At 47.7% G+C, this 72,089-nt stretch overlaps 2 protein-coding genes across 5 annotated transcripts in view; both read right to left on the reverse strand.

The window, feature by feature from the left end:
- Positions 1-28,362: 28,362 nt before the first annotated feature.
- Positions 28,363-40,985, reverse strand: LOC144498732 (peroxisome assembly protein 26-like). 3 transcript variants are annotated; one of them, XM_078220319.1, is made up of 6 exons: positions 40,787-40,985; positions 39,567-39,719; positions 38,267-38,586; positions 34,609-34,740; positions 33,020-33,119; positions 28,363-28,735 (listed from the first exon to the last, which is right to left on the reverse strand). In XM_078220319.1, exons 1-6 carry the CDS (start codon positions 40,954-40,956, stop codon positions 28,639-28,641), a joined length of 972 nt encoding a protein of 323 aa, XP_078076445.1. In that variant the 5' UTR covers positions 40,957-40,985; the 3' UTR covers positions 28,363-28,638. The 3 variants fall into 3 exon arrangements, with proteins under 3 accessions (XP_078076445.1, XP_078076443.1, XP_078076446.1); XM_078220317.1 differs by lacking the exon at positions 40,787-40,985 and adding an exon at positions 39,853-40,167; XM_078220320.1 differs by lacking the exons at positions 28,363-28,735; positions 40,787-40,985 and adding exons at positions 28,742-30,483; positions 39,853-40,164.
- A 28,299-nt stretch (positions 40,986-69,284) lies between these two features.
- kdm5a (lysine demethylase 5A) overlaps positions 69,285-72,089 on the reverse strand; it is a 323,208-nt gene continuing 320,403 nt past the window's right edge. For both annotated transcript variants that reach the window (XM_078220321.1, XM_078220322.1), the window contains one exon: positions 69,285-70,617. In XM_078220321.1, the coding sequence (XP_078076447.1) occupies positions 70,411-70,617 (207 nt within the window). In that variant the 3' untranslated portion in view covers positions 69,285-70,410. The remainder of the gene's footprint in view (positions 70,618-72,089) is intronic.

Genomic DNA, 72,089 nt, shown 5'->3' on the forward strand with positions numbered 1-72,089 from the left:
ACTGCTCACACTGAGCACAGCGACACTGCTCACACTGAGCACAGCGACACTGCTCACACTGAGCACAGCGACACTGCTCACACTGAGCACAGCGACACTGCTCACACTGAGCACAGCGACACTGCTCACACTGAGCACAGCGACACTGCTCACACTGAGCACAGCGACACTGCTCACACTGAGCACAGCGACACTGCTCACACTGAGCACAGCGACACTGCTCACACTGAGCACAGCGACACTGCTCACACTGAGCACAGCGACACTGCTCACACTGAGCACAGCGACACTGCTCACACTGCGCACAACGACGCTGCTCACACTGAGCACAGCGACACTGCTCACACTGAGCACAGCGACGCTGCTCACACTGAGCACAGCGACGCTGCTCACACGGAGCACAGCGACGCAGCTCACACGGAGCACCGCGACGCTGCTCACACTGAGCACAGCGACGCTGCTCACACTGAGCACAGCGACACTGCTCACACTGAGCACAGCGACACTGCTCACACTGAGCACAGCGACACTGCTCACACTGCGCACAGCAACACTGCTCACACTGAGCACAGCGACGCTGCTCACACTGCGCACAGCAACACTGCTCACACTGCGCACAGCAACACTGCTCACACTGAGCACAGCGACGCTGCTCACACTGAGCACAGCGACACTGCTCACACTGAGCACAGCGACGCTGCTCACACTGAGCACAGCGACGCTGCTCACACTGACAACAGCGACGCTGCTCACACTGACAACAGCGACGCTGCTCACACTGAGCACAGCGACACTGCTCACACTGAGCACAGCGACACTGCTCACACTGAGCACAGCGACACTGCTCACACTGAGCACAGCGACACTGCTCACACTGAGCACAGCGACACTGCTCACACTGAGCACAGCGACACTGCTCACACTGAGCACAGCGACACTGCTCACACTGAGCACAGCGACACTGCTCACACTGAGCACAGCGACGCTGCTCACACTGAGCACAGAGACGCTGCTCACACTGCGCACAGCGACGCTGCTCACACTGAGCACAGCGACACTGCTCACACTGAGCACAGCGACACTGCTCACACTGAGCACAGCGACGCTGCTCACACTGAGCACAGAGACACTGCTCACACTGCGCACAGCGACGCTGCTCACACTGAGCACAGCGACACTGCTCACACTGAGCACAGCAACACTGCTCACACTCAGCACAGCGACACTGCTCACACTGAGCACAGAGACACTGCGCACACTGAGCACAGCGACACTGCTCACACTGAGCACAGCGACACTGCTCACACTGAGCACAGCGACACTGCTCACACTGAGCACAGCGACACTGCTCACACTGAGCACAGCGACACTGCTCACACTGAGCACAGCGACACTGCTCACACTGAGCACAGCGACACTGCTCACACTGAGCACAGCGACACTGCTCACACTGAGCACAGCGACGCTGCTCACACTGAGCACAGAGACGCTGCTCACACTGCGCACAGCGACGCTGCTCACACTGAGCACAGCGACACTGCTCACACTGAGCACAGCGACACTGCTCACACTGAGCACAGCGACGCTGCTCACACTGAGCACAGAGACACTGCTCACACTGCGCACAGCGACGCTGCTCACACTGAGCACAGCGACACTGCTCACACTGAGCACAGCAACACTGCTCACACTCAGCACAGCGACACTGCTCACACTGAGCACAGAGACACTGCGCACACTGAGCACAGCGACACTGCTCACACTGAGCACAGCGACACTGCTCACACTGAGCACAGCGACACTGCTCACACTGAGCACAGCGACACTGCTCACACTGCGCACAGCAACACTGCTCACACTGAGCACAGCGACGCTGCTCACACTGCGCACAGCAACACTGCTCACACTGAGCACAGCGACACTGCTCACACTGAGCACAGCGACGCTGCTCACACTGAGCACAGCGACGCTGCTCACACTGAGCACAGCGACACTGCTCACACTGAGCACAGCGACACTGCTCACACTGAGCACAGCGACGCTGCTCACACTGCGCACAGCGACACTGCTCACACTGAGCACAGCGACGCTGCTCACACTGCGCACAGCGACACTGCTCACACTGAGCACAGCGACACTGCTCACACTGAGCACAGCGACACTGCTCACACTGAGCACAGCGACACTGCTCACACTGAGCACAGCGACACTGCTCACACTGAGCACAGCGACGCTGCTCACACTGCGCATAGCGACGCTGCTCACACTGAGCACTGCGACGCTGCTCACACTGAGCACAGCGACGCTGCTCACACTGAGCACAGCGACGCTGCTCACACTGCGCACAGCGACACTGCTCACACTGAGCACAGCGACGCTGCTCACACTGAGCACAGCGACACTGCTCACACTGAGCACAGCGACACTGCTCACACTGAGCACAGCGACGCTGCTCACACTGAGCACAGCGACGCTGCTCACACTGAGCACAGCGACACTGCTCACACTGCGCACAGCGACACTGCTCACACTGAGCACAGCGACACTGCTCACACTGAGCACAGCGACGCTGCTCACACTGAGCACAGCGACACTGCTCACACTGAGCACAGCGACACTGCTCACACTGAGCACAGCGACGCTGCTCACACTGAGCACAGCGACGCTGCTCACACTGAGCACAGCGACACTGCTCACACTGCGCACAGCGACACTGCTCACACTGAGCACAGCGACACTGCTCACACTGAGCACAGCGACACTGCTCACACTGAGCACAGCGACACTGCTCACCCTGAGCACAGCGACACTGCTCACACTGAGCACAGCGACACTGCTCACACTGAGCACAGCGACACTGCTCACACTGAGCACAGCGACGCTGCTCACACTGAGCACAGCGACGCTGCTCACACTGAGCACAGCGACGCTGCTCACACTGAGCACAGCGACACTGCTCACACTGAGCACAGCGACGCTGCTCACACTGAGCACAGCGACGCTGCTCACACGGAGCACAGCGACGCTGCTCACACTGAGCACAGCGACGCTGCTCACACTGAGCACAGCGACGCTGCTCACACTGAGCACAGCGACGCTGCTCACACTGAGCACAGCGACGCTGCTCACACTGAGCACAGCGACACTGCTCACACTGAGCACAGCGACGCTGCTCACACTGAGCACAGCGACACTGCTCACACTGAGCACAGCGACGCTGCTCACACTGAGCACAGCGACACTGCTCACACTGAGCACAGCGACACTGCTCACACTGAGCACAGCGACACTGCTCACACTGAGCACAGCGACACTGCTCACACTGAGCACAGCGACACTGCTCACACTGAGCACAGCGACACTGCTCACACTGAGCACAGCGTCGCTGCTCACACTGAGCACAGCCAGTGACTCCTGCTCCTGATCCCTGTCCAGTGATCCCCGCTCCTGATCCTTGTCCTGATCCCTACCCTTATCTATGGATCCTTACTCCCTGATCCCTATCCAATGATCCCTATTCCTGATCTCTGTCCAGTGATATGTGCTTTTGATCCCTATCCAGTGATCCCTGCTCCTGATGTTTGTCCTGTGGTTTCTGCTCCTGATCCCTATATGGTGATTCCAGCTCCTGATCCCTGTCCAGTGATCCCTACTCCCTGGACCCTATCCAATGATACATGTGTGGCCTTACCAATGTCTTGTACAACTTCAAGAAGACGTCCCAACTCCTGTATTCAATGTTCTGACCGATGAAACCAAGCGTGCCGAATGCCTTCTTCACCACTCTGTCTCCCTGTGATTGAACTTTCAAGGAGCTATGAGCCTCTACCCCAAGATCTCTTTGTTCTGTAACTCTCCCCAGCGCCCTACCATTAACTGAGTAAGTCCTGCCCTGGTTCAAATCTACCAAAATGCATCACCTCGCATTTATCTAAATTAAACTCCATCTGCCATTCGTCAGCCCACTGGCCCAATTAATCAAGATCCCATTGCAATCTGAGATAACCTTCTTCACTGTCCACTATGCCACCAATCTTGGTGTCATCTGCAAACTTACTAATCATGCCTCCTCCATTCTCATCCAAATCATTAATATAAATGACAAATAACAGTGGACCCAGCACCGATCCCTCAGGCACACCGCTGGTCACAGGCCTCCAGTTTGAAAAGCAACCCTCTACAACCACCCTCTGTCTTCTGTCATCGAGCCAATTTTGTATCCATTTGGCTACCTCACCCTGGATCCCGTGAGATTTAACCGTATGCAACAACCTATCATGCGGTACCTTGTCAAAGGCCTTGCTAAAGTCCATGTAGACAACATCAACTGCACTGCCCTCATCTACCTTCTGCTCCTGTTCCCATTCCAGTGGTCCCTACTCCTGATCCCTATCCAGTATATCTGCTCCTGATCACTATCCAGTGATATCTGATCCCTGTCCAGTGATCCTTGATCCCTATCCAGTCATATCTGCTCCTGATCCCTATCCAGTGATATCTGCTCCTGATCCCTATCTAGTGGTATCTGATCCCTATCCAGTGATCCCTGATCTCTATCCTGTGATTCCTGCTCCCAATCCCTATCCTCTGATTCCTGCTCCTGATCCCTATCCTGTGATTCCTGCTCCCATTCCCTATCCAGTAATCCCTGCTCCTGATCCCTATCCAGTGATATCTGCTCCTGATCCCTATCCAGTGATATCTGCTCCTGATCCTTATCCAGTGATATCTGCTCCTGATCCCTATCCAGTGGTATCTGATTCCTATCCAGTGATCCGTGATCTCTATCCTGTGATTCCTGCTCCCGATCCCCATCCAGTGATTCCTGCTCTTGATCCCTATGCAGTGATTCCTGCACTTGAACAGAATGTCGTTGGTCTTTGACTTATGGAGATTTAAATTACTCCTTCAAACAACCCTCCCAGACATCAATCACTATCAATGGATGAAAGAAATATTGAACATACCATCAGTTCAGCACTGCCTGGTGGACTCTTTGCTTTCGAGGTGTCTTTACTTTTCCTGCAGGTCTCTGCCCCCGAACAGAAAATAAAAGCAAGAGGGTTTGCATCACTCTTCTCTACACATTGTCTGAATCATGGTGTCACTAACAAAAGCAAAGCTACAAGGATCCAGAGAGAAACTCTTGACAAATTCCACTGTCAGCTAATTGCTCAAACATTTGACAGCAGATTCACACATTCCAGTCAATACAGGGTTGGTTACTATTGTGACAACCACAAAGACCACAGGAGATCATCAGTAGATCATCCAGTGGGCCTCGTGGAATAGCAGCTGCCTTACCGAGCGAGCAGAGGTGCACCGATTGGGAAGCGGTCAGCAGGGTTTTTAAAACGTGTTCCCCTACCCGGGCCTGAGGTGCAGACTGTGTAAGCTGCAGGTGTGACCCTTCTCGTTAATGCACAGTTAAGGATGTTGGTGACAGGAAACTACCGTTTGTCTGAATTATTACATCAGCGACAAGGAGAAAAATTATTTGTTCCTCCATCTGAACACGTGGCTGAGGAACTGGTGTAGGGGGCACGGTTTCAGATTTCTAGATCATTGGGACCTCTTCTAGGGCAGGTGAGACCTGTACAAGAGAGACGGGTTACACCTAAACTACAAGGGGACCAATATACTTGCAGGGAGGTTTGCTAGTGTTATTGGGGAGGGTTTAAACGAGATTTGCAGGGGGATGGGAACCAGAGTGCCAGAGCAGATAGTGGAGCGGGGGTGAAAATAAATGAAGTTAATAGTTCATGCAAAATCACAAATAGAAAGGTTGTGTGTGGTGGTAATAATCTTCTGAGGTGTGTCTATTTCAATGCCAGGAGTATTGTGGGGAAGGCAGACGAGCTGAGGGCGTGGATTGACACATGGAATTATGACATTATAGCCATTAGTGAAACTTGGCTACAGGAGGGGCAGGACTGGCAGCTCAATGTTCCAGGGTTCCAATGTTTCAGACCTGATAGAGGCAGAGGGATGAAGGGTGGGGGGGGGAGTGGCATTGCTAGTCAGGGTAAATGTTACAGCGGTACTCAGGCAGGACAGATTAGAGGGCTTGTCTACCGAGGCCATATGGGTGGAGCTGAGAAACAGGAAAGGTATGACCACATTAATGGGGGTTGTATTATAGACCACCCAATAGTCAGCGAGAATTGGAGGAGCAAATCTGCAGAGAGATAGCAGACAACTGCAGGAAACATAAAGTTGTGATAGTAGGGGATTTTAATTTTCCACATATAGATTGGGACTCCCATACGTCTAGACGGGTTAGAGTTTGTAAAATGTGTTCAGGAAAATTTTCTAAATCAATATATAGAGGTACCAACTAGAGAGGATACAATATTAGATCTCCTATTAGGAAACGAGTTGGAACAAGTGACGGAAGTGTGTGTAGGGGAACACTTTGGTTCCAGTGATCATAACGCCATTAGTTTCAACTTGATCATGGATGAAGATAGATCTGGTCCTTGGGTTGAGGTTCTAAACTGGAAAAAGGCCAAATTTGAAGAAATGAGAAAGGATCTAAAAAGTGTGGATTGGGACAGGCTGTTCTCTGGCAAGGATGTGATTGGTAAGTGGGAGGCCTTCAAAGGAGAAATTTTGAGAGTGCAGAGTTTGTATGTTCCTGTCAGGATTAAAGGCAAAGTGAATAAGAATAAGGAACCTTGGTTCTCGAGGGATATTGGAACTCTGATAAAGAAGAAGAGAGAGATGTATGACATGTATAGGCACCAGGGAGCAAATAAGATGCTTGAGGAGTATAAAAAGTGCAAGAAACTACTTAAGAAAGAAATCAGGAGGGCTAAAAGAAGACATGAGGTTGCTTTGGCAGACAAGGTGAAGGATAATCCTAAGAGCTTCTACAGGTATATTAAGAGCAAAAGGATAGTAAGGGATAAAATTGGTCCTCTTGAAGATCAGAGTGGTCGGCTGTGTATGGAACCAAAAGAAGTGGGGGAGATATTAAATGGGTTTTTTGCATCCGTATTTACTAAGGAAACTGGCATGGAGTCTATGGAAATAAGACAAACAAGTAGGGAGGGTCATGGAACCTTTACAGATTAAAGGGGAGGAGGTGCTTGCTGTCTTGAGGCAAATCAGAGTAGATAAATCCCCAGGACCGGACAGGGTATTCCCTCGGACCTTGAAGGAGACTAGTGTTGAAATTGCAGGGGCCCTGGCAGGTATATTTAAAATGTCGGTATCCACGGGTGGGTGCCGGATGATTGGAGGATAGCTCATGTTGTTCCGTTGTTTAAAAAGGCTCAAAAAGTAATGCGGGAAATTATAGGCCGGTAAGTTTGACGTCAGTAGTTGGTAAATTATTGGAAGGAGTACTAAGAGATAGGATCTACAAATATTTGGATAGACAGGGACTTATTAGGGAGAGTCAACATGGCTTTGTGCGTGGTAGGTCATGTTTAACCAATCTATTAGAGTTTTTTGAGGAGGTTACCAGGAAAGTGGATGAAGGGAAGGCAGTGGATGTTGTCTACATGGATTTCAGCAAGGCCTTTGACAAGGTCCTGCATAAGAACATAAGAAATAGGAGCAGGAGTAGGCCATCTGGCCCTTCGAGCCTGCCCCGCCATTCAACAAGATCATGGCTGATCTGAAGCGAATCAGTTCCACTTACCCGCCTGCTCCCCATATCCCCTAATTCCCTTATCGATCAGAAAACTATCTACCCGTGGTTTAAACATATTCAACGAGGAAGCCTCCACCACTTCAATGGGCAGAGAATTCCAGAGATTCACTACCCTCTGAGAGAAGAAGTTCCCCCTCAACTCTGTTCTGAACCGGCCCCCCCTTATTTTGAGGCTGTGCCCTCTAGTTCTGGTTTCCCTTCTAAGTGGAAAGAATCTCTCCACCTCTACCCTATCCAGCCCCTTCATTATCTTATATGTCTCTATAAGATCACCCCTCATCCTTCTAAACTCCAACGAGTACAGACCCAATCTGTTTAATCTCTCCTCATAAGCTACACCCCTCATCTCCGGTATTAACCTGGTGAACCTTCTCTGCACTCCCTCCAAGGCCAATATATCCTTTCGCAAATAAGGGGACCAAAACTGCACACAGTACTCCAGTTGCGGCCTTGTACAGTTGCAGCAAGACCTCCCTGCTTTTATATTCTATCCCCCTCGCGATAAAGGCCAACATTCCATTCGCCTTCTTGATCACCTGCTGCACCTGCAGACTGAGTCTTTGCGATTCGTGCACAAGGACCCCCAGGTCCCTCTGCACAGTCGCACGATGTAATTTTTCTCCATTTAAATAATATTCCAATTTACTATTATTTCTTCCAAAGTGGATAACCTCACATTTGCTAACGTTATATTCCATCTGCCAGATCCTCGCCCACTCGCTCAGCCTATCCAAATCTCTCTGCAGACTTTCCGCGTCCTCCACGCAATTCGCTTTCCCACTCACCTTCGTGTCATCAGCAAACTTGAATACCCTAGATTCAGTCCCCTCCTCCAGATCATCTATGTAAATGGTAAACAATTGAGGCCCCAGCACTGATCCCTGCGGCACGCCACTGGTCACCAACTGCCAACCAGAAAAGCACCCATTTATCCCAACTCTCTGCTTCCTGTTAGATAGCCAATCCCCAATCCACGCCAACACCTTACCCCTATCTCCGTGTACCCCAATCTTCTGCAGCAACCTTTTGTGAGGCACCTTATCGAACGCCTTCTGGAAATCTAAAAACACCACATCCACCGGTTCCCCTCTGTCAACCGCACGAGTGACATCTTCATAAAAGTCCAGTAGATTCATCAAACACGACTTTCCCTTCATGAATCCATGCTGCGTCTGCTTGATCGAACCATTCTTATTCAGGTGCTCTGTTATTTCCTCTTTAATAATGGACTCTAGCATCTTCCCAACTACGGACGTTAAGCTAACCGGCCTGTAGTTACCCGCCTTTTGTCTACTTCCTTCCCAAAGAGCATGGGAGGTTAGTTAGGAAGGTTCAGTCGCTAGGTACACATGGAGAGATAGTAAATTGGATTAGACATTGGCTCAATGGAAGAAGCCAGGGAGTGGTAGTGGAGGATTGCTTCTCTGAGTGGAGGCCTGTGACTAGTGGTGTGCCGCAGGGATCAGTGCTGGGTCCATTGTTGTTTGTCATCTATATCAATGATCTGGATGATAATGTGGTAAATTGGATCAGCAAGTTTGCTGATGATACAAAGATTGGAGGTGTAGTGGACAGTGAGGAAGGTTTTCAAAGCTTGCAGAGAGATTTGGACCAGCTAGACAAATGGGCTGAAAAATGGCAGATGGAATTTAATGCAGACAAGTGTGAGGTATTGCATTTTGGAAGGACAAACCAAGGTAGAACATACAAGGTAAATGGTAGGACACTGAAGAGTGCAGTAGAACAGAGGGATCTGGGAATATAGATACATAATTCCCTAAAAGTGGCGTCACAGGTAGATAGGGTCATAAAGAGTGTTTTTGGTACATTGGCCTTTATAAATCAAAGTATTGAGTATAAGAGTTGGAATGTTATGGTGAGGTTGTATAATGATGTGGAGATGGGACCTTTGGGAGGCAAGGGATGAGATTGCAGAGCCTTTGGCTTTGATCTTTGGGTCCTCGCTGTCCACGGGGATGGTGCCAGAAGACTGGAGAATGGCGAATGTTGTTCCTCTGTTTAAGAAAGGGAATAGAAATGACCCTGGTAATTATAGACCGGTTAGTCTTACTTCGGTGGTTGGTAAATTGATGGAAAAGGTCCTTAGAGATGGGATTTACGATCATTTAGAAAGATGCGGATTAATCCGGGATAGTCAGCACGGATTCGTGAAGGGCAAGTCGTGCCTCACAAATTTGATAGAATTTTTTGAGGAGGTAACTAAGTGTGTTGATGAAGGTAGGGCAGTTGATGTCATATACATGGATTTTAGTAAGGCGTTTGATAAGGTCCCCCATGGTCGGCTTATGATGAAAGTGAGGAAGTGTGGGATAGAGGGAAAATTGGCCGATTGGATAGGTAACTGGCTGTCTGATCGAAGACAGAGGGTGGTGGTGGATGGAAAATTTTCGGATTGGAGGCAGGTTGCTAGCGGAGTGCCACAGGGATCAGTGCTTGGTCCTCTGCTCTTTGTGATTTTTATTAATGACTTAGAGGAGGGGGCTGAAGGGTGGATCAGTAAATTTGCTGATGACACCAAGATTGGTGGAGTAGTGGATGAGGTGGAGGGCTGTTGTAGGCTGCAAAGAGACATAGATAGGATGCAAAGCTGGGCTGAAAAATGGCAAATGGAGTTTAACCCTGATAAATGAGAGGTGATTCATTTTGGTAGGACTAATTTAAATGTGGATTACAGGGTCAAAGGTAGGGTTCTGAAGACTGTGGAGGAACAGAGAGATCTTGGGGTTCATATCCACAGATCTCTAAAGGTTGCCACTCAAGTGGATAGAGCTGTGAAGAAGGCCTATAGTGTGTTAGCTTTTATTAACAGGGGGTTGGAGTTTAAGAGCCGTGGGGTTATGCTGCAACTGTACAGGACCTTGGTGAGACCACATTTGGAATATTGTGTGCAGTTCTGGTCACCTCACTATCAGAAGGATGTGGAATCGCTGGAAAGAGTGCAGAGGAGATTTACCAGGATGCTGCCTGGTTTGGAGGGTAGGTCTTATGAGGAAAGGTTGAGGTAGCTAGGGCTGTTCTCTCTGGAGCGGAGGAGGCTGAGGGGAGACTTAATAGAGGTTTATAAAATGATGAAGGGGATAGATAGAGTGAACGTTCAAAGACTACTTCCTCGGGTGGATGGAGCTATTACAAGGGGGCATAACTATAGGGTTCGTGGTGGGAGATATAGGAAGGATATCAGAGGTAGGTTCTTTACGCAGAGAGTGGTTGGGGTGTGGAATGGACTGCCTGCAGTGATAATGGAGTCAGACACTTTAGGAACATTTAAGCGGTTATTGGATAGGCACATGGAGCACACCAGGATGATAGGGAGTGGGATAGCTTGATCTTGGTTTCAGATAAAGCTCAGCACAACATCGTGGGCCGAAGGGCCTGTTCTGTGCTGTACTGTTCTATGTTCTATGCCGGCGTTGGACTGGGGTAAACACAGTAAGAGTTTTAACAACACCAGGTTAAAGTCCAACAGGTTTATTTGGTAGCAAATGCCATTAGCTTTCGGAGCCCTGCTCCTTCGTCAGATGGAGTGGAAATCTGCTCTCAAACAGGGCATACAGAGACACAAAATCAAGTTACAGAATACTGATTAGAATGCGAATCTCTACAGCCAACCAGGTCTTAAAGATACAGACAATGTGAGTGGAGGGAGCATTAAGCACAGGTTAAAGAGATGTGTAGTGTCTCCAGACAGGACAGCCAGTGAGATTCTGCAAGTCCAGGAGGCAAGCTGTGGCGGTTACTGATCGTGTGACATAAATCCAAGATAAACCCAAGTGCCTAAACCGGGATGTTGGGTTTATGTCACATTATTAGTGACCCCCACAGCTTGCCTCCTGAACAACCTGTGAAAGTCAAAAATATTCTTCAGTAAGAAAAAGTCACTTTTCAGGAAACTCAAGCCCTATGACACCAGTAGGGAAGACTGGGCCCAATAGACAGAGCACATGGGTTATTACAACATTGACAAAAGACAAAAGTGATATTGTTAATAGCATGCGGGGCCGTGATAAGACATCTGACCCTCCGGATGCCTCTGATTCAAAAACTTATAATAAACTAGTAGACCGAGAGAAAAAACATCACGACCTGAAGCTCCCTGTAACTCTCCAGAGACATCACTTCGGCATGGCTGGGAGAACTCCTGGGGAATCTGTCACCAAGTTCTTGACCTTGTTGTAGAAATTAGCTGGATATTGTGAATTTGGACCGCCTCTTAATGAAATGTTGTGAGGCAGATTGATATGCGACATAAAAGACCTAACCATCCAAAAGAGGCTGTTAGCTGAACCCAATTTGGACTGTTAAGGAAGGAGCTGAAATAGCTTTATCACTTGGAATGCAGAAAAAATGGCTGAGGGGCAGCAGGCAGCAATATCCTCCAACCTCAAGGGACCTCGTGTAGTAAATCCTCAATGGAGAGTGCTTGTGTCAATCAGGTGGTAAAGGGCCCCATTCGCTATAAGAACCTTAATGTCACCACCCGGCACAAGGAAAGGCAGTGATGACACCAATATTACAAGAGAACATACTCCAGAAAGGTGCAGTTGCCAGATGATAGATTATTGCAAGCACTGTCAAAGGACACAGGCACAGTGATGTTTCAGGAACAGAAAAGACGATTGCTGCCTCGTGAAAAAACCAAGTGTACCACGCAGGTATCCCCCTTCCAAAGATAGGAATGTAACAATTGAATTGTATCATCACAGCGAAAGTTGCCCCAATAATGGTAGAATAACTGGTGAATGGCCATCCCTTGAAGATGGAGGTGGACACAGGATCTGCCGTCTCCATTATCAGAGAACAGACCTATAGCACCTCCAATCGGACATCCAATTCCTGAGGTTGGAAGAGACTGGACTAGCCACCTACACGGGGGGGAACCTTTAAAATAAAAGGCAGCACAATGGCCCCAGTAACTTACAAGTAGCAATCAGTTTGTCTCCCATTCATTGGTGTACAGGGGGCACAGAGCAAGCCTTATTCTTACCAGGATCTGCAGGCTAGGTGTGGGCGGGTAGGGTTCAAGAGGGCCAATATCTATATTAGCCCTAATGCTACACTTAGGTATTTCAGAGCAAGGCCAGTCTCATACTCCATGCTGGAGAAGGTGGAAACTGAACTAGGGTGCCTTGAAAGATCTGTGCAATTTGTAGAATGGGCGATGCCCGTAGTTCCTGTTCTTAAGCCCCAAAAATCAGTTTGTCTTTGTGGTGACTATAAACCAACAGTCAATCAGATCTCCAAACTCAATAGATAACCCATGCCCTGAATAGAAGATTTTTACACTAAGTTAACAGGCGGCAAGATGTCCTCCAAGTTAGACATGACCACGCTGATCTTCATCTGGAATTGGACGATTCCTCCTGGAAATATGTGCCGATCAACACACATAAGGGACTCTATGAGTTATGGAGTTATAAGAGTTATGAGTTATTAGAGTTATGGAGAACGTCCTTTAAAGGTTACCCAAGGTAGCAGAATATTTAGATGACCTCTTAGTCATGGAGGCTTCAGAACAGAAATGCCTGACCAACCTCGAAGAAGTCTTGCTGAGATTTTCCAGAGCGAGAGTTCACTTGAAGAGGAAGAAATACGTTTTCCAAACGGCCAACGTAACCTATTTAGGCTACCAAGTAGATGGCAAGGGGTTACATCCAGTAGAGGATAAAGTAAAGACCATCAAGGAAGCACCAACCCCAAGGAAGACCACGGAGTTAAAATCTTTCCTGGGATTAAAAATAAAAACTTTATTTATTAGTCACAAGTAAGGCTTACATTAACACTGCAATGAAGTTATCGTGAAACTCCCCCAGTCGCCACACTTTGGCACCTGTTCGGGTCAATACACGAATGAGCACATCTTTCAGACTGTGGGAGGAAACTGGAACACCCAGAGGAAACCCACGCAGACACGGGGAGAATGCGCAAACTCCACACAGACAGTGACCCAAGCCGGGAATCGAACCCAGGTCCCTGGCGCTGTGAGGCAGCAATGCTAACCACTGTGCCACCGTGCCGCCCTAGTCAATTATTATGGAAAATCTATCCCGAATTTGGCTTCCTCGTTGACTCTCTTGCATACCTTACTACAAAAATATCAGGGAAGATCCTGGGAAGCTCCACAGGCAGAGGTTTTTTCTAAAGTTAAACGTCAGTTACTGTCATCCAACTTACTGGCCCATTTCGACCCTAAGTACAAGGATCAAGGAGAGAAAGAAATAAGGAAATCAAAGAAAGGGCATGAAAAAATATTAGCAAGCAAGATTAAGGAAAACCCAAAGATGTTTTACCAGTATATAAAAAAACAAAAGGATAGTTAGGAAAAAGTGGGACCTATCAGAGTTGAAGAAGGGAACTTGTGTTAAGATGCAGAGGATACGGGAAGAGTTTTAAATGAAATGTTTGCCTCTGTATTCACAAACGAAAGGGATGATGCAGATATAGTAATCCAACAGGAGCAGTGTAAAATATTGGATAAAATAATCACAACAAGGAAGTGTTGGAGGAGTTGGAATCCTTGAAAGTGGATAAGTCGCCAGGGCTGGATGGATTGCTCCCTAGGATATTGGAGGAGATCAGGGAGGAAATAGCAGATGCTTTGAGGATTATGTTCCAATCTTCACTAGACACAGGTGAGGGGCCGGAGGGCTGAAGAAATGCAAATGTGGTTCTGTTGTTTAAAAAGGATATGAAGGAATTGTGAAACAATTATAGACCACTTAGTCTTATTTCAGTGGTGGGCAAATTGTTAGAATCAGAATTAGCTTAGATAAACTGTTGCTTAGAAGGACATGAACTAGTCAGGGATAGTCAGCATGGCTTTGTTAAGGGAAGATCATACCTTACAAATTTGATTGAATTATTTAAGAAAGCGACAAGGATGAGGGTAGTGCCGTGGATGTTGTGTACATGGATTTTAGTAAGGCTACTAAAATCCATGTACACAACATGTACTGCACTACTACATTCCAAGGCAGACTGGTCAAAAAAGTGGAATGCAGGGTGATGTGGAAAATTGGATCCAAAGTTGGTATAATAACAGGAAACAAAGGGTAATAAAGGGTAATAGTTGATAGCTGCCTTTGCCAATGGAAAACTGTTTCAAGTGGTGTTCCACAGGGATCGGTGTTGGAATCCCTGTTGTTTGTTTTATATACTAACAATTTGGACTTGAACATGGGGGAGGCATGATTGGGAAATTTGCAGACAACACTCAAATTGGCTGTGTAGTGGTGAGTGTAGAGGATAGTTATAAGCTCCAAATTGGTATAGATAGGTTGGTGGAGTGGGCAGGAAAGTGGCAGATGGAGTTCAACTCTGATAAGTGTGAGGTAATGCATTTCGGTAGCTCAAACAGTAAACGGGAATATACTGAGAGGGGTAGAGGAAGTGACAGATCTTGGGGTACAAGTGCACAGGACCCAAAAGGTAGCAGTATGGATAGATAAGGTTTAAGGAAAGAATATGGAATGTTCTCCTTCACTGACACCAGTCTGGAATACAAAAGTAGGAATATAATGATGAAACTGTATAGGACACTGGTGAGGCTACAACTGGAGTATTGTGTGCAGTTCTGGTCACCACACCACAGGAAGCAATTGCTCTGGGAAGGGTGCAGAGAAGATTTACTAGAATGTTGTCAGGGCTGGAGAACTGTAGCTACGAGAAGAGATTGGAGAAGTTGGGGTTGTTTTCCTTGGAACAAAGACTGAGGGGTAACATTATTGAGGTATACAAAAGTGTGAAGGTTAGGGAGAGACTAGAAGGAGGAACCTGTTTCCCTTGACAGAGAGTTAAAAACAAACAGGGGTCATAGATTCAAGCTAAGTGGCAAAAAGATTAGAGGGAACACAAGGAAAACTTTCTTTACGCAGAGGATGGTGGGTGTCTAGAATTCGCTGCCTGAGTTGGTGGTGGAGGCAGAGACCCTAAAACTGTTCAAAAAGTACCTGAATCTGTACCTTAGGTGCTGTAATCTGCAGGGCCATGGGTTGTGTGCAGCAAGGTGGAATTAGAAAGGGCACCTGGGTGTCTTTGGGTCGGTGTGGATAAAATGGTCCGAATGGCCCCCTTCTGTGCTCTATCATTTCTGTGGTTCTAAGGAAGAACTTATTTGAATTTGTGCCACTTCCCCGTACGGGGTTGATGTGGCACTGCCATATCTCTGGAAAGACGGGATGGAAAAGCCCATCACATTTGCGTCCAGGACCCAAGGCGGAGCCTGCTTCAGTAACCCTGTGACATTCCCTCCGTAAAGAAGGTCCCCTGTGAATATATACCATCTGACCCAGCCCTACCTTCAATGGACCTCCGATCGACTGTCAAGTGATGGAAAGGACCTCCTTGCAGTGGGGGCGCTGGGAGTGATACTGACTGAAGGGGGGAAATGACGTAACGATGGCCATGAAGGCCTTGGGGGATCATCAATAGATTTCCCTGTGGACTTCATGGAATACAAGCTTCCTTATTGAATAAGCGGAGGCTCACCAATGGGAAGCAGCCTGCAGGGGTTTTTAAACTGTATCTTACCTAGACTGGAGTTAGAACATAGAACATAGAACATTACAGCGCAGAACAGGCCCTTCGGCCCACGATGTTGCACCGACCAGTAAAAAAAAAAACTGTGACCCTCCAACCTAAACCAATTTCTTTTCGTCCATGAACCTATCTACGGATCTCTTAAACGCCCCCAAACTAGGCGCATTTACTACTGATGCTGGCAGGGCATTCCAATCCCTCACCACCCTCTGGGTAAAGAACCTACCCCTGACATCGGTTCTATAACTACCCCCCCTCAATTTAAAGCCATGCCCCCTCGTGCTGGATTTCTCCATCAGAGGAAAAAGGCTATCACTATCCACCCTATCTAAACCTCTAATCATCTTATATGTTTCAATAAGATCCCCTCTTAGCCGCCGCCTTTCCAGCGAAAACAATCCCAAATCCCTCAGCCTCTCCTCATAGGATCTCCCCTCCATACCAGGCAACATCCTGGTAAACCTCCTCTGCACCCTCTCCAAAGCCTCCACATCCTTCCTGTAATGTGGGGACCAGAACTGCACACAGTACTCCAAGTGCGGCCGCACCAGAGTTGTGTACAGTTGCAACATAACGCTACGACTCCTAAATTCAATCCCCCTACCAATAAACGCCAAGACACCATATGCCTTCTTAACAACCTTATCTACTTGATTCCCAACTTTCAGGGATCTATGCACACATACACCCTCTGCTCCTCCACACTATTCAAAGTCCTCCCGTTAGCCCTATACTCAACACATCTGTTATTCCTACCAAAGTGAATTACCTCACACTTCTCCGCATTAAACTCCATCCGCCACCTCTCGGCCCAACTTTGCAACCTGTCTAAGTCTTCCTGCAAACTACGACACCCTTCCTCACTGTCTACCACACCACCGACTTTGGTGTCATCAGCAAATTTGCTAATCCACCCAACTATACCCTCATCCAGATCATTAATAAATATTACAAACAGCAGTGGCCCCAAAACAGATCCCTGAGGTACACCACTTGTAACCGCACTCCATGATGAATATTTACTATCAACCACCACCCTCTGTTTCCTATCCGCTAGCCAATTCCTGATCCAATTTCCTAGATCACCCCCAATCCCATACATCTGCATTTTCTGCAGAAGCCTACCATGGTGAACCTTATCAAACGCCTTACTAAAATCCATATATACCACGTCTACTGCCTTGCCCCCATCCACCTCCTTGGTCACTTTCTCAAAAAACTCAATAAGGTTAGTAAGGCACGACCTACCTGCCACAAAACCATGCTGACTATCACCTATCAATTCATTACTCTCCAAATAACTATAAATCCTATCCCTTATAATTTTTTCCAACATCTTGCCGACAACAGAAGTGAGACTCACCGGTCTATAATTCCCGGGGAAGTCTCTGTTCCCCTTCTTAAACAATGGGACAACATTCGCTAACCTCCAATCTTCTGGTACTATACCAGAGGCCAACGACGACCTGAAGATCAGAGCCAGAGGCTCTGCAATCACTTCTCTTGCCTCCCAGAGAATCCTTGGATAAATCCCATCCGGACCAGGGGATTTATCTATTTTCAGACCCTCCAGAATATCCTGCACATCCTCCTTATCAACTGTAATACTGTCTATTCTACTCCCTTGCAACCCAGTGTCCTCCTCAGCTATATTCATGTCCCCTTGCGTGAACACCGAAGAGAAATATTGGTTCAATGCTTCACCAATCTCCTCCGGTTCCACACATAACTTCCCTCTGCCATCTATAACTGGCCCTAAACTTGCCCTAACCAACCTTCTGTTCTTGACATACCTATAGAACGCCTTAGGATTCTCTTTAACCCTATCCGCCAAAGTCTTCTCATGTCCCCTTTTAGCCCTTCTAAGCTCGCTCTTCAACTCCCTCTTAGCCAATCTAAAGCTTTCTAGTGCACTACCCGAGTGCTCACGTCTCATCCGAACATAAGCCTCCTTTTTCTTTTTAACCAACAAAGAAACTTTTTTGGTGCACCACGGTTCCCTAGCCCTACCAATTCCTCCTTGCCTGACAGGGACATACCTATCACAGACTCGCAGTAGCTGCTCCTTGAAAAAACTCCACATGTCGGACGTTCCCAGTCCCTGTAATCTCCTAGTCCAACCTATGTTTCCTAATTCTCTCCTAATAGCCTCATAATTACCCTTCCCCCAGCTAAAACCATTGGCCCGAGGTTCATGCCTATCCCTTTCCATCACTAAGGTGAACGTAACCGAATTGTGGTCACTATCACCAAAATGCACACCAACTTCCAAGTCTAGCACCTGGTCTGGCTCATTTCCCAGCACCAGATCCAATATAGCCTCACCTCTAGTTGGCCTGTCTACATACTGAGTCAAAAAACCTTCCTGCACGCTTTGAACAAAAACTGACCCCTCTAACGAGCTAGAGCTATAACAATTCCAGTCAATATTAGTCAAGTTAAAATCCCCCATAACAATTGCCCTATTACTTTCACTCCTAAGCAGGATTGACTCCGCAATCCTTTCCTCAACCTCTCTAGAACTTTTAGGAGGTCTATAAAAGACTCCCAACAGGGTGACCTCTCCTCTCCTATTTCTAATCTCCGCCCATACTACCTCAACAGATAAGTCCTCATCAAACCTCCTCTCTGACACTGTGATACAATCTCTGACCAATAATGCTACCCCTCCCCCTCTTCTACCTCCTTCCCTACTTCGACTAAAACATTTGAACCCCGGGACCTGCAGCATCCATTCCTGCCCCTGCTCTATCCATGTCTCTGAAATAGCCACAACATCGAAGTCCCAGGTACTGATCCACGCTGCAAGTTCACCCACTTTATTGCGAATACTCCTGGCATTGAAGTATACACATTTCAAACCCTGCTCCACCCCACCTCTGCAATGCCGTGCATTGCAGTCCCCATCCATGCATCCCTCACTTTCAGCCCCACTACTCAGGATCCCTCCCCCCCCCCGAATCAGTTTAAACCTCCCTGCATGGCCTTAGCAAATTTACCCCCCAGGATATTGGTCCCCTTCTGATTAAGGTGTAGACCATCCTTCTCATAGAGGTCACACCTTCCCCAGTACGAGCCCCAATTGCTTAAGTACCTGAACCCCTCCCTCCTGCACCATCCCCTCAGCCATGAATTCAAACCTTCCCTCTCCCTATTCCTCTCTAAACTATCCCGTGGTACAGGCAAGAGTCCAGAGATAACCACTCTGTCAGTCTTGGCCTTTAGTTTCCACCCCAACTCCATAAATCCCTGCCTAATATCCCCTTCCCCTATCCTCCCTATGTCGTGTGTCCCCACATGTACAATAACTTGTGGTTTATCTCCCTCCCCCCTAAGAGTCCTGAATACCCTGTCAGACACATCCCGGACCCCAGCCCCTGGTAGGCAACACACCAACCCTGAGTCCCTACCTTTAGTTCCGACCCTCCTATCTGTCCCCTTAATTGTGGAGTCCCCAATCACAAGGCCCAGTCTTTTACAGCCCCTAACCACCTGAGCTTTCTCACTCGGCTCACCCCCAGAGATCTGCTCTCTATGCTCAGTTGATTCCTCCTCAACTGTAGCCTCCAGCACCGAAAACCTATTATGGAGGGGAACCGCCCCAGGGGATTGTCTTCCCGATTGCTTCTTACCCCTCCTCCTGGCATTGACCCAAGCCTCATTTCTAGGAGTTACTATTTCTCTATAACTCCTATCAACTTCCACCTCCGCCTCCCGAATTATGCGGAGTTCCTCTACCTCCCCCTCCAGCTCCTTTACACGCTCCTCCAGAAGCTGCAATCTAATGCACTTCTTACAACTAAAATCTCCTGAAACACTACTGGATTTCCTCACCACATACATCCCACAGGAGATGCAGCATACTGCCTGAACTGCCATCCCTGAAGCCATTACCAGCAAGAAAAAAAGAAAACAAAAAAACTTCCCCACACTTCCCCAACTGTCACTCTCCACTGCAGCCCGAGCAACACTCCCTCACTGAGACACCAACTGTCACACTCTACTGCAGCCCGAGCAGCACTCCCTCAGTGAGATACCAACTGTCACTCTCCACTGCAGCCCGAGCAGCACTCCCTCACTGAGACACCAACTGTCACACTAAGTTGTAAGTCTTGAGGTGAAGACTACCTGACTGTAAGCCGCAGGAGCAGCCCTTTCCTTTGATGGACAATAAAGAGTGTTGACGGGAAACTGGCGTTTGGCTGAATTACTATAGTTCCCAATGACAAACATCACAAAGAAACCTAGTCAGGAGCTGGGAGTTATCAAAATCCCTGTTTTTCACTCTGCCATCTCCAATTGATGTGACAATTCATTAAAGATTGATGGGCAGAATATGAATTAAGCCACTTTATTTTACAGCATGTAGAGTTACAATTAAATAAGGATCTGTTACTGAACTCAGTCTCACTCTGTTCAGGTGTGAGGGAGAAGAATAAGGCTTGTCCAATCCAGAGTTAACTGATCTGAGCATAAACCATCTTAACATCCAGTCTCACAAACCGATTCCTACATCTCTGCTATCAGCTGCAGCTCCCAGTCCCCAGGTTAGCAGGGCTGTTCTAAGGTTTTATTTTATTCAGTGAGCACAGCAATCCCATGTTATCACTGCAATGGGTGTGAATATCAATTAACCGTGTGAGGCACCATAACTAACATTTAAGAGCTCCTGTTCATCCTGATAATAATGATTGGGCAGCACAGTGGTTTGCATTGCTGCCTCGCTGCATCAGGGACCCTGGTTCGATTCCAGCCTTGGGTGACTGTGTGGAGTTTGCACATTTTTCCCATTTCTGTGTGGGTTTCCTATGCATGCTCCAGTTTCCTTCCACAGTCCAAAGATGTGTAAGTTAAGTGGATTGGTCATGCTAAATGCACAGGGTTATGGGGATAGGGTGGAGGAGAGGGATGGAGAGTCAGTGCAGGCTCAATGGGCTGAATGGCCATTTTCTGCACTGGAGGATTTCATAATTCTATCTTCACTTTAGTATTGTAAAATAGACAGGAACACTCGCAAACTGTCCTTTGCAGAAGGCTCTGTGTGAATTCACTTGGTGCTAAAAACTTTAAATATAACTTAAATATAAACCTTAGATATAATTCAAAGAACAAAGAACAGTACAGCACAGGAAACAGGCCCTTCGGCCCTCCAAACCTGTGCTGCTCCTTGGTCCAACTAGACCAATCGTTTGTATCCCTCCATTCCCAGGCTGCTCATGTGACTATCCAGGTAAGTCTTAAACGATGTCAGCGTGCCTGCCTCCACCACCCTACTTGGCAGCGCATTCCAGGCCCCCACCACCCTCTGTGTAAAAAACGTCCCTCTGATATCTGAGTTATACTTCGCCCCTCTCACCTTGAGCCTGTGACCCCCTCGTGATCGTCACCTCCGACCTGGGAAAAAGCTTCCCACTGTTCACCCTATCTATACCCTTCATAATCTTGTACACCTCTATTAGATCTCCCCTCATTCTCCGTCTTTCCAAGGAGAACAACCCCAGTCTATCCAATCTCTCCTCATAGCTAAGACCCTCCACACCAGGCAACATCCTGGTAAACCTTCTCTGCACTCTCTCTAATGCCTCCACGTCCTTCTGGTAGTGCGGCGACCAGAACTGGACGCAGTACTCCAAATGTGGCCTAACCAGCGTTCTATACAGCTGCATCATCAGACTCCAGCTTTTATACTCTATACCACGTCCTATAAAGGCAAGCATACCATATGCCTTCTTCACCACTTTCTCCACCTGTGTTGCCACCTTCAAGGATTTGTGGATTTGCACACCTAGGTCCCTCTGTGTTTCTATACTCCTGATGACTCTGCCATTTATTGTATAACTCCTCCCTACATTATTTCTTCCAAAATGCATCACTTCGCATTTATCCGGATTAAACTCCATCTGCCACCTCTCCGCCCAATTTTCCAGCCTATCTATATCCTGCTGTATTGCCCGACAATGCTCTTCGCTATCCGCAAGTCCAGCCATCTTCGTGTCATCCGCAAACTTGCTGATTACACCAGTTACACCTTCTTCCAAATCATTTATATATATCACAAATAGCAGAGGTCCCAGTACAGAGCCCTGTCGGAACACCACTGGTCACAGACCTCCAGCCGGAAAAAGACCCTTCGACCACTACCCTCTGTCTCCTATGGCCAAGCCAGTTCTCCACTCATCTAGCCACTTCTCCTTGTATCCCATGAGCCTTAACCTTCTTAACCAACCTGCCATGTGGGACTTTGTCAAATGCCTTACTGAAATCCATATAGACGACATCCACGGCCCTTCCTTCATCAACTGTTTTTGTCACTTCCTCAAAAAACTCCACCAAATTTGTAAGGCACGACCTCCCTCTTACAAAACCATGCTGTCTGTCACTAATGAGATCGTTCCGTTCTAAATGCACATACATCCTGTCTCTAAGAATCCTCTCCAACAACTTCCCTACCACGGACGTCAAAAGCCTTTATCTGATTAAAGAAAAAAACAAACATCTCAAAAAGGCTATCATCTAATAAAGTCAGGAATGAATTTGATCCTGTTTAATGGGTCACTGATGTACGAATTTAGGTCTTTAATTAAAAAGCAATCTGGAGTTTACTGCCACTGAGGCTTCCAGCTTTGCATTTGTACAGTGACAGGTTGGCTATGGGGAATGAAATTCTGTTCTAAACATTAGCAGATAGTTTGAGAAGGAGCAACACAAAATCAAAATGACAGTCTGTTTATTCAGATCACAGGAGCCAAAAACGACACAGCGAGTGATCAGAAATTGTCAGGACTGAACTCGGGGTGTTAACCCGCGGACACTCACTCACATCCCCTACCTACCCTCCACCGGGCTCCTGCCGTCCAGACCGGGAACTCTCCTCTGTCTCTTTCACTTTCGTTTCCCAGGATTTGCCACCTCAGAACGAAACTGAACCGTCAGAAAGAGAAGGGAGATCTCCCAATCCGAGAGGGAGAGATATAAAGGCGGGGGGAGGAGGGCAGGAGGAGGTAGAGGAGAGGCGGGGTTCTTGCTGAATTTGCCTGCGAACTGGATACTGTTCACTTCTTCCCGTGACTTCCAACTCACTCCCTCAGTGTGTCTCAACTTGGCAGCCCGGAGCTCCCTCTCTGCAAACCACCCCCTCTATAGAGTAATCCCCCAGTTAATGCCCATGTCTGTACACAATTAATATAGAATTAACTGGAGAAATAAACAGAGGAGGAATGATTGAAATAGGAACAGGGAAAGAGGGAAAGGAGGAGGAAGATGAGGTGTGGAAAGACGGAAATAGAGAGAGCAGGAGAAAGGGGGGGGGGGTGGAGAGGAGGGAGGGGGTGGAGAGGGGGGAGGGAGGAGAAGGGTTGGATAAAATGGGAAGGATAAATGAGAGTGTGGGGTACGAAGGAGAAATTGAAGAGGGAGAGGCAGGGGAGAGAGTGGGTTGGGGAGAGGAGAGGGTGAGAAAGGTACAGGAGAGGGTGTGATGAAAACTGGGAACATCTGACTTCAATGTCACAACTTTCAAAAAGATGGAGAAGCAGTGACTGCTCGCTGGTGGGGAGCAGAAAGTTTCTAAAAACAAACGGAATGTTGAGAGTGGAGATTAAAAAAAATAAAGTTACTGCCATTGCTTCAGCTATTAAGCTGAGACTGACCTGGCGCTGAGACAGCAGTGCTAACCACTGTGCCACCCAATCACTTAATCACTCCACACTTCTCATTAAATGTCACCTTCCACACCACCATCTCAGAACATTTGAAGTTCCACACTTTTCTCCTCACAGTTCATAATGCTTCCAAATGTATCACCTGTAAATTGTGTGCCCTATACACCAAGATCCAAGACAAATCCAACCCGACCAATTACCACCCAATCAGTCTATTCTCGAATGATCAGTAAAGTGATGGAAGGGGTAATCAACAGTGCAATCAAGCAGCGCCGACTCAGCAATAACAAAGAACAAAGAACAGTACAGCACAGGAAACAGGCCCTTCGGTCCTCCAAGCCTGTGCCGCTCCTTGGTCCAACTAGACCAATCGTTTGTATCCCTCCATTCCCACTCAATAACCTGCTCAATAACCTGCTCAATAATGCCCAGTTTGGGTTTCGCGAGGGTCATTCAGCTCCTGGCCTCATTACCTTGGTTCAGAGGTAGACAAAAGAGCTGAATTCCAGAGGTGGGGTGAGAGTAATAGCCCTTGACATCAAGGCCGCATTTGACCGAGTGTGGCATCAAGGAGCCCTAGCAAAACTGGAATCAATGGATATCAGGAGGAACTCTCCACTGGTTGGAGTCATACCTGGTACACAGGAAGATAGTTGTGGTTGTGGAGGTCAGTCATCTCAGCTCCAGGGCATCTCTGCAGAAGTCCCTCAGGGTAGAGTCCTAGGCCCAACAATCTTCAGCTGCTTCATCAATGACCTTCCCTCTGAGGGCAGCACGGTAGCACAGTGGTTAGCACTGCTGCTTCACAGCTCCAGGGACCTGGCTTGGGTCGCTGTCTGTGTGGAGTTTGCACATTCTCCTCGTGTCTGCGTGGGTTTCCTCCGGGTGCTCCGGTTTCCTCCCGCCATCCAAAGATGTGCGGGTTAGGTTGATTGGCTATGCTAAAATTGCCCCTTAGTGTCCTGGGATGCGTAGATTAGAGGGATTAGCGGGTAAAATATGTAGGGATGTGGGGGTGGGGCCTGGGTGGGGTTGTGGTCGGTACAGACTCGATGGGCCGAATGGCCTCTTTCTGTACTGTAGGGTTTCTATGAACATTCTATGAACATAAGATCAGAAGGGGGAATCTTTGACAATGACTGCACAATGTTTAGCACCATTCGCGACTCCTCAGATACTGAAGTTACGTTCAAATGCAGCAAGATCTGGACAATATCCACACTTGGGCTGACAAGTGGCAAGTAATATTCACGCCACACAAATGGCAGGCAATGACCATCACCAATAAGAGACACACTAACCACCGCCCCTTGACATTCAATGGTGTTACCATCACTGAATCCCCACTGTCAACATCCTTGGGGTTACCATTGACCAGAAAATCAACTGGACTCACCATATAAACACAGTGGGCACAAGAGCAGGTCAGAGGCTGGGAATACTGTGGCGAGTAACTCACCTCCCGACTCCCCAAGGCCTGTCCACCATCTACAGGTCAAGAGTGTGATGGAATATTCCCCACTTGTCCGGACGAGTGCAGTTCCAACAACACAAGAAGCTTGATACCATCCAGGACAAAGCAGCCTGCTTGATTGGCACCATATCCACAAACATCCACTCTCTCCACCAACAATGCTCAGTAGCAGCAGTGTGTGCTATCTACAAGATGCAGCAATTCACCAAAGATCCTTAGACAGCACCTTCAAAACCCAAGCCGTCACTGGGTGAACATTCTGGAATTCCCTCCCTCATGGCATTGTGGGTCAACTCTCAGAACATGGACTGCAGCAATTCAAGAAGGCAGCTCTCCACCATCTTCTCAAGGACAACTAGGGATGGACAATAAATGCTATGATGTGGCGATGCCGACGTTGGACTGGGGTAAGCACAGTAAGAGGTCTCACAACACCAGGTTAAAGTCCAACAGGTTTATTTGGCAACACTAGCTTTCGGAGTCTCAAGCTCCTTCTTCAGGTGAGTGAGGGGTTGTGTTCACTAACAGGGAATATACAGATACAAACTCAATTTACAAGATAATGGTTGGAATGTGAGTCTTTACAGGTAATCAAGTCTTAAAGGTACAGACAATGTGAGTGGAGGGCCAAGCACAGGTTAAAGAGATGCGTATTGTCTCCAGCCAGGGCAGTTAGTGAGATTTTGCAAGCCCAGGCAAGTCGTGGGGGTTACAGATAGTGTGACATGAACCCAAGATCCCGGTTGAGGCCGTCCTCATGTGTGCGGAACTTGGCTATCAGTCTCTGCTCAGCAACTCTGCGCTGTCGTGCAGGCCTTGTTGTCTTCTTGTCTCCTGGAGCTTTTCCTTTTTATTCATGCTAGTCTTCTCTTTTCTGGGGTAGTGGAGAGGTTGGGGGGGAACATTTGTGTGGCGGGGGGTGGGGAGGAAGGAAAGGGTTTTTTTTTGTTGGTCAGGTAGGTGGGAGGGGGGGGGAATGGTTTGGTGTACATGTGGGAGAGATGGTGGGTCGGGGTAAATACGTGGGGTTAGAGGGATGGGCAGGTGGTGGGCCTGGGGAAGATGCTCGGTTGGAGTGTCAGTGCAGACTCATTGGGCCGAATGAGCTCTTTCTGCACTGTAGGATTCTATGTCTCCAACCAAGTGAAAGGAGGACTGGAAAATTATGGCTAATAACTCCATAATTTCCCTTAGTATCAGTGAATAAACTTTCACCATCTTTCTGCCGTGTTACAATCTCACCATCACTGACCGTCTGCACTGAGGCAACCTCCTCCCCTCTGGGATCAAGATTGCCAGGTTAGCTACACTACCCCCTGAACCACTCCTCTCTTGAACAATGTCTTATGTTTTTCTTCACTGAGGATACAGAGTTCAGTTAAAGTTAACTATCCCATTCCACCACCAACATTCACAATCAGATGTGTTGATCCTAACATTGCACTGGCCCAGGACTTACACTAGCATCCTTCCAAACCTACATAGTTTCCATCCCTTCCTTCGTACGAGGATTGGCACTGGGCGCACATCTCACAAGATACAAGACACAGAAACAGGCCATTATGCGCAACCAGCCTCTGCTGCTGTTTATGCTTAATTTAATGTCTGTGTGGAGTTTGCACATTCTCCTCGTGTCTGCGTGGGTTTCCTCCGGGTGCACCGGTTTCCTCCCACAGTCCAAAGATGTGCGGGTTAGGTTGATTGGCCAGGTTAAAAATTGCCCCTTAGAGTTCTGAGATGCGTAGGTTAGAGGGATTAGCGGGTAAATGTGTGGGGGTCGGGCGTGGGTGGGATTGTGGTCGGTGCAGACTCGATGGGCCGAATGGCCTCCTTCTGCACTGTAGGGTTTCTATGATTCTATGATGATTCTATGACTTCAGTAAAGCCTTTGACAAGCCTCATGGTAGACTGGTACGAAAGGTGAAGGATCAGAGGAGAGCTGGCAAGATGAATACAGAACTGGCTTGGTCATAGAAGACAGAGGGTAGCAGTAGAGGGGTGCTTTTCTGAATGGAAGACTGTGACTAGTGGTGTTCCACAGGGATCAGTTCTGGGACCTTTATTATTCATAGTATAGATAAATGATTTGGAGCAAAATGTAGCTGGTCTCATTTGTAAGTTCGCAGACAACATAAAAATTGGTGGAGTTGCAGACAGTGAAGAGGATTGTCAGAGGATGCAGCAAGATATAGACTGGTTGGAGACTTGGGCAGAGAAATGGCAGATGGAGTTTAATCCAGACTAGTGAGAGATATCACATTTTGGAAGGTCCAAAGCATGTAGGGATGATACAGTAAATGGTAGAACCCTTAGGAATATAATATTGACAGGCAGAGAGATCTGGGCGTACATGTCCACCGATCACTGAAAGTGGCAACGCAGATGGATAAAATAATCAAGGAGGCATACGGCATGCTTGCCTTCATTGGTCGGGGCATTGAATATAAAAATTTGCAGGTCATGCTGCAGTTGTACAGAATCTTAGTTAGGCCTCATTTAGAATATTGTGTACAGAAGAGATTTACCAGGATGTTGCCTGGTCTGGAGGGTATTGGTTATGAACAAAGATTGGATAAAGTCGGTTTGTTCTCACTGGAATGACAGAGGTTGAGGAGTGACCTGATAAGAGGCCTACAAGATTATGAATGGGATGGACAGAGTGGATAGTCAGATGCTCTTTCCTCGGGTAGAAAATTCAAGTACTGGGGGAAAAATGTGTGGGGAAAAGTTTAGAGATGTGGGAGAATTTTTTTTTTTTTTACAGAGGGTGGTAAATGTCTGGAACACACTGCCCGGGGAGGCAGTGGGAGCAGGTACGATAGCGGCATTTAAGTGGCAACTAGATGAATACATGAATAGGATGGGAATGGAAGGATACGAACTCCGTAAGTGCATACAGTTTTAGTTTAGGCATGATTGGCACAGGCTTGGAGGGCCAAAGCGCCTGTTCCTGTGCCGTACTTTTCTTTGTTCTTTGTAAGGGTAGTAACTTGAATAAAAGTAGTCAAATGTATTGTCAAAAGAAGAATCTTTATACAATAAAATAACAAAGTTTATAAACAGCAACAGCAATAACTATGAAAACAGGAACACGAGTAAAACGGGTCTTGCTTGCAGAACATTCTCTTGCAGACTGAAAAGCCCTCCGAAACCCGCACATACTCAGAACCCTCAGACGGCAGTAAGACAATGACATAGGAAAAAAGGCTTATAAGAATACCGAAGCTTATTCCCCCCCCCCCTTGAATTTCTCTCCTTTCAGGAAAGAAATACAACAAAGGTAATGTCTACATCATTTCCATCCCTTCCTTCAAGAATGTGTGAGGAGTCTTGTGATTTTGTTGCGACCTATGCAAACCACAGGTGAATCTTGTAATGGTTGATCTGGAATCATAGATGAAAAGGTAGATCAAGAATCTGTAACGGAATGTTCCACTTCCACTCCCCCAGCAGAGTCAACTGGCAAACTTGGAAACACTTTGTAGTGAATGCCCACAGCAGCATTACTTTGTGCCATGTTATTTGAAACTTTTCCTGACTCTGAGTCACAATGTACACAAATATGGTCTTGGTGTCTGCAAACAACTCTTCCATTTCGCAGTCTGACGACCCAAGATATTGGTCCACTCTGGTTTAAAATTATTCATGGTAACCACTTCTGGTTACTACCAAAGTTCCTAATGTAAACCTGATCATCTGGTTTGAACTGCCTCTCTGTATTCTTCCTTCTGCTTCTCTTGTCTCCTGCTTACTTTTGCTCTTGAACTCTGGATGAAGCAGATCCAGATGAGACTTCAGTCTGCTATCAAACAGTTCCACTGGTGAGAGCTCAGTTGTGAATTCTGGTGTGATGTGGCAGGGAATAAAAATCTGGAGAGCTTTGTACTCAAAGGATCACCTACCATTCTCTTCAAACTCTCCATCAGAGTTGAACAGCTCACTCCACCAAACCATTCGAAACTGGATGAAATGGCACAGTATGCACATGGCGAATACTATTCTTTGGCATGAATTCTTGAAATAAATTTATAAACATGGTGCTCTTACCCAAAATAAACAAATCTGGTAGACCATGAGTTGCAAAAATTTGAAGTAGTTTCTCAATCGTCACAGCAGCTGTAATATTACTCATGATGTGTGCTTCCAACCATTTCAAATGCACATCTACCACAAAAAAACATGCGGTTCATAAAAGGTCCTGCAGAGTCCACATGTAGTCTGGACCACTGGCTATCAGGCCACTCCCAAGGCTGAAATGGCACTGGTGGCGCCATCTCTGGGTTACCTGACATGTTGAACAGGATTTCATTGCGTTCTCCAAGTCCAGATCCATATTCGGCCACCAAATGTATGACCTGGCTGGAATTTTCATTCTAGAAGCACCCGGATGAGCCTCACGAATTTCATCCAAGACTTGCAAACGGCATTTTTGATCCCCATAACATACATCCATCCTGCAGACTTAACTCAACCCAGTTCAATGGAATTTTGCTGAACCAGTCATGCCCCAGAAAACTTGGCCTCTTCCCTTTGACCACATGGAGGTGTGCCCTTGCTCCTTGGCTGTGATACACAATATATACATGGGATCTTGGGCTTCAAGAATAGAAACGCTGAGTCCAAAAGTAGAAAAGTTATGCTGAACCTTTATAAGGCTCTAGTTAGGCATTGGCCAGAGAGATGTGTGCCCAATTCTGGTCACCACACTTTAGGAAGGGTGTGAAGATCTTTGAGAAGGTGCGGAGGGAGATTTACCAGAATGGTTCCAAGAATGAGGGGGCTTTAGTGACAAGGTTAGGCTGGAGGAGCTGTGATTGTTCTCACTGGAGTGAAGGGCAGGTCTGATAGAGGTGTACAAGGTGAAGACAGGTTTAGATAAGGTAGGCAAAGAAACGCTGTTCCCATTGGTTGATCATACAAAGATTAGAGGACATGGATTTAAGGTTTTGTGCCGGGGTGGTGGTACAGGCAGATACAATAGGAGTGTTTATGTGGCTTTTAGATAAACACAAGAATATGTCAGGAATAGAGGGGTCTGGAGCAAGGCAGAAGGGATCAGTATTATTTGGCTTCATGTTCGGCACAACTTTGTGGGCTGAAGGGCTTGTTCTTGTGCTGTATTGTTCTATGTTCTATGAAGGAGATACAGAGAGGAATGTGAGGAGGAATGTTTTTACACTGAGTGGTAATGAGTTGGAAGCAAAGATGATAAATGATTTCAAAAGCAAATTAGAAATTAGACATTTGAAAGAAATAAACCTACAGGAAACACAGGAGTGTACAAGTCCACAGGTCCTTAAAAGGTGGCAGCACAGGGGGAGAGGGTGGTCAAGAAGGCATATGGCATGCTTGCCTTTATTGGACGGGGCATAGAATATAAAAGTTGGCATATGATGTTGCGGCTGTATAGAACGTTGGTTCGGCCACATTTGGAATACTGCGTCCAGTTCTGGTCGCCACACTACCAGAAGGACATGGAGGCTTTGGAGAGAGTACAGAAAAGGTTTACCAGGAAGTTACCTGGTATGGAGGGTCTTAGCTATGAGGAGAGATTGGGTAAACTGGGGATGTTCTCCCTGGAAAGAGGGAGGATGAGGGGCGACCTAATAGAGGTGTATAAAATTATGAAAGGCATAGATAGGGTGAACAGTGGGAAGGTTTTTCCCAGGTCAGAGGTGAAGAACACAAGGGGTCACAGGTTCAAGGTGAGGGGGGCAAGGTTCAACACAGATGTCAGGGGGACGTATTTTACACAGAGGGTGGTGGGGGCCTGGAATGCACTGCCAAGCAAGGTGATTGAGGCGGACACACTGGGAGCGTTTAAGGCTTATCTAGATAACCACATGAACAGACTGGGAATAGAGGGATACAAACAAATGGTCTAGTTGGGCACATGAGCGGCACAGGCTTGGAGGGCCGAAGGGCCTGTTCCTGTGCTGTATTGTTCTTTGAATAGTTCAGGGGAATGGGATAGACTGGATTGCTATGCAGAGATGATGTGGAGATGCCGGCGTTGGACTGGGGTAAACACAGTAAGAGTTTTAACAACACCAGGTTAAAGTCCAACAGGTTTATTTGGTAGCAAATGCCATTAGCTTTCGGAGTGCTGCTCCTTCGTCAGATGGAGTGGATAATTTGAGAGCAGATATCCACTCCATTTGACGAAGGAGCAGCGCTCCGAAAGCTAATGGCATTTGCTACCAAATAAACCTATTGGACTTTAACCTGGTGTTGTTAAAACTCTTACTGTTGCTATGCAGAGGACAGCAGAGACTCAACGAGTGGAATGGCCTCCTGTGACATAATGACTCCATTACCACAATGTAGCTGCTGATCTCTCAGGCAATGTCCAAAGTCCTTCACCATCTGGTTGGTCTCTTTCCATCATCACTCTCTTAATACAAGGTGTTCCTCCTGGTTCAGAATACCATCACCTGCAGGAAGGTGTTGCAGAACTGTGGGGTCCACTCCCACAACAGCCTCCATGTTGATGTGCTAAGAGACTGGTCCTGCACAACTGTATGCACTTTGAAGGCTGACAGGAACCCATTAAATGGCCCACTACTTGCCGCTGAGCCCACTATTCACATCCAAAACTGGATGGATGTTGTGGTCACACCATACAAAATGCTGACATGCATCCACTCTGACCTCCACTGGCATCAGGACCTGGGGATGGTTCCTGACAGGGTGTCAACAATCTTAGCAAAATCAAGCTGATAGGATCACAGCCCAGGAAACTTAATCCCAATTAATAGATAGAATTACAGTTCAGGAAACTTAACCTCAATTAACAGATAGAAACACCTCAGGAAACTTAATTCCCAACAACAAAGTCAAAACAAATGTCAAGTTTAGGTGGAACTTTAATTGCCATTTTGCTACAGATTACACACAAAAATGCACCCCATTTGATTCGCTCCATAGCATTGCCAGAGTCAGCTTCTTTGGAAATCTGTGTTGTATTGATTGCAATGGACAATCCTTCAACACAATCCATTTACAGGACAACATTCATAGAAATCATAGAAACCCTACAGTGCAGAAGGAGGCCATTCGGCCCATCGAGTCTGCACCGACCACAATCCCACCCAGGCCCTACCCCCACATATTTACCCGCTAATCCCTCTAACCTACACATCCCAGGACTCTAAGGGGCAATTTTTTTTTTTTAACCTGGCCAATCAACCTAACCCGCACATCTTTGGACTGTGGGAGGAAACCGGAGCACCCGGAGGAAACCCATGCAGACACGAGGAGAATGTGCAAACTCCACACAGACAGTGACCCGAGCCGGGAATCGAACCCGGGACCCTGGAGCTGTGAAGCAGCAGTGCTAACCACTGTGCTACCGTGCCGCCCGGTAGCTGCCGATAGACAGATCAGAAAGATCCCATGTCCAGGCTACACTAACAGCAGCAATAGATAAACAGACATAATCACTGCCCTGGCCACAGATTAGTGCGTTAATTGGAGGAGTTATTGCTGGAGAAGGTTGAACAAAACAATAACATTTCTCTAATCTGCCCCATACTGAGGCTGTAAAACAGAGAGACTTGACAATGCAGAATGGTTTGCTGATGCTGGTCACTGTGAATTTTCTCTGCTTCCAGGACTTCATCTGCATCTACTCGACAAAGACCTCAAACAGGACACACCAACACTCACTTGCCAATTCTTGCCTTGTTGTAGGGAGCAAACATAGTCTTCCAAATCTGACTGATGATGTTCCGGAGACTGGGGAGCCAAGATATGGCTGCTGGAGAGGCTTTGGAAAAAGACAGCAATAGGAACAAATAAGGTCATTGAGAAATTGATAAGCAGTCAATTGTACTGATCAGTGAGAATGGGAGTGAAGAGACGAGAGAATGGATGGAGAAAACAGACTCAACATTCCCAAAGGAATGTTGGTTCATAGGCAAAGAGTAGGGGGCTGGGACAGGTTGAGGGGGTCTTTGAAAAACCTGGGTCAGGTGGTCATTTTCTGTGCAAGAGTCCATCCCATGTGTTGGTCAGAGAAGAACTTACTGGTATCAATCCTCGAATTTCCTTACCCTACTCTTAAAATTGAAATAATATTTACTTTCTCTCAGTGCTTGCTTCTTAGATATCTCAAAGTCAGAAAGCCCAAGAGCCTCTGCCCTTTTGCAATAACCCAATCTCCTCCAACACTTGTATCTTGGTTTCAGTACTCAGGATACCACTGTAGTCGTTTCAACAAGTCACCTCTTGGCCAATCTCCACCATGCATATGGTGGTAACCCTAATACACCACAGATTAATGATTCCTATCTTGCAATTCTGAGCCTAAATAATAATTTTGGATCAGAAATTTAAAATCCAGTGTTCAAATGACCAGAAGAAATCTAAGCAACAATGCAGTTACTGTTAGGTAGACTCTTGATTGGGGACAGTTCAGTACAGATCTGCTGTGGTGATAGGATTAGCAAATCTGGGCAAAAGCCATAGTACAATGTCCTAGAATCATTGGAGCTGTTTGAAATTAGTTAAGCACTTCTAGAGAATTAGTTACGTGCTGAATAAGCTTTAGTGTCAGTAGAAAGGGAGGCAATGGCCTAGTGGTATTATCGCTAGACTATTAATCCAGAAACTCAGCTAATGTTCTGGGGGCCTGGGTTCGAATTCTGCCACGGCAGGTGATGGCATTTGAATTCAATAAAAAATAAATCTGGAATTAATAATCTACTGATGAGAAACCATTGTCAATTGTTGGAAAAACCCATCTGGTTCACTAATGTCCTTGAGGAAAGGAAATCTGTCATCTCTACCCGGTGTGGCCTACATATGATTGTAGAGCCACAGCAATGTGGTTGACTCTCAACTGCACTTTGAAATGGCCCAGCAAGCCACTTAGTTTCAAGGGCAATTAGGGATGGGCAATAAATGCTGGCCCAGCCAGCGAAGCCCATGTCCACTGAATGAAGGAAAAAAAAAGGCTTATGGAGTGGAGAGGTCTGTGAAACTAAGTGCTCCGAAAGCTTGTGATTTCAAATAAACTTATTGAATTATAACCTGGTGTCGTGTGACCTCTCATCTTGACAACCCCAGCCCAACACCAGCATCTCCACATCATGGCTCATATTGTCAGGAGGGATAGATACTCGTAATAAAAGAGTCTTACTGACTGCTCTGAGAACAGCATTGTCAGAGTTCAGGGAAAAATGTCATCTACATCCATGTCTTTGGAGAAAGAAGTTGGGAGAAAGGGGAAACATCAACTAGTGGAACACACTCACCAGGGTCCAGTCTGACAATCAGCAGGTAGGCTAAAAACACAGCCAAAAATAACTTGCGAAGAAATATTGAATGTAGACACCTAGTGGACAAGGCCAGGACTTGCTGGATAACTTTGAAGAAAGAGTTTTCTGCTGGAGAGAGAGAGAAGATACGACATCATAACGAGCTTCCATCATTTTTCTAAAACTCAATTGCGTCAATACTGTTAAGAGCATGCAAGATGGGAGTTTGTTCAGGACAGTGGTTGAATCAAGTTTCAAGCTAACAGAGGCATAGGAGAGGATTGCAGCAGCGGTTGAGTTGAGACAGAGAGTTGGGCAATATCAGAGATAGAAATTGATGGTCTTAGTGATGGTGTGAATGTGTAGTCATAAGCACGTCTGAATCAAATATGAAATGAAGGTTACAAATGGTCTGGTTTAGCCTGAGACAGTAGTCAAGGACAGGGATCGAGTTGGTGACTAAGAAACAGAATGTGTGTGGGGTAACTGGGGATGAGGACTGCCAATGTCTTCCTAATATTTAATGGCAGAAAGTTTGGTCTCATGCAGACATCATATAAACAACTTGGTAACTCTGAAGCAGTGGGGGAGTAGGAGGGAGAGCTGGACGCCGTCAGTGTACATGAGGCAACTGACATTGTGCTTTTGGATAATGTCACTGAGTAACAGAAGGATCTTTAGTGCACTACAGGTTTGATGGTGAAGGGATGGGAAGAGAAGCCATTGAAGATGATTCTCTTTGTGAGTGGAAAATCATGTCTCACAAATTGGAGTGAGTTTTTTGAAGGGGTAACCAAGAAGGTAGATGAGGACAGTGCAGTTGATGTTATCTACATGGACTTTAACAAGGCCTTTGATAAGGTACCGCAAGATAGGTTGTTGCATAAAGTTAAATCTCACAAGATCCAGGGTGTCATAGCCAAATGGATACAAAATTGGCTTGATGACTTGGCCCAGCAAGTCATCAAGTGACTTGGCTTAGGGTTCTGAAGACTGTGGAGGAACAGAGAGATCTTGGGGTTCATATCCACAGATCTCTAAAGGTTGCCACTCAAGTGGATAGAGCTGTGAAGAAGGCCTATAGTGTGTTAGCTTTTATTAACAGGGGGTTGGAGTTTAAGAGCCGTGGGGTTATGCTGCAACTGTACAGGACCTTGGTGAGACCACATTTGGAGTATTGTGTGCAGTTCTGGTCACCTCACTATAGGAAGGATGTGGAAGCGCTGGAAAGAGTGCAGAGGAGATTTACCAGGATGCTGCCTGGTTTGGAGGGTAGGTCTTATGAGGAAAGGTTGAGGGAGCTAGGGCTGTTCTCTCTGGAGCGGAGGAGGCTGAGGGGAGACTTAATAGAGGTTTATAAAATGATGAAGGGGATAGATAGAGTGAACGTTCAAAGACTATTTCCTCGGGTGGATGGAGCTATTACAAGGGGGCATAACTATAGGGTTCGTGGTGGGAGATACAGGAAGGATATCAGAGGTAGGTTCTTTACGCAGAGAGTGGTTGGGGTGTGGAATGGACTGCCTGCAGTGATAGTGGAGTCAGACACTTTAGGAACATTTAAGCGGTTATTGGGTAGGCACATGGAGCACACCAGGATGATAGGGAGTGGGATAGCTTGATCTTGGTTTCAGATAAAGCTCGGCACAACATCGTGGGCCGAAGGGCCTGTTCTGTGCTGTACTGTTCGATGTTCTATGACAGAAGGTGGTTGTACTTTAAACTGGAGGCCTGTGACCAGCGGTGTGCCTCAGAGATCAGTGCTGGGTCCACTGTTATTTGTCATTTATATTAATGAGTTGGATGAGAATATAGGAGGCATGGTTAGTAAGTTTGCAGATGACACCAAGATTTGTGGCATAGTGGACAGTGAAGAAGGTTATCTTGGATTGCAATGGGATCTTGATCAATTGTGTCAGTGGGCTGACGAATGGCAGATGGAGTTTGATTTAGATAAATGTGAGGTGATGCATTTTGGTAGATTGAACCAGGGCAGGACTTACTCAGTTAATGGTAGGGCGTTGGGGAGAGCTACAGAACAAAAAGATCTAGGGGTACAGGTTCATAGCTCCTTGAAAGTGGAGTCACAGGTGGACAGATTGGTGAAGAAGGCATTCAGCATGTTTGGTTTCATTGGTCAGAATATTGAATACAGGAGTTGGAATGTCTTGTTGAAGTTGTACAATACATTGGTAAGGCCACATTTGGAATACTGTATACAGTTCTGGTCACCCCATTATAGAAAGGAGATTATTGAACTGAAAAGAGTACAGAAAAGATTTACTGGGATGCTACTGGGACTTGATGGTTGGAGTTATAAGGAGAGGCTGGATAGACTGGGAACTTTTTCTCTGGAGCGTAGAAGACCGTGGGGTGATCTTATAGAGGTCTATAAAATAATGAGGGGCATCGATCAACCAATATCTTTTCCCAAAGGTAGGGGAGTCTAAAACTAGAGGGCATAGGTTTAAGGTGAGGGGGGAGATACACAAAAGTGTCCAGAGGGGCAATTTTTTCAGAGGGTAGTGGGCATCTGGAACAAGCTGCCAGAAGTCGTAGTAGAGGCAGGTACAATTTTGTCTTTTAAAAAGCATTTAGACAGTTACACGGGTAAGATAGGTATAGACGGATATGGGCCAAATGCGGGCAATTGGGACTAGCTTTGGGGTTTAAAAAAAGAGGGCGGCATGGACAAGTTGGGCCAAAGGAACTGTTTCCATGCTGTAAACCTCCATGACTATGACTGAATAGTAAAGAATGGAAGCAAGAGAGGTATTGGTGAAGGGGGACACAGTCACACAAGATATCATTTGTGACTTTGCTAAGAGAAGTTTCAAAGCTACAGCATGGGCTGGGGGAGGTGGGGAGAGAGAGGGAGTGCTGGGAAGAAGCCAGTGGGAGATGGAGAGGTGATTTTGATGATACCGTTGGGAGTGATGTAGAGAAGTTGGTGGCAATGTTTACTTTTCCCATTCCTGGGAATAATTATTCATTATAAATTTCCTGAAGTTGTTAACTCAATAACACGTGTTTACAAGAGTCCATTTATTCTGTTGCTAGCAGAGTATGAATAGATGATATACTCTGACAAACATACTGATGTGTGAATTACCTCATTCTGTCCCCCACACTGTTTTTAAAGTCTATTTATTAGTGTCACAACTAGGCTTACACTGCAATGAAGTTACTGTGAAAATTCCCTAGTCACCACACTCCAGTGCCTGTTCGGGTACACTGAGGAAGAATTTAGTGTGACCAATGCACCTAACCAGCATGTCCGCACATAGACTCCGCACAGACAGTGATCCATGCCAGGAATCAAATCCTGGTCCCTGGCGCTGTGAGGCAGCAGTATTGTATTTTTATTAACCACTGAGCCATGTGTGGGCAACCTCAGCACTGGGCAACCACAGTAGGATTGAGCTTGTATGATGTTTCTTCACTTCCTTCATGGTTCAGTATCCTGTTGATGAGTATCTAATGCAGACCAGAACAGTGTGGAGGGCGGGCTGTTAGCACCCATTAACTAAGTATCCCTGTCAGTTCAGGGAAAAGGGGTAAACAGCCTTGCGGAGCAGCAGCTGTACTTTTGCTGGATGAGGATAAACATAGTTACACAGAGTGAGGGAGGGAATCCGCACTGGAACGTCATTACCTGGCTGTCTGCGCTGGCTACAGCCTGCTGGGATGAGGCTCCTGCTGTCCACTGACGCTTGCTCCATTTGCTGGGTCCTCCTATTCTCTATGACTTGTAGCATTGTTCCCCTCTGCTGCTCTGTCAACAATACCGTGTCCAGAATCACTTCTTCTGCTTCTGCATGAAGCCCAAGCGGTAGCAGCACATGCAGCAGATACATCTCCAACACCAGCCCTGGACCACAGCCCAGGGCACTCGGACTATTGCAGTACTTCAGCCAGATTTCAACTGTTTGGTGCACGCGGCCTGGCTCTCCAACCTTGCTGTACAGAGCGATGCTGGTAAACACAAGACAATAAACAACTTTATCAGCTTCGAATGTGGTTAGCACTGCTACCTCACAGCTCCAGGGACCTGGGTTCGATTCCCAGATTGTCTATGTCGAGTTTGCACCTTCTCCCCATGTCTGCGTGGGTCTCCTCCAGGTGCTCCGGTTTCCTCCCACACTCCAAAGATGTGCAGGTTAGGTTAATTGGCCATGCTAAATTGTCCCTTAGTGTCCCAGGATGTGTAGGTTAGAGGGGTTAGCGGGGTAAATACGTGGAGTTGTGGGGATAGGGCCTGGGGTAAGATTATGGTCGATGCAGACTCGATGGGTCGAATGGCCTCCTTCTGTACTGTAGGATTCTATGAATATTTGAAGAGTTTAAAGAATTTGCATTTAAGAAAAAAGGGACGTCATGGTGGTGCAGTGGTTAGCACTGCTGCCTCACAGCGCCAGGAACCCGGGTTCAATTCCGGATTCGGATCACTGTCTGTGTGGAGTTTGCACATTCTCCCCATGTCTGCGTGGGTTTCCTCCCACAGTCCAAAGATGTGCAAGTTAGGTTGATCGGCTCTGCTAAATTGACCCTAGTGTCAGGGGATTAGCTGGGTAAATATGTGGGATTACGAGAATAGAATCTGGCTGGGATTGTGGTCGGTGCAGACTCGATGGGCCAAATGGCCTCCTTCCACACTGTGGGGATTCTATGATTCTGAACAGCACAGGGTTACATACAGGGTAAAGCTCCCTCTAAGCTGTCCCAAACAATACACAGTGCTTATACGGAGCTCTGAGCTTTTGGAACATAGAATATAATCCATACAGTGCAGAAGGAGGCCATTCAGCCCATCAATACCTGCACCGAAAACAATTCCATCCTATCCCCATTCACACATTTCACACAGTATAAGCCCATTCAGCCCAGCATCCCGAAGCCTGTGTGAGATTAATGTTGATGTGTATTCCACTTTCAAAAAAGATGAATAAACTCACCAGATTTGGAGGATTTTGGCAGGTATTTTCTCTGGGATCTCATAGATTTCAAGAACCCAGCCCAACACCTGCTCCCACTGGTTCAGTTCAGCTAGAGCCTGAATTCCAATGATGCACAAGGAGAACCTCACATCGCTGCTGCTCCGGAGAGTGCTGAATGAAGAGGAGAAGACAGAATCAAACTGTTAAATGAGTGATCCACATGCAACACATACCATCAGAAAATATATGGGCAATAGCAGTCTCCCAAGTGGGTAACAGAAACCTCAGAGACAGAGACACATACCTCACAGTGAACTCCACACATTTGGTCATTGTTTTTTTTTCAATCAAAGAATACTTACAGTGCAGAAGGCCAGGCCATTCAGCCCATCGAGTCTGCACCGACTTTGACAGTGTATCAACCCAGGCCCCATAACCCCACACATTCACCATGACCAATTCACTTAACCTACACATCTTTGCACACTAAGGGGCAACTTTGCAGGGGCAATCCACTTAACCCGCACATCTCTGCACCGTGGGAGGAAACCGGAGCACCCGGAAGAAACCCACGCAAATATGGGGAAAACTTGCAAACCCAAGGCTGGAATTGAAGCTGGGTCCCTAACGTTACACATACCCAGTGTCACTCCTCCTCCCCTCACCCGGTATCAAGCCTCCACTCTCTCCCTGCCCCCACCCTCACCCCCCCAATCACCACACTCCCTGACTATTCCCCACCCTCATCCCCCTACCCACCAGCCTCCCACTGTCCCCACCCCCAATCTCTCTCCCTGCCCCCACACTCCCTCACCCCCCAATCACTACACTCCCTGACTATTCCCCACCCTCATCCCCCTACCCACCAGCCTCCCACTGTCCCCACCCCCACCCCTCATCTCTCTCCCTGCCCCCACACCCCCCAATCACCACACTCCCTGACTATTCCCCACCCTCATCCCCCTACCCACCAGCCTCCCACTGTCCCCACCCCCACCCCTCATCTCTCTCCCTGCCCCCACACTCCCTCACCCCCAATCACCACACTCCCTGACTATTCCCCAACCTCATCCCCCTACCCACCAGCCTCCCACTGTCCCCACCCCCACCCCCACCCCCACCCCTCATCTCTCTCCCTGTCCCCACCCCCCTCGCCCCTAATCACCACACTCTGACTATTCCCCACCCTCATCCCCCTACCCACCAGCCTCCCACTGTCCCCACCCCTCATCTCTCACCTGCTCCCGCTCTGCTCCAGGCCTCGCACTGAAGCCTCCAGAGCTCCCGGGAAATCTCTCTGCAGCTGCAGTCTCTCCGCAGCCCGGAGCACAGCAGTCAATCCGGGGCCTCCCGCCTGCCCGGGGCCATCGCACAATTTGCGCGGCTCCGGGAGCGCCGAACCCCGCATGGCCCCACCCCTTGACCTGGCGTGCCCCTGAACCCGCGTGGCCCCGCCCCTGAACCCGCGTGGCCCCGCCCCCTGAACCCGCGTGGCCCCGCCCCCTGAACCCGCGTGGCCCCGCCCTCCAGCAGGTGGCTGAAACTACCCTGGGGTTTCCCTTCGTGCAGGTAGGAGACAGTCTGCTTCGTGGTCAGCACGTTGTGATTGAACTTGGGAGATCAAAGAACACAACAAGAAGCCGTTAGCAGAGAAGGCAGTACAGCTGCAGGAGGGAGAGCTTTCACATCAAGAGATATATAGATATAGATATATAGCTCTGTCAGACATGCAGCACATCAGTCCAAAGATGTGCGGGTTAGGTTGATTGGCCATGTTAAATTGACCCTAATGTCAGGGGATTAGCAGTGTATATATGTGGAGTTATGGGAAAAGGGCCTGGGTGGGATTGTGGTTAGTGCTGACTCGATGGGCTGAATGGCTTCCTTCTGTATTGTAGGGATTCTATGACTCCAGTACCTACCTGCCAGTTAATTATGGACAGTAAGAAGTCTCACAACACCAGGTTAAAGTCCAACAGGTTTATTTGGCAGCACTAGCTTTCGGAGCCTAAAGCTCCTTCTTCAGGTGAGTGAGGACTTGCGTTAACAAACCGGGCATATAAAGACACAAACTCAATTTACAAGATAATGGTTGGATAATGCCCGGTGCAGATAATGCCCGTGACTGCTGAAGTGTTCCCCGACTGGAAGAGAACACTCCTGCCTGGTGATTGAGCAGCGTTCATTCATTCGTTGTCGTAGCGCCTGCATGATCTCCCCAATGTACCATGCCTTGGGACATCCTTTCCTGCAGCGTATCAGGTAGACAACGTTGGCTGAGTCGCAAGAGTATGTACCATGTACCTGGTGGATGGTGTTCTCACGTGAGATGATGGCATCCATGTCGATGATCGATGAACAACCGCACAACCTCAGACCATTGTCCGCAGCAAACTACCCAGCCTCCAGTCGGTGAACACTTCAGCAGTCACGGGCATTCAGCCTCTGATCTTCGGGTAAGCGTTCTCCAAGGCGGCCTTCACGACACACGACAATGCAGAATCGCTGAGCAGAAACTGATAGCCAAGTTCCGCACACATGAGGACGGCCTCAACCAGGATCTTGGGTTCATGTCACACTATCTGTAACCTCCACGACTTGCCTGGGCTTGCAAAATCTCACTAACTGTCCTGGCTGGAGACAATACACATCTCTTTAACCCTCTCTCCACTCACATTGTCTGTACCTTTCAGACTTGATTACCTGTAAAGACTCGCATTCCAACCATTATCTTGTAAATTGAGTTTGTGTCTCTATATGCCCTGTTTGTGAACGCAAGTCCTCACTCACCTGAAGAAGGAGCTTGAGGCTCCGAAAGCTAGTGCTGCCAAATAAACCTGTTGGACTTTAATCTGGTGTTGTGAGATTTCTTACTGTGCTTACCCTAGTCGAACGCCAACATCTCCACATCATAGTTAATTATGGACACAGAACAGTTCAACAATCGGCAGATTCCCCACTTTGAGGATGGCCTTTGAAATCTGACATCAGCTCAGTGAGAGCCAAGCTTTACTTGCCTCTGCAATGGAAAGAAATGGGAGCTGGGAGTCATGAGGGCAGGATGGCGAGATAGGTGAGCTGGAGGTGAGGTTGGGTTGGGTTGGGTTGGGTTGGGGGGGGGGGCAATAGGGAGGGTCTGGAGTTGGAGGTTATGGGAAGGACAGGAATTGGAGGCTATGGGGAGCGACAGGAATTGGAGGCTATGAGGAGGGACAGGAGTTGCAGGTTATGGGGAGGGTCTGGAGTTGGAGGAGGGGACAATAACTGGATGTGCGTCCATCGGCATTACTTGGAATAGCTTTGGTTCCCTTATCTAAAGAACGATATCCTGGAATTGGAGGCATTCCAGAGAAGGTTCACTCGGTTGATCCCAGGCATGGAGGGATTTTGTTATGAGGAGAGGTTGAGTAGGTTGGACCTTTACTCACTGGAGTTTAGAAGAATGTGAGGTGACCTTATTGAGACATATAGGATTATCAGAGGTTTTGAGAGAGTGTTTCTTCTGATGGGAGAGTTGAGGACCAGAGGACATAATCTCAGAGTAAGGGGTCATCCATTTAAGACAGAGATGAGGAATTTCTTCTGAGGGTAGTGAATCTGTGGAATTCTTTATCACAGAGGGTTGTAGAGGCTGGGTCATTCAGTATGGTCAAGGCTGAGATAGATTTTTAATCAGTAAGGGAATGAAGGATTATGGGGATAAAGTGGAGTTGTGGATTATCAGATCAGTCATGATCTCATCGAATGGCAGAGCCGCCTTGATGGGCTGAATGGGCTAATTCTTATACTGTATTTTATGATCTTATTATTTTCAAGAATGAATAAAACATTTTCCTGTAAAATGTGATGTAATGGTATGTTTCTGAATGCTCACAAAAATATACTTATGTTTGAAAAGCTTTGATTTTCTTGGCAAAATGTGTTTCTTACAAAGAGAGATTTTTGAAGTATAGAATCCCTACATTGCAGGAGGCCATTCAGTCCATGGAATCTGAAACCGACTCTCCCTCCCAACGTCCCACCCAGGCCCCATCGCCGGAGCCCCATGGAATCTGAAACCGACTCTCCCTCCCAACGTCCCACCCAGGCCCCATCGCCGGAGCCCCATGGAATCTGAAACCGACTCTCCCTCCCAACGTCCCACCCAGGCCCCATCGCCGGAGCCCCATGGAATCTGAAACCGACTCTCCCTCCCAACGTCCCACCCAGGCCCCATCGCCGGAGCCCCATGGAATCTGAAACCGACTCTCCCTCCCAACGTCCCACCCAGGCCCCATCGCCGGAGCCCCATGGAATCTGAAACCGACTCTCCCTCCCAACGTCCCACCCAGGCCCCATCGCCGGAGCCCCATGGAATCTGAAACCGACTCTCCCTCCCAACGTCCCACCCAGGCCCCATCGCCGGAGCCCCATGGAATCTGAAACCGACTCTCCCTCCCAACGTCCCACCCAGGCCCCATCGCCGGAGCCCCATGGAATCTGAAACCGACTCTCCCTCCCAACGTCCCACCCAGGCCCCATCGCCGGAGCCCCATGGAATCTGAAACCGACTCTCCCTCCCAACGTCCCACCCAGGCCCCATCGCCGGAGCCCCATGGAATCTGAAACCGACTCTCCCTCCCAACGTCCCACCCAGGCCCCATCGCCGGAGCCCCATGGAATCTGAAACCGACTCTCCCTCCCAACGTCCCACCCAGGCCCCATCGCCGGAGCCCCATGGAATTCTAGTTGCCCTCAAAAATTGTCAGATTTGATTGCAGAAGGCACTCTCAACGTTTTGGTGGTCTACTGTGATTTTTATTAATGTACAAAAGGTTTTGTTATCCAGCATTTAATTTATACACCTTTCAAGCATTTCAGTTTAATGAAATAAACAAGGACAGTAATTGACTCTTTAATTCATTCAACTATTTCTCTTTTTAACACTTCAGCCATCAACTCAAACTTAAACAGTTGCTACTCATTAACTCTTTTACTGAACTTTAACTCTTAACTGAACATCAACTCTGAACTGAATTTTAACTCTTAACTAAAACATTAACTTTAATTATTTAACTGAAAATAGATACTACCAAGGTTAGGAAAAGCCTTGGCCAAGAAATTTCCCCTATGTAGAATCTGCCTTCTTCTCCGAAGCATCCTTCAGGGCACATGTCTTACAAAGGACCGCAGTGACTTTTATCCACAAATCCTCCACTTACTTCCAGAAGATTTTCTATAATCCAGTCCGATCACATGGCTCGAACATCCAATGAAATTACTTGTTGACAACATCATGACACTTCACATGACATGTAAAGTTTATTTATTAGTCACAAGTAAGGCTTACATTAACACTGCAATTAAGTTACTGTGAAATTCCCCTAGTCACCACACTAGGTTGACCCCAGGCATGGAGGGATTTTGTGATGAGAGGTTGAGTAGATTGAACCTTTACTCACCTGTTCAGGTCAATGCATCTAACCAGACTTTCACACTATGGGGGGAACCGGAGCACCCGGAGGAAACCCACGCAGACATGGGGAGAATGTGCAAACTCCACACAGACAGTGACCCAAGCCAGGAATTGAACCTGGGTCCCTGGCGCTGTGAGGCAGCAGTGCCAACCACTGTGCCACCCCTTTGTACCACACGTAATGGCAATAAAGTTTGAGGCCATGATGTCTGAGTCAATTTAAACAACTTCCCTTATTTGACCAACACAGGAAGCTTCATATCACAGTTCCCAAACCAGGTAACTGAATCAGAGCAACTTTATGACCTGCATCCGGTTTCAATTATAAATTGACCAAAAATCCCAGCATGCTTAAGTCTCAGCCAGAATAGCCATTTTAAAGCCACTATTGTTGTTAAATCATTGTTGCAGCCCTTCTTCCTCTGATCACAGTTTTGAATTTTGTTTGAAAAGTTTTGAATTGTTTTAGAGAAAGTACTTATCTCACCGTGTTCTGTACTATTTGAGGTGTTAATTTTTATGAATGCCCCTCAAAGTTTGAGACATTTTTGAAATGTCTTGACTTCATCACAAATAGTATTAATCTCACTGTGTTGAACATTTTTGCAATCTACTGCTATTTGAATGTTTACAGATTTTAGAGACATTTTTGAAAAGTTTTGGTTTTCTTGCCAGAATACTTAACTCACCGAGTGAAACTTTTTTTGATGATAACAAAAGAAAAAAACCGCTTGAAATAAAACAGAAAATGCTGGAAACACTTAGCAAGTCTGGCAGCATTTGTGGAGAGAGGAGTAGAGTTAATGTTTCAAGTCTAAAATGACTTCTTCAGAACCCGAAGAATTCCAAATAATAGTCACCCTGGATTTTTCAGGTAACAGCAATTTACCTCAATCTAGCCAACGGCTGAGAACTCCACTACCTGGTGAACCTGCGATCTGAGCAGATGCAAAGCATGGCAGGGTGACTGAAGCATGCTCTGTTGGGTTTGTTATGTTTTTGTTATAAGGCTCAGCCATCTTGACATTGGCGCTGTGTCTGTGCGGCCTGAAAACAAGGATCTCCAGACCCAGGTTTTAGGTGCCTGAAGAGAGAGAGCCCTGGGACCGATAGAGGGGACTCAGGGAGATGTCCCAGAGAGAGCAAGCCCACCAGGGAAGGAGTCACTGGGTGGGAGACCGTCGGGAGGAGGAGACCACCAGTTGGAACAACTGGGGGTGCGGGGGAGGAACCAGGAGACTCCAAGTAATGAGGGCTGAGGAGAAGCCCAGAAGAGCTGAAAAGGCAGTGGAAGGTTGGTGGCTCTGTGCTACAGGCCATTAGGTCAAAGGTAACCCTTTAGAGCAATGGTGTGGCTGAAGAGCTGGAGTTGTGCCTGTACATTGGTGGAGTGCAGCCTTGGGAAGCGAGTATAGAATAAAATATAGTCTAAGGAATAAAGAAAAATCATAAGGAGATGAAACGGGTCTTTTTATTCTGACTGCCTCCTTTATAATGGTCTCCCACCCAGGGACAGCATGGTGATGCTGTGGTTTGCATTGCTGCCTCACAGTGCCAGGGACTGGGACCAATTCCAGCCTTGGGTAACTGTGTGGAGTTTGCACATTCTCCCTGTGTGTGGGCCAGTTTCCAACCCACACCACCCCCCCCCCCCCCAGAGATGTGCAGGCAGGTTGCTTGGCCATGCTAAATTGACCTTTAGTGTCCAAAGTAATGTAGGTTAGGAGATTATGGCTTACGGAGACAGAGGGTAGGATTTGCAGGCTGCACTCTCCTCATGACCGGAAAATTCCACCTGAGGTCATCAGACCATTGCATGGTCCAGTCCGATTCCCGTGGCAGGTGTGTAATAAATCCAAGGAGGCGAAAGGTCCTATTACCAAAAAGTTCCTTTATTTACAAGATAAACTGCAACATGAGAGTGCTCCCTGCATCAGCAGGCAAAGAGACTGACATGCTTTAAATATAGAACATGAGGCTCCCTGATTGGGCCATCAATTAGGATCATCAGGGACATCTTTTTGCGTTCAACCAAATAAACAAAATCAACTTGGGGACAACTCAAAAGGGGCAGCTCCCTGAAAGGAGGGAAACCGCCTGAAACAAAAGACAAAGCAGAAAGGAAACTTAAAACATCAAATTAAAATGTGATTAAAGGGGTCAATAATACATTCCCGTCCCTCGGTGCCGAGCAGGCACGGAAGGCATCAACGGTGCCCTTGGACCCCGCATGCTCCCTTTCCAGGGACACCCGGCCGCGAATGTAACTGTGGTAGAGGCGCAGACAATCGGGTTGGATGACCTAGTCGATCGCCCGCTTCCTGGACCTTGTCAGGCCCAGGAACAGGTTCATGAGGAGGTCCTCCTCCTTCCCCGCCCCCCTCCGCACCTGGTGCCCATGGATCAGGAGCGTGGGGCTGAAGTGCAAAAAAAAACCATCAACAAAAGGTTTTTGAGGAAACTGAAAAGGTTGTGCAGCCTATAACATAGAATAAAGACATGGTCCACGGACTCCACAAGGTTGCAAAAAGTGCAGGCTTGGGAGCCCGTGAACCGGTACAACCTACAATTGTACTGCCACGTACAGCACCCTCCACCTCAGGTCCGCAAGATAGTGGGGGGAGATCCCTCCATAAAGGGACCTCCACTGGAGACTTCCGCCGCCCTGCGGCAACCAGGCCCACCAAGGTGTACCCGGGCAACAACGCAGTACAAGGTGTGCAGCAGCAGCCCGTACAGGAAACGCCTCCGTGCGGTAGCAAAGGGCACAGAGGGCATTTCCACAAGGCGGCTCAAGCTGTGGGGTGCCTGACCTGGGAGGGGGGAGGGGGTCTAGGCTTGGGGCCAATGTGAAATTCCGTCTGAGCAGGGGCACGCTTTGGCGGGATCCCACTGCACAGTTGCACCTCCTCGAGACCACATATGCCCTTGGGTCCGAGCACAACTGTCCTAAGGTCTTGGATGGCTTTGGCCGCATGCCGGACGGCCACCCCCGCGCACTCAGCGAGCTCGTGGGGTTTCATCCAGCCCATTCGTCCGCCACGCAGCACATCCCCAATCCTGGTCACCCCGGTGTCATGGCCTTCCTCTCTGCCAGCCACCTTAAGTTATATGAATAAAGAACAAAGAAAATTACAGCACAGGAACAGACCCTTCGGCCCTCCAAGCCTGCACTGACTATGCTGGCCAACTGAACTAAAACCCCCTACCCGTCCGGGGACCATATACCTCCATTCCCATCCCATTCATGTATTTGTCAAGACGCCCCTTAAAAGTCACTACCGTATCCGCTTCCACTACCTCCCCCGGCAGTGAGTTCCAGGCACCCACCACCCTCTGTGTAAAAAACCTGCCTCGTACATCTCCCTTAAAACTTAAACCTACGCCCCCGAGTAATTCACTCTTCCACCCTGGGAAAAAGTTTCTGACTATCCATTCTGTCTATGCCTCTCATAATCTTGTAGACTTCTATCAGATCACTCCTCAACCTCTGTCGTTACAGTGAGAACAAACCAAGTTTCCTTAACCTCTCCTCATAGCTAATGCCCTCCATACCAGGCAAATCCTGGTAAATCTTTTCAATATCCCCTCCAAATCCTTCTGGTAGTGTGGCGACCAGAATTGAACACTGTATTCCAAGTGCACCCTAACTCAGGTTCTATAAAGCTGCAACATGACTTGCCAATTTTTAAACTCAATGCCCTGGCCGACGAAGGCAAGCATGCCGTATGCCTTCTTGACTACCTTCTCCACCTGCGTTGCCACTTTCAGTGACTTGTGTACCTGGACACCTAGATCCCTCTGCCTATTAATACTCTTAAGGGTTCTGCCATTTACTGTAGATTTCCTATCTGTATTAGACCTTCCAAAATGCATTACCTCACACTTGTCTGGATTAAACTCCATCTGCCATCTCTTTGCCCAAGTCTCCAACCGGTCTATATCCTGCTGTATCCTCTGATGGTCCTCATCGCTATCTGCAAATCCACCAACCTTTGTGTCGTCCGCAAACTTATTAATCAAACCAGTTACATTTTCCTCCAAATCATATATATATATTACAAACAACAAAGGTCCCTGAGGAACACCACTTGTCACAGCCCTCCATTCAGAAATGCACCCTTCCACTGCTACCCTCTGTCTTCTATGACTGAGTAAGAAGTTTAACAACACCAGGTTAAAGTCCAACAGGTTTATTTGGTAGCAAAAGCCACACAAGCTTTCGAAGCTCTAAGCCCCTTCTTCAGGTGAGTGGGAATTCTGTTCACAAACAGAGCTTATAAAGACACAGACTCAATTTACATGAATAATGGTTGGAATGCGAATACTTACAACTAATCACGTCTTTGAGAAACAAAACAATGGGAGTGGAGAGAGCATCAAGACAGGCTAAAAAGATGTGTATTGTCTCCAGACAAGACAGCCAGTCTTGTCTTGTCTGGAGACAATACACATCTTTTTAGCCTGTCTTGATGCTCTCTCCACTCCCATTGTTTTGTTTCTCAAAGACTTGATTAGTTGTAAGTATTCGCATTCCAACCATTATTCATGTAAATTGAGTCTGTGTCTTTATAAGCTCTGTTTGTGAACAGAATTCCCACTCACCTGAAGAAGGGGCTTAGAGCTTCGAAAGCTTGTGTGGCTTTTGCTCCCAAATAAACCTGTTGGACTTTAACCTGGTGTTGTTAAACTTCTTACTGTGTTTACCCCAGACCAACGCCGGCATCTCCACATCATGACTTCTATGACTGAGCCAGTTTTGAATCCACCTTGCCAGCTCACCTCTGATCCCATGCAACTTCATCTTCTGCACCAGTCTGCCATGAGGGACCTTGTCAAAGGCCTTACTGAAGTCCATATAGACAACATCCACTGCCCTACCCTCAATCGTCTTTGTCACTTCCGTGAAAAACTCAATTAAGTTAGTGAGACACGAGCTCCCCTTCACAAAATCATGTTGCCTCTTGCTAATACATCCACTTATTTTCAAGTGGGAATAAATCCTGTCTCGAAGAATCCTTCCAATAACTTCCCTACCACTGATGTAAGGCTCACCGGCCTGTAATTACCTGGATTATTCTTGCTACCCTTCTGAAACAAAGGAACAACATTGGCTATTCTCCAATCCTCTGGGACCTCCCTTGTAATCATGATGTGGAGATGCCGGCATTGGACTGGGGTGAACACAGTAAAAGTTTTAACAACACCAGGTTAAAGTCCAACAGGTTTATTTGGTAGCAAATGCCATTAGCTTTCGGAGCACTGCTCCTTCGTCAGATGGAGTGGATATCTGCTGTCAAACAGGGCATACAGAGACACAAAATCAAGTTACAGAATACTGATTAGAATGCGAATTTCTACAGCCAACCAGGTCTTAAAGATACAGACAATGTGAGTGGAGGGAGAATTAAGCACAGGTTAAAGAGATGTGTATTGTCTCCAGACGGGACAGCCAGTGAGATTCTGCAAGTCCAGGAGGCAAGCTGTGGAGGTATCGAGGGCATCCTGAAACCCATTGTACAAAGAACCCCCAGCTTTTGTCACGACACTACGGACTTCCTACAGAAATTCAACACACATGGAGCAGTTGAACCAGGAGCACTCCTCGTCACAATGGATGTCTCGGCACTCTACACCAGCATCCCCCACGACGATGGCATTGCTGCAACAGCCTCAGTACTCAACGCCGACAACTGCCAGTTTCCAGATGCAATTTTACAACTCATCCGCTTCATCCTGGACCATAATGTCTTCACCTTCAATAACCAGTTCTTCATCCAGACACACGGAACAGCCATGGGGACCAAATTCGCACCTCAATATGCCGACATCTTCATGCACAGGTTCGAACAAGACCTCTTCACCGCACAGGACCTTCAACCGATGCTATACACGAGATACATTGATGACATTTTCTTCCTTTGGACTCATGGTGAACTATCACTGAAACAACTATATGATGACATCAACAAGTTCCATCCCACCATCAGACTCACCATAGACTACTCTCTGGAATTGGTTGCATTCTTGGACACATGCATCTCCATTAAGGACAGTCACCTCAGCACCTCACTGTACCGCAAGCCCATGGATAACCTCACGATGCTCCACTTCTCCAGCTTCCACCCTAAACACATAAAGAAGCCATCCCCTACGGACAAGCCCTCCATATACACAGGATCTGCTCGGGTGAGGAGGATCGCAACAGACACCTCCAGACGCTGAAAGATGCCCTCATAAGAACAGGATATGGCGCTCGACTCATCGATCGACAGTTCTGACGCGCCACAGCGAAAAACCGCACCGACCTCCTCAGAAGACAAACACGGGACACGGTGGACAGAGTACCCTTCGTCGTCCAGTACTTCCCCAGAGCGGAGAAGCTACGGCATCTCCTCCGGAGCCTTCAACATGTCATTGATGAAGACGAACATCTCGCCAAGGCCATCCCCACACCTCCACTTGCCTTCAAACAACCACGCAACCTCAAACAGACCATTGTCCGCAGCAAACTACCCAGCCTTCAGGAGAACAGTGACCACGACACCACACAACCCTGCCACAGCAAGCTCTTCAAGACGTGCCGGATCATCGACACGGATGCCATCATTTCACGTGAGAACGCCATCTACCAGGTACATGGTACCTACTCTTGCAATTCGGCCAACGTTGTCTACCTGATACGCTGCAGGAAAGGATGTCCCGAGACATGGTACATTGGGGAAACCATGCAGACGCTACGACAACGGATGAATGAACACCGCTCGACAATCACCAGGCAAGACTGTTCTCTTCCTGTGGGGGACCACTTCAGCGGTCACGAGCATTCAGCTCTGATCTTCGGGTAAGCGTTGTCCAAGGCAGCCTTCACGACACGACAGCGCAGAGTCGCTGAGCAGAAACTGACAGCCAAGTTCCGCACACATGAGGACGGCCTAAACCGGGATGTTGGGTTTATGTCACACTATCAGGAACCCCCACAGCTTGCCTCCTGGACTTGCAGAATCTCACTGGCTGTCCTGTCCTTAGGACCAGCTAGGTCCTGGGTGTCCTTGTGCTGCCCCTGGATATTCAACTCCCAGTCGTGACCATCCTGCAACAATGTCTCTGTAATGGCCTCCAAATCATACTCATTCGCAATGATTTGTGCTGTCAACTCATTTACCTTGTTTTGAATGCTACAAGCATTCAGATAAAGTGCCCTTATGTCAGTTTTTGTACCTTTTTGAATTCTAACACTTCCATTCATAACATCTCCTGAGTTCTCCTTTCTTTTAACTTTTTTCCTGATTTTTGATGTAGTTGAAATCTTCTCCCCACATTTTGTCCTTGCTCCTTCCTTCTCGGACTCCTTACATAGGTTCCCATCCCCCTGGCATATTGGATTAAACCCTCCCCAACCGCTCTAGCAAACACTCATGAGGGAGTAGACCGGCATGTCTTGCGCCACCACTCCCTCAGACAGTTAGAGAAGTGGTGAATGGTGACGGGAGCACTAAGCTGCTGATATGAAGGTGACCATAGCCAGCCTCAATGTCAATGGCAGCAGTGAGCCACTCCGCAGGTTCCAGAACTTCTCGGTCCACTGGGATGGGAAGTATGCGGTGTGCTTCCTGCAAGAAATCCGCACCACCCCCAGAGATAAACTCTGGCTCCTGGAGTGGCGAGAGGGAGGGGGGGTCTACATGAGCCATCTCGCACTCGCTTCCAGTGGGGTGGCTATCTTGTTGGCCCTGCATTTTCAGCTGGAGATCTTGGGGGTCAAGGAGCCTGTACCAGGCCAATTGCTGCACTTGACGGTCCATGAGGGGGTGTGGTCATGGGCGGCACGGTGGCACAGTGGTTAGCACTGCTGCTTCACAGCTCCAGGGTCCCGGGTTCGATTCCCGGCTTGGGTCACTGTCTGTGTGGAGTTTGCACATTCTCCTCGTGTCTGCGTGGGTTTCCTCCGGGTGCTCCGGTTTCCTCCCACAGTCCAAAGATGTGCGGGTTAGGTTGATTGGCCAGGTTAAAAATTGCCCCTTAGTGTTCTGAGATGCGTAGGTTAGCGGGATTAGCGGATAAATATGCAGGGTAGGGCCTGGGTGGGATTGTGGTCGGTGCAGACTCGATGGGCCGAATGGCCTCCTTCTGCACTGTAGGGTTTCTATGATTTCTATGACTTCATGAATGTCTACGCCCTGACTGCTATATGACCGGAGTGGGAATGGAGGGATACAAAAGAGTGGTCTAGTTTGGACCAGGGAGCGGCGCGGGCTAATTGTTCCTTGTTTCTCGTTTCAAGGCTTCATTCTATGATCATCTTGCTGGTGCCAGTACAGAGCGAGACTGCGGATAGTTGGGAACCTGTCTCGGGGGCAGGGAATTCATATGGTGTTCATGGAAGTGGAAATGACTAGGGTTGGGAAGCATTTTCCGATCAGGGCCATTGTGATCTCCTGGACTCGTTTCGATCGCCTCAGGGGGTCGGAGAGGAATTTCCCAGATTTTTTTTTTCCCCATATTGGCCCTGGGGTTTTTCACTCTGGGTTTTCGCCTCTCCCTGGGGATCACATGGTCTGGAATAGGGGGGTGGGGGTGAGTTAATAGGTTGTAATGAACAAAGCATCGTAGCTGTGAGGGACAGCTCGGTGGATAGGATATTGGTATGTAGATAGGCTGGAAAATTGGGCGGGGATCCTGGATTCAGGATTCAATCCTGGACCGGGGAGCGGCGCGGGCTTGGAGGGCCGAAGGGCCTGTTCCTGTGCTGTATTGTTCTTTGTTCTTTGCTGGACTGCAGTAAACTACTTTCTACGAGAAAGTGTCCACTCATCTCAGCACCATCGCTGGGGGCGAATGCATCGTCCTCGAAGGGATTTCAACTGTACCCTCGCGGCTCAGGACCGCACCGGCCCCTGGCGGAACACACCGGCGGTGGTGAAGTTGCGGGACCTGCTCGGGACCCAAGACTTGATGGACGCCTGGAGACATCTCCATCCTGGTTCAAGCACGGTAGCACAGTGGTTAGCACTGCTGCTTCACAGCTCCAGGGACCTGGGTTCGATTCCCGGCTTGGGTCACTGTCTGTGTGGAGTTTGCACATTCTCCTCGTGTCTGCGTGGGTTTCCTCCGGGTGCTCCGGTTTCCTCCCACAGTCCAAAGATGTGCGGGTTAGGTTGATTGGCCATTCTAAATTGCCCTTAGTGTCCTGAGATGTGTAGGTTAGAGGGATTAGTGGGTAAATATGTAGGGATATGGGGCTAGGGCCTGGGTGGGATTGTGGTCGGTGCAGACTCGATGGGCCAAATGGCCTCTTTCTGTACTGTAGGCTTTCTATGATTTATATGAAGAACCTTCACTTACGTGAGGCCTGGAGCTGGAGCATCAAGACTCGACCGCCTTTATGTTTCGATGGCGTACACATCCGCCATCCTGTTGGCTTCCGTGCGGCAGATGCCGTGCTCGGACCACAACCTGGTGTGGGCGGAATTTGTTCCGTCTTGCATCCGGGGTGGGGGGGGTGGTGTCCACGTACTGGCACTTTAACAACCTGTTGCTGGAGGAGGGGCGTTTCCTGGACTTGTTTCATCATTTCTGGGCTGGCAGGAGAAAGAAGTGGGGAGGCTTCCCCTCCTTGAGAGTATGGTGGGATGTGGGCAAGACTCGTATCCGTACCTTCTGTCAGGAGTATGCAAGGGGGTCGACAAAAAGGCAGAAATCCAGGGTCGAGGAGCTGGAGGTTTTCGACCTGGAGGCACGCCTCGGTCAGCCCGATGCGGACCCGGCCCTGCGGCTGGAGTACAGGGAGAAGAAGGGCGGGCTGCGGGACCTGCAACTCGTCGGGTCCCGTGGCGCGTACGTGAGGTCACGGCTCCAGTTCCTTGTGGACGACAGCGGCTCCCCCTTCTTCTTGCTGGAAAAAAGGCAGGCGACACATCAGCAGCTCCTGACGCTGCTGGCCGACAACGGGTCCCCTGTCTCGAATCCGGAGGGCATCAGGGCTATTGCCCAAGATTATTACACCACCCTCTTCTTTCCGGATCCGTCCAGCAAGGATCCCGCAGAGTTTTTTGGGAGCACCTGTCGCAGGTCAGCCCAGAGGGCGCCGGCAGGTTTGACGCCCCTATAAGCCTCGGTGCTGGCCGGCGCCCTCGACAGCCCCTCCAGGGGGAAAGCCCTGGGGCTGGATGGGCTGACCGTGGAGTTCTTCAGGGTGTTTTGGGACATCCTGGGGAACGACGACGCAGGGGTCCTGGGGGAGAATTTTGCAACTGGGGAGATGCCGCTCTCTTGGCGCAGGGCCATCATTGCCCTGCTGCCCAAGAAGGGGGAATCTCCTCCTCCTGAAAAACTGGCGCCCCTCTCCCTCCTCAGCATGGACTAGAAAATCTTTGCCAGGGTAATGTCAACACGCTTTGGCTCCGAGCTGGACCACATGATCCACCTTGACTAGTCCTACACAGTCCCGGCCGCTCCATCCATGACAATCTTCAGCTGGTCCTAAGGACAGGACCCAGGTCCTGTCCTAAGGCTTTTTATACATATATAAAGAGCAAGAGGGTAGCCAGAGAGGATTGGCCCACTCAAGGACAGGGGAGGGACCCAGGACCTGGGTGTCCTTGTGCAGGAATCTCAAGGAGTTGGTTTGCAGGTGCAGCAGGTAATTAAGAAGGCAAATGGAATTTTGTGCTTCATTGCTAGAGGGATGGAGTTTAAAAACAGCGAGATTATGTTGCAGCTGTATAAGGTGCTGGTGAGGCCACACCTGGAGTACTGTGTACAGTTTTGGTCTCCTTACTTGAGAAAGGATAAACTGGCACTGGAGGGGGTGCAGAGGAGATTTACTAGGCTGATTCTGGAGTTGAGAGGGTTGGCTTATGAGGAGAGACTGAGTAAACTGGGGCTATACTCATTGGAATTCGGAAGAATTAGGGGAGATCTTATAGAAACATATAAGATAGAAGCAGGGAAGTTGTTTCCTCTGGCGGGTGAAACTAGAACTAGGGGGCATAGCCTCAAAATAAGGGGAAGCAGATTTAGGACTGAGTTGAGGAGGAACTTCTTCACACAAAGGGTTGTGAATCTGTGGAATTCCCTGCCCAGTGAAGCAGTTTGAGGCTACCTCATTGAACGTTTTTAAGGCAAGGATAGATAAATTTTTGAACAGTAAAGGAATTAAGGGTTATGGTGAGCGGGCGGGTTCGTGGAGCTGAGTCCACAAAAAGATCAGCCATGATCTTATTGAATGGCGGAGCAGGCTCGAGGGGCTGGATGGCCTACTCCTGCTCCTAGTTCTTATGACCCCGGAAAGGCCACTCTTTTTCATCCGTGCCCGGCGCTGCCTGCAAGCACGCTTGCGTGGGCCAGATGAGCAGCACCAGGTCCGACTAACGGTCGAGGGCCAGGTGGACTCTGTCATGGCGACCACCATGCTGTTCTATAAAGGTCCTGAGTTCCCCTGGGGGGTATGAGGGGGCGACTCAGTGGGGGCACGAGGGGTCCCCTGCCTCGCTTCAGGTGGACTCCAAAACCGTCCCCAGCTCTCCTCCTCAGGGCAATTGCCCTCCGACTCTGGGTCTCCCACCGCAGTGCGTATGGCAGGTGGCACGGAGCCGCCAACCAGTCCTAGCTCCCCCTCAGTCCCACCCCCAGGATCGACGGAGGAAGGGTTGCCCCTGGGCTCCTCCCTTGCTTGCGGGCCCGAGGGTGGCGGAGGTTCAGTCCTCCCGCTCTGCCCCAGACGCCGGGACACCCCATAAGTCCGGAGAAAACTCGGGTTGGAGAGCTGGGGTGCCCAGCGTCAGAGGTCGGGACAGAGACTGGCGACCTCCCTCACCACCACCACCCAAGGACAGCGGGATGCTGCCACGGTCCTCCAGTGATTGGAAAACGAACTCCTTCGGTGTGCTAAATTGCTCCGGGTGGAACTGGACCACAGGTGTCCAGTTCACACCCAGCCCCAGGGAGTCCCGCTTGGGGCATTGCGGCAGCAGGTGTTTTAGTTTTTTGTATTTTTCTTGTCCCCACTCTGTAACATAGAACATGAGACTCCCTGATCGAGTCCTAATTAATGGCCCAATCAGGGATTTTCTTTTTGTTTATTACAAATACATTATTACAAAAACAATTACAAATACAAATTTTCAAAATACAAATGCGAAAGATACATTACCGATGGCTAACGCCATCCATTTATCAATAATCTACAATTACTACCTTCCATTAAGAGTTCGTTGTCGGTTCTCCTTTTCCAGGACATTGCCCTCTAAATACACTCCAGAATTCACAAACATTAGTACAACACAAACTAACTCGATACACCAAAAATGAACATTGAAGCATATCCATTGCCCTCCAGGGCATTGCCTCCTGTTTTTCCCCTGCCGGGGGCGAGGGCGGGGAGGGCGGGGAGGGGGGGGGGGGGGGGGGGGGGAGTGGCCACCCCAGACCTGCTTTATCTGGACTCTCCTTTCCGGATTTTCTCCCAGAGAATGGGGACATTCTGGTGTTACTATGTCCAGGGTTTCACTACCCAGAACTCTCCCTAACCGGATAGTACACCCTCCGGGGGTTACTCTATCCAGGGGGGGGAATATCCCCCAGGCCACAAATAATGCAAAGGAAAGCACGGGGGGGGGGGGGGCGGGGGGGGAGATAACCAACAAACTAATACAATAGCAAAAAAACTCATGATACAATAACAGACAGTCCTTTAACAACCATAAGATCTTTGAACATTCTGGAGGCTTCGCCTGTCAAGGTTACACCTTCTGAAGTTTACAAAGTTCAACTACATTCTTCCAAAGTCCACTCCTCTGGGCCAGATCTTCCGAAGTTGCACCTGCTGGGGCTGCACCTTCTAGGGTTACACTTTCCGGGGCTGAACCCTGCTCAGTTGTTGGAGAGAGACAGTAGTCCTTTTCCCCTAAGTAATGATGATGACTAATGGAACTGCAAATAGACTGCTAGCACACTCCCACCAGATCTTACCAGAACATACAACTCAGTGCTCTCACTTAAGCTCCCTGCTTCAGCAGCCAGAGAACCTGACACACCTGCTTTAAATATAGAACATGAGGGTCCCTGATTGGGCCATCAATTAGGACTCAATCAGGGACATCTTTTGTTGGTTCATATTCTAGCAGGCCAACCTCATTTGCCTGACTGAAATCATCACTGAGTGAGATGGTAAAATTCTGTCCAGAATGCAGGGTGGGGTGTGCTTGGGTAAGATGTTCTTTCAGAGAGTCGGTGCAGACTCAATGGTCAAATGGCCTCCTTCTGCATTGTAGGGACTCTCCGAAATGGTAGCGTTTTGTCCCTATTCCTTAATGTTGGAGTGGTCGACACCTCTAACAATAATTTGTACAGCAACCCCAACTGGGTCGGACACACACAAACAAAAATATAAGTTAGGGCTTTGTGTGTCATATGTCCAAAATTAGAAGTCTAATTGGAACGGTCCTTCTGAGGGGTGGCTGGTTGTTGTAGTGTGATTCTGTCTTTCCAGAGTAAGACTTCCACGATGTGAGAAAGGCATGCACAGTGAGTTAGTCTGGAGGTACAAGTTCCAAAGTTCCAGCATTTGGCAGATTTGATGAGGGTTAGAGTTCTTCCTGCTGCCACTGGCTTCATGGTATACAGCACAGGATGATGCCTAGAGTTCTGTTCACGTTGGAGGTCAAACAGTAATTGCTGGATTTCAGTTTCACCAAACAAGATAACAGTGCAGCTTGTGGGGCGCGCAATGAGTGGGTTTATGTAACATACTTCCTCAAGAGCTGTCTAATTGGAGTCAAGATTTCTTTTTGTTTTTGGGGACACTGGTTTTGGGTTAACTCAATGAAGCCCTCGTCAAAACCAATGCATTAGAACCAGCTTAAGCCATTATGGGTGATTAAGACCTGCAAAGGTTTACACCATAAAACCATAAGATATAGGAGCAGCATTAGGCCATTCAGCCCGAGTCTGCTCTGCCATTCAATTATGACTGATAAGTTTCTCATTCCCACTCTCCTGCCTTTTCCCTGTAAACTTTGATCCCCTTATGTTGCGAACTTGGTGTCTGTAAAAAAAAAAGCATTGCATTGTCCCTTTAAAAGGCCGCCTCCTCAAAACTACCTGTCCCTTCCATCTCATCTGCAAACTTAGCCACAATATCCTCAGTTCCTTCATCTAGATAATTAATGTATAAGGTGAAATGTTGTGATCAAATGTTGCGATCCCAACACTGACCCCAGCGGAACTCCACTAGTCACCAGCTGTCTTACTGAAAAATACCCTTTTATCCCCCACTCTCTGTCTACTGCCAATCAGTCAATCTTCTATCCATGTTAGTACTTTGCCTCTAACACCGTGGGTTCTTACCTTACACAGCAGCATCCTGTGTGGCACCTTATCAAAGGCCTTCTGGAAATCCAAGTTTGCCTTTGAAGTTGGCTGGCGCGGGCCCATTGTGTTAGCTGGGTTGGAATGTTTATGCTTGGGCACGGGTGTTACATTCCTAATGTTTGAAGCATTAGCCTTTGTCACTTAGAAACTTCCAGAAGGCAGCATGTGACTAGCTGGAGACATCTTGTCAGCTCAGCAACTGTCCATTTTGAGAAACACAAAAAAATGACTTTTTCAGTACTTGACCATGATGGTTTAAATGAGATTTGAGTACCTCATGGTGGATGCCTGCGTCTGGGTAGGTTGCTCAAAAATCCATAGGATCTTGTCTTGATTGCATCTGCCATTTATTGTATGGTGTGTTTGACCACAGTTTGCCTGTTAATTATTATATTGATTCAGAATGTTACATCAGGTTAACATTTTAACATACAAAGTCAGACAAGTAAAGTTTGTTTGTTCAACATCCATGGAACTTTGTGGTTATATTCTCAGAATAAGTACATATATATTGTATATTCTAGACCCTCTCCTTTTCCCCTATGTACTCTGTGTGTGCTTTGTCTGTATAGTGCGCAAGAAACAATACTTTTCACTATATCCCAATACATGTGACAATAAATCAAAGCAAAACTTGGGATTGCAAACTTAAAGAAAAAAGTGACTGGTTTCTAAGCTGATTGTACCAAAACTTCAGGCGTTGCTTCAGGATCAAAACAGATTCAAAACGTCAGCTGTTTCTCTCTCCACATATACTGCCTGACCTGCTGAGTTGTTACTGCACTTTGTCTGAATTTTTTTGTGACACAAAGCTACTTTTCTGACTGCCTCCCCACCGCCAAAACGGAGTAATTTATTTATTGCTTCAATTTACTTGGAAGTGCTTTTCTCACAGATTTACTACTGTTTTTACTTGTATCTAACGGACTTGAGTTATTTGTTAAAAAAAATTATGTTTCACAAGAGTTTGCTTAACTCTTGGAGTTCACTATATTTTCTGATGGACTACCATTTTTATGAATGTCCCCAAAACAGTGACTTCTTAAAAAAAATCTTGATTTTCTTGGAACAAGTGCTTCTTGTTCGGGATTCAATTCTGGCCTCAGGCGACTGTGTGTATGGAGTTTGCACGCTCTCCCTGAGTCTGTGTGGGTTTCGCCCAGGTGCTCTGGTTTCCTCCCACAGTCCAAAAATGTGCTGGTTAGGTTGACTGACGATGCTAAATTGCCCCTTAGTGTCAGGAAGATTAGCAGGGTAAATGTGTGGGGTTATGGGGATAGGGCCTGGGTGGGGTTGATGTTGGTGCAGGCTTGATGAGCTCAATGGCCTCTTCGTGCACTGTAGGGATTCTATGATAAGTGCTGACTAAACACGTTTCTTTCTGTGATGTTTTTATAATGCCTCCTAAAAATTTGAGTAATTTTGAAAAGTTATTTTCTTGCAAATTGCTTTTTTTATATAAGTTTATTTATTAGTGTCACATGTCGGCTTACTTTACACTGCAATGAGGTTACTGTGAAAATCCCTAGTCACCACACTCTGACACCCGTTCAGTAACACTGAGGGAGAATTTAGCACGGCCAATTCACCTAATCAGCATGTCTTTCAGACTGTGGGAGGAAGCCTGAGCTCCCGGAGGAAACCCACACAGACATGGGGAGAATGTATAGACTCTACACAGACAGTGATCCAAGCCAGGCATCAACCCCAAGTCCCTGGCACTGTGAGGCAGCAGTGCTAACCACTGTGTCACTATGCCGTTAGCTAAAATCCCTTTTTGTGATGAATCAACACTTTGTGCAAAACTAAGTAACATTGAAAAAAGTACATTAGTTGCAAAATGTGCATTTCTAAGGTAAACTGACTTTTTTGACATATGTGGAGTGATCTTCCCAAAAAATTTGAAGTGTCATAAAAGTCTGAAAACTGGTGTTAATCGCGCCGGTTTCTTCGGCAGGCCGTGCACAGCAATCTCACAACACAGCGCAATGAAAGAGCTTTGATGTGATTCTCACTGGAATGGACCTTCCAGACGCTTGACTTGCCCAAAATGGCTGCAGTTGTATGCCGTTAACAAGGGGGAGTTGCATATAAGCACTAACGATGGACTCAGTCACACCAGGAAGGTGGCAACTTGAAGAGCAGCACCAAGGTCACAGAAGGAGAGCTAGGCTGTCTGCTGAATACCATTGAGGACAGGAGGGCCATTTTCTTCCCCCGGGACAGGTGATGATGCAGGGATCAGGCCACCAACAAGGCCTGGGAAGCTGTGGCAGCGGAAATTATCTTTCAGGCAGCACTAAGTGTCCATCCCATCCTGCCATCAGCTCCACCCATCACGCATGCCGAGCCACCCTGACACTCCACAAGCACTCGACCCCCCCTAGCACTTGCCATCAACCCCTCTGGCATCCCCCTTCACAACCCCTGCCTGCTACAGCATGGCACGTACATACCTCACCCTGACACCTTCCAGCCATCAGGCTTTCAATCCCCCCCTTCTGTCCCTGCAGGAAGATGCCCCATAATCGCCGGAGCAGAAGACCAGAATTGGGGTTCCTGAGTTGCGTTTCCTCACTCCCTTTGAGGAGCACGCAGTGGAAATCTTGGGGAAGGATGAATTTGAACCATGACGGACAGGCAGGTCAGGGTTCGCCATGGAAGTGAGGAGTCATAAAACCCTAATTCATATGACCCATCTCAAGTAAGTTGCAATCTGGCCAGATACTTGTCCCTTCATTACACTGAACTGTGTGTTCTTTTTTGAAGCAAATGACCCCGATGAGACCGGCCTCTTGGGTCGTCACCCCGCTCCCCCCAAACCCACGATGCCTCGATGGAAAGCACTGAGGAAACATCTGTGGAAAGCATCAACCGCAGCATCCACCAACACAGATACAATTACCTCAGTGGGACATGTTAGTAGCGAAGCTTCTTTCTGGGTCACTGTCTGGTGTGCACAACTGTCATAGATGCACATAAGGTGGAAGTGGGAATGTCTGAGTGCTTGTGCAGCCAGAGATCTGCCAGAGCCAAGGACACAACTGGCCCCCAGCCAGGTGCCAAGCTGTTGGGGTCAGTTCTCCCAAAGGCGGGGACTGCAGGAGAGCCTATCAGCAACATTCCAGCAACTGCAAGGCTGTTTAGTGCAGTCCCACAGCCTTCAGATGCAGGAGGTGCTGCTGGCATTACGTAGCACCCAGACCAACACTGCAAGGGTGGCTTCCGCACTGGAAAACCTTGGGCAGGAAATGGTTACCATGGGTGGCAGAGTCCAAAGCATGGCCCAGTCTCAAAGGACCTTGGCTGCGGGCTTTGAGAGCTTGGCCCAGTCTCAGAGGGTGATTGCTGCGGGCTCGTACGCTGTGGGGCGAACACAGTTGGGCCTTCAGGACTGGCAGGGCCAGGTGACACCGAAGCTTCTGGAGCTCACTTCAGCTGCTCTGCCATTCCATGGAGTGATTCAGGGTCCACAGATACCACAGTGGAGGAGGAAGGGCTAGTGCATACCTTCCACCCGGGAGACTCCATGCCACTAGGCCTTCCAAATCCTCCCTTCCTGACAATGGTGCGTCTCACAGGCAACGGGGTGAACAGAGTGGTATGGCTATATTAGTGTCATCCGAAGCTCTCTATGTTTCGGCTTCCAGGGGATGCCTGCCCAGGGCATCACAGACCATGGAGGATGGAGCAGAGCTAAGCACTTCCACCTCTGATGTGCATCTGGGGAGGGGGGGGGGGGGGGGGGAAACGTGGTCACCTGGACGACACGGTAGGCCATAAAAGATTAAGAAGTCTGAGGTCTGAGAGAGCACGGGTGAAGGCATGCACTAGTTAGGGTTAGGGCGATATGCACTGTAGGCAATCACTATTAAATGTTATAGCACCCCACATCGTGGGCCCAGACGCCAGTGTGCTGTCAGAATCAGATATGTGTTGCACTGGACAGTGTCAGTGTGCCACATAGCAAGTCACGTGATGATGATTCGCTTTACAGCACACTGTAGGGGCTTGGAGCTGGTGGACACCACGCCTCCTATTGGGAGACCTGGAGGTGATTAGGGCCACCCTTGCCACTGCCTGTTCTCCATCCTCCAGCTCCTCTTCCTGGGCCCCCTACTCGTTCACATGGGCATGCATCTGGTTCCCCTCCTCCAGTATGTCTTCCCATTGCTGTGCCAGGTTATGGAGCACACAGCACGACACGGGAGGCCCTTCGAGATGTACTGGAGGGCACTGCCAGAGCAATCCAGGCAGCAGAATCGCATCTTTAGGACCCTGATGCATCGCTTGATGACAGGCCAGGTGGCAGTGTGGGCATTGATACCAGAACTTGGTACTGGAACGCTGCTTTCATCGGCCGATAGCCCTTGTCCCCATGAGCTATCCCAGTAGCCTGGGCTGGTCCTCAAAGAGGTTGGGTTGTTGAAACTCCAAAGGAGTTAACTTTATGCACACATGTGCATAAAGTTAAGGCGGTGGTCACAGACCATCAGTATGTTCAGGGAGTGAAACCACTTTCTGTTAATGAAGCGCTGTGCTCGATCATATGGGCCACAGGGTGATGTGTGTTCCATCTAGCCTCCTACACGTGGGGCATGCAATGATGACAAAGCCCGCAGCCCGGGCTTCCTGTTGGGCCTGGCCCATGTCAAAATTAATGTAGTAGCCTGCTCAGGCATACAGGGCTTTCGTCACCTTACAGACGCACTTATTCACAGCTGACTGGGAGATACAGAGATCCCCGCTGGAAGCCTGGAAGGACCAGGTGGCATAAAAGTTGAGGGTCGCCATGACTGCCACTACCACCAGGAGCAGGTGTCCCCACACCACGAGATGCAGGCCCATGAGCCAGAGCCCAAGGTGGCACAAGGTGTCTGGAAGCCCATCGAAGGACACGCAGGTCCTGTACTCTGGGTCTCCATCGCAGCTGCGTCCTTGCCCTGAATGGTGGCCCCCTTATGTGGTCTCTGGCCTGGCCTCAATAGGCAAATGTCTCCTTCCTCCTCAGCAGCCATATGAATGCCTGCCAGGACTATTGGCTGCAAATCGAAATCCATATTTGCTCCGGGGGGGGGGGGGGCAGCGGGGATGACAGAGAGAGAGAGAGAGCGAGCGCGAAAGCGAGCGAGAGAGTCCGTAAGATTATTCAAGCCGGGCCCTGCACTTCCTCCCAGCAACCTGCGACCCCCATGTGTTCTGACTCTGGCAACTCGACACTATCCCTGGTGCCATGCTCCACCTCAACGGGTTGCCAATCATTGCCACATTCTCACCATGGCAGGCACAGAGAGCATATGGTGGCTGTGAGGGGGTCCCCATTGGAAGCATAAACCTGCGAGCGCCCATCTGGATGTCTGTGGCTTCCAAGAATGGCTTGTAGTTTAGAGGATGGAGAAGCACCCTTGTGAGATGGGTTCCCATCAAGGGCAGCACTACAGAGTCCATGCAGTGTGAGGAGCCGTGTTAACACCTGCAGAGCTCCCTTGCTTGGGGCAACAGTTGCCAGACCTGGTTCTTGCTACTGTTAGTGGAGCCTGTGAAGGAATGCCCGTAATAAACTTCCGAGCCTGTCCAGCAGACGGATGGCAGGATAACCAGTGTGATATTCGTGGGTTTGGGCCTCGATTGCATGTGACATCCCTTGTCAGCGTGCAGGAGAAATGCATGCAACAAGCCCCAAGCCAGCGGCAACTCCCAACGCAAGGACCCCAAACTGGCACGAGCCACTCCCAAACCCCAGTACCCATGCAAGACCCCGCACCATGGCAGCGGCTGAGACCCCCTTTACCTACCCCCCCCTTTACCTACCCCCCCCAACATCCTGGAGGTTGGTGGTCAGTAGTACTCACCTCCTCATTCACATTCGTCACTGCGGGATCCACACTTTTATCGAGCAGTAGTGATTCCCACCAGCGTGATGTCTTGCTGATGAGGTGAGAAACATTTGGGAGCAGGGAAACATGCATGCCAAACTCGCTAATGATATTGAAATCCATTCAAATGCATGCTAATGAGCATCGTACTATTTTGGACACAAAGCGATTCACGCCCAGAAAATGTGGCTGGGAAGATCGGATATGGTGTGATTCTTTAATTTTCTTGCAAAAGGTTACGTGATGTACCACTATTTTTCTTAATGTCCCAGAAAATTTAATGGTTTTGGAAAAGTTTGGGTTTTCTTCCAAAAACAGCTAATCTCACTGAGTTAAACATGTTTTTTTACGATGTACTACTATTTTTATAAGTTATTTCTGGGAAGTTTTGATTTTCTTGTACAAAGTGTTCATCTCTCTAAGAACTCTCTTTTTGTACTGCTGTTTCTATGAGGCGGATGAGAGCTTCAAGTTTCTAGGTGTCCAGATCACGCCGACGCTAGTTAAGAAAGCCCACCATGCCTCTACTTTCTCAGGAGGCTAAGGAAATTCGGCATGTCTGCTACGACTCTCACTAATGTTTTAACAGATGCACCATAGAAACCACTCTGGATGCATCACAGCTTGGTATGACTCCTGCTCTAACCAAGACCACAAGAAACTACAAAGGGTTGTGAACATAGCCCAGTCCATCACATAAACCAGCCTCCCATCCATTGACTCTGTCTACACTTCCCGCTGCCTCGGAAAAGCAGCCAGCATAATCAAGGACCTCACACAGCCTTGACATTCTCTTTACCTTCATCCATCGGGAAAAAGATACAAAAGTCTGAGATCATGTACCAACCGACTCGAGAACTGCTTCTTCCCTGCTGCCATCAGATTTTTGAATAGACCTACCTTATCATTTGATAAGGTCCCCCATGGTCGGCTTACGATGAAAGTAAGGAGGTGTGGGATAGAGGGAAAGTTGGCCGATTGGATAGGTAACTGGCTGTCTGATCGAAGACAGAGGGTGGTGGTGGATGAAAAATTTTCGGACTGGAGGCAGGTTGCTAGCGGAGTGCCACAGGGATCAGTGCTTGGTCCTCTGCTCTTTGTGATTTTTATTAATGACTTAGAGGAGGGGGCTGAAGGGTGGATCAGTAAATTTGCTGATGACACCAAGATTGGTGGAATAGTGGATGAGGTGGAGGGCTGTTGTAGGCTACAAAGAGACATAGATAGGATGCAAAGCTGGGCTGAAAAATGGCAAATGGAGTTTAACCCTGATAAATGTGAGGTGATTCATTTTGGTAGGACTAATTTAAATGTGGATTACAGGGTCAAAGGTAGGGTTCTGAAGACTGTGGAGGAACAGAGAGATCTTGGGGTCCATATCCACAGATCTCTAAAGGTTGCCACTCAAGTGGATAGAGCTGTGAAGAAGGCCTATAGTGTGTTAGCTTTTATTAACAGGGGGTTGGAGTTTAAGAGCCGTGGGGTTATGCTGCAACTGTACAGGACCTTGGTGAGACCACATTTGGAATATTGTGTGCAGTTCTGGTCACCTCACTATAAGAAGGATGTGGAAGCGCTGGAAAGAGTGCAAAGGAGATTTACCAGGATGCTGCCTGGTTTGGAGGGTAGGTCTTATGGAGGAAAGGTTGAGGGAGCTAGGGCTGTTCTCTCTGGAGCGGAGGAGGCTGAGGGGAGACTTAATAGAGGTTTATAAAATGATGAAGGGGATAGATAGAGTGAACGTTGAAAGACTATTTCCTCGGGTGGATGGAGCTATTACAAGGGGGCATAACTATAGGGTTCGTGGTGGGAGATATAGGAAGGATATCAGAGGTAGGTTCTTTACGCAGAGAGTGGTTGGGGTGTGGAATGGACTGCCTGCAATGATAGTGGAGTCAGACACTTTAGGAACATTTAAGCGGTTATTGGATAGGCACATGGAGCACACCAGGATGATAGGGAGTGGGATAGCTTGATCTTGGTTTCAGATAAAGCTTGGCACAACATCGTGGGCCGAAGGGCTTGTTCTGTGCTGTACTGTTCTATGTTCTATATTAAGTTGATCTTTTTCTACACCTTAACTATGACTATAATACTACATTCTGCACCTTCTCCTTTCCTTCTCCCCTATGTAATGGATGAACGATATGTCATGTCTGTATAGCGTGCAAGAAACAATATTTTTCACAGTATACTAATACATGTGATAAAATCAAATATAAGGTGGAAAAAACGTAAGTTGCTTTTGAAACTTAAAGTGCTGGAATGTTTTATGAAAGTGCAAAAAATTGCTTCTGTCACTTATGTTATGTTTTTTCATGATAATCTATTTTTATGTATTTCCAACATTTCACGTCATTCTTGAAGTCTTAACTTTCTTGCAAAAACTGCATACTTCATTTAAAAAATCTTTTGTCATGCATGTCATGAATGTCCAAAGAGTCCTTTCGTAAGATTTTCATGTTCTTCACTACTACATACAAATATCTAATTTTACAATTCACATGTTTTATGCCTGTTAGTTTTGGGAATTGAATTTTTAAATGTGGCTGCATGGTGGCAGAGTGGTTAACGCTGCTGCCTCACAGCACCAGGGACTCAAGTTCAATTCTGGCTTTGGGTGACTGTGTGGAGTCTGCACGTTCTCCCTGTGTCTGCGTGGGTTTCCTTTGGGTGTTCCAGTTTCCTCCCACAGTCCAAAGATGTGCGGGCTAGATTGATTGGCCATGGTAAATTGTCCCTTAGTGACAGGGGGATTAGGAGAGTAAATATGTGGGGTTGTGGGGATGGGATCTGGGTGGGATTGATGTCAGTGCAAGCTTGATGGGCCAAATGGCCTCCTTCTGCACTGTAGATTCTATGAAATGCAAGATAAATGGAAAATCTGGCTTTGAGAAACAAGACAATCCAGACATGCTGCTTTACTGTGAGGAAAGAATGCAGGGGGATATTTATTTGTTTTTTCCTGTGCGATATCTCCAAGAAACAGGCAGATGAAGTCAGCTTTGGAGCAGCTTTAAGACAGGCAAAAAGAGAATCTGTAAACTAGTTCTGATTTGGAGTCACGAAAAAGAATGCAGTGAAGCCCAGTATCGTCACAATCAGTACAGTGGAAGTTTTTGTTTAAAATATGAACTCTCATGGTGTAATTCTTTCTGTTAATAACTGGGCATTAGAATTTCTTTTCTGGTCCCCACTGAAACAGCCAACAATGTCCAAAAAGTACTAAACCCTTTTCTTTCCTCTAATAGCGCGATTATGAAATGTCAAAAAATTCAATCCACTTTGTTAGAAAAAGTTTCATATCCTACTAATTTTACAAAAGTACAAAAACATTTTGTACATGCACCATGGGAAGAAAATCATGGCAGAAATCAAGAGGATGGTTCTGATATGGAGTTCAAGCTGTGGGCTGAACTGAAGCATTTAGCACCATCTGTTGTCTGAAATCAATATGTATGCATTATGTTCTCTCTGAGCTCAGCTTTGTTTAAAACTCTGTGTTCATTGAACATGATAGGGTCGCCACTGTGCGTTTGCCAAATGCAATCATGCCAGCTTTTGCATTCCCTGAATTCAGCCGTGTCAGTAGTGTCTGTTTCTCTCTCCCCAGATGCTGTCTGATGTGGAGAGGTCCAGCATTTTCTCCTTTTATTTCATATTTCAAGCATGTGCAGTATTTTGATTTTCTATTCCTTCATACCTTTCATGCTATGCTTGCTGGATGCAGTAAAATTTAATGGGCCTGAAGGAACTGATAAATCAATGAGAGATTGCAAAGTGGGCAGGTTGGCAGCGCTTGGAATCAAGACAAGGAGCATATCAAATGTATCAGTTCCAACAGAACAAAGGGGAAAACTCGCATAGGAAGTAATTACAGGGAAGAAATTCTAAATCTAAGAGCTATAGTCTCTGTGTCAGTGTGTGCGTTGTTGCTTTACAAATACGTTTGACTGAAGGGTTCAAGTGTGATGTACATTCTATTTCAGTGCACATGCAAATACATTCCACAAAAAAAATAGGAAACTCACCAGTTGTTAGGACTGCTGTATTCTGTGTGTAACTTGCAACAAGCATTTTTCTTCTCAGACACAGGTAAAGGCATTACACCCTGATACATATTACAGGGACAAAAAAAGGATTCTCCACCTCTCAAACAAGTTTAGAAAAACAACAAAAGATAAATAAAACAAGAAACTTCTGCAAAAAAGTCTAAACAACCTAGTATCTTACAGCAAAACCTGCATAAATACATAAAATTACTGGGCACCTAGGAAGAATGTGTTTGTTCCCGTTAGTTTAGCTGGGTCCCAAGGCATAATTGGTGCATGCACTCCATTAAATGTGACTCATGTGTGCACATTTTGAGGTATCATTGCTCAACGAGGGAGCTCTGTACAAATACAACATCTGAAAATATATCTGCAGCAGGGGACTTGCAACTTGTTTTATCCAGATGGTGCAGGAAAGACATTAACACTTGGTTAAAAACTGTCAACACCTGACTGTGACACACCCTATATTATAAACAAAGGGCCAGCTGTAAAGCTCATCAAAATATGCTAAAGGTGCTTAAAAAAGTCCAATTTCAAACTGACTAAACAGGTTTCAATATAATTAAAATTACTTTAAAAGAAGGCGTGAAAGATTAAATACTTAACTTTTAAAAGTAATGACATTCTTGCCCTTTTGCTAAAGATCTGAACTGCTTGTGTGTCTCTGAGGGTGATGTATTGTGAAAACTAGCACTCCCTCTCCACTTAACCATCCTGATCTTGGTTTCCTATCCACCACTACCTCCACCCAGCTCCCTTTTAATCTGCATTACTTCTTCTCCTCAAGCTCCTCTACCAGGTCCTTATTGGTCCGCCGGTATCCAAACTGCCTCTCCTCCACAGCTATCCTTGTTGCAATTACCCCCAGCCACTACTCCATCTCCACTAAACATGAGGGGGTTACTTTTAACACACTGGAGCACACAATTGTCTTGAACTTTACTTTTTTCTCAACATTATTCTTAACCATATTCTTCACACCGGTCCTTCAAAATGTGGGTGCGTGGCATTGTTGGCAGAGTGCTTTGCACATCAGTTATGACCATGGTCCTCTTTAAAGCAAATAACTTGACAATACTTCCATGAAAGTCAGTAACTTGGGACTAGCTGCTGTCCTTTGAATCCTCCAAGAAAGATGTGGCAGTGTACATTCCAGGCAGCTCTTGCCCAGTTGCTCTGACGTCAGGAGCCACTTGCCTGGTGCATGCAGTACAGATGTAATCCTCATTCTCTGCCATTTCAGAAGAGACACCCACACAGACCTGGTGGAACCATTCATCACAGCCGCCATCACACTGCACCCAGTCAACCTGCAGCACACAAACCCAGTAAATACGGTTATTTGCAAAATATATACCTTACCACTCAATGCCAACATTGGATTTTACATTAATTTCAAGAGAAAACAGAGCCACTACAGGAATGTAGTCAAGGTAGACTGTTTAAAAACTACAAATATAAACAGAAAATACTGGAAGTACTCAGCAAGTCACGCAGCATCTGTGAGAAACAAACTGAATATTTCGTGTCTGTGATTTTTTACTAGAACTTCGGCTGAGTATTGCCAGCATTTTTTGTTTATACTTCAGTTTCCAGCATTCACAGTACTTAAAAATGACATTGCACAGGATGCAACGGGTAAAAGCAACAGACTCACTGCAGATCAAACTTACTCTCACAGCCCAAATGGAACTTTTAAATTTAAGTTTGAAAATAACCAAGTTTTTAAACAAAAAAATCACAAGTCTGATGCACCACCAGCTCGATCTGGGATAGTCAGCATGGCTTCGTCAAAGGGAGATCATGCCTAACAAATTGAATTGATTTCTTTGAGGAGGGGATCAGGTGTGTAGACGAGGGTAGTACAGTCGATGTAGTTTATGTGGATTTCAGCAAAGCTTTTGACAAGGTCCCACATTGGAGACTTGTAAAGAAGGTAAATTCACATGGGAATACAGGGTAATTTGATAAAGTTAATTCAAAATTGGCTCAGTTGTAGGAGACAGAGGATGATGACAGTCACTAAAGGCTGCTTTAGTGACTGGAAGCCAGTGTCCAGAGGCGTACCACAGGGATCTGTGTTAGGTCCCCATTCATTCATCATTTATATAAATGACATTGATGACTATGTGGGGGTTAGGATCAGTAAGTTTGCGGATGACACAAAGATTGGACGGGTGGTTAACAGTGAGGCGGAATGTCTTGGGCTACAAGAAGATGCAGCGGAATGGTCAAATGGGCAGAAAAGTGGCAGATGGAATTTAACCCTGAAAAGTGTGAGGTGATACACTTTGGAAGAACTAATTTGACAAGAAAGTACTCCGTGAATGGCAGGACACTCGGAAGTTCTGTGCAACAAAGGGATCTTGGCGTGTTCGTCCACGGATCTCTGAAGGCAGAAGGGCATGTTAGTAGGGTGGTGAAAATGGCATTTGTGACACTTGCCTTTATCAACCGAGGCATAGATTTGCAAAAGCAGGAAATTCATGTTGGAGTTGTATAGAACTTTCGTGAGGCTACAGCTAGAGTACTGTGTGTAGTTCGCTTCGCCACATTATAGGAAGGACGTGATTGCACTGGAGGGGATGCAGAGGAGATTCACTAGGATGCTGCCTGGGATGGAACATTTAAGTTATGAAGAGAGGTTGAGTAGGCTTGGGTTGTTTTTGTTGCAGCAGAGAAGACTGAGGGCTGACCTAATCAAGGTGTACAAGATTATGAGACTTATGGACAGAGTGGATAAGGAGCAATTGTTCCCCTTAGTTGAAGGGTCAGTCACGAG

Source organism: Mustelus asterias, chromosome 9, assembly GCF_964213995.1.
Source record: "Mustelus asterias chromosome 9, sMusAst1.hap1.1, whole genome shotgun sequence".
NCBI lineage: Eukaryota > Metazoa > Chordata > Chondrichthyes > Carcharhiniformes > Triakidae > Mustelus > Mustelus asterias.

What these genes read in the sequence shown, in the direction of transcription:
- LOC144498732 (XM_078220317.1), bottom strand. Translation starts at nt 40,025, where the DNA reads ATGTGTAGGTTAAGTGAATTGGTCATGGTGAATGTGTGGGGTTATGGG. An exon ending in TGTGTGGAGTTCACTGTGAG is followed by an intron (nt 39,720 to 39,852) that starts GTATGTGTCTCT and finishes CTCTTCATTCAG; the next exon opens with CACTCTCCGGAGCAGCAGCG. An exon ending in AACAAGGCAAGAATTGGCAA is followed by an intron (nt 28,736 to 33,019) that starts GTGAGTGTTGGT and finishes CTATGATTCCAG; the next exon opens with ATCAACCATTACAAGATTCA.